The sequence below is a fragment of the Gastrolobium bilobum genome, unplaced genomic scaffold (assembly GCF_033153095.1).
Source record: "Gastrolobium bilobum isolate Gb01-03AN ecotype WA unplaced genomic scaffold, APGP_CSIRO_Gbil_v1 utg16198, whole genome shotgun sequence".
NCBI classification, from domain to species: domain Eukaryota; kingdom Viridiplantae; phylum Streptophyta; class Magnoliopsida; order Fabales; family Fabaceae; genus Gastrolobium; species Gastrolobium bilobum.
This window is the reverse complement of record NW_026897479.1, coordinates 270,377-337,512: the sequence shown is the minus strand read 5'-3', so window position 1 is coordinate 337,512 and position 67,136 is coordinate 270,377. Positions and strand designations below refer to the sequence as shown.

The 67,136-nt window shown below is 33.9% G+C and overlaps 8 protein-coding genes and 1 non-coding gene across 10 annotated transcripts; 8 read left to right on the top strand and 1 right to left on the bottom strand.

Annotated features, from left to right (window-relative positions):
- Window positions 1-502: 502 nt before the first annotated feature.
- Window positions 503-2,581, top strand: LOC133307252 (uncharacterized). Its single transcript, XM_061507731.1, has 3 exons — window positions 503-529; window positions 581-1,332; window positions 2,428-2,581. Exons 1-3 carry the CDS (start codon window positions 503-505, stop codon window positions 2,579-2,581), a joined length of 933 nt encoding a protein of 310 aa, XP_061363715.1.
- A 10,161-nt stretch (window positions 2,582-12,742) lies between these two features.
- On the top strand, window positions 12,743-15,891 carry LOC133307254 (receptor-like cytoplasmic kinase 176). Its single transcript, XM_061507733.1, has 6 exons — window positions 12,743-13,051; window positions 13,835-14,160; window positions 14,382-14,517; window positions 14,606-14,748; window positions 14,828-14,951; window positions 15,333-15,891. Exons 1-6 carry the CDS (start codon window positions 13,000-13,002, stop codon window positions 15,758-15,760), a joined length of 1,209 nt encoding a protein of 402 aa, XP_061363717.1. The 5' UTR covers window positions 12,743-12,999; the 3' UTR covers window positions 15,761-15,891.
- An 857-nt stretch (window positions 15,892-16,748) lies between these two features.
- On the top strand, window positions 16,749-21,234 carry LOC133307253 (uncharacterized). The gene is made up of 10 exons (XM_061507732.1): window positions 16,749-16,967; window positions 17,048-17,123; window positions 17,253-17,350; window positions 17,612-17,713; window positions 17,876-17,962; window positions 18,111-18,227; window positions 19,234-19,337; window positions 20,109-20,248; window positions 20,358-20,494; window positions 20,601-21,234. Exons 1-10 carry the CDS (start codon window positions 16,773-16,775, stop codon window positions 20,784-20,786), a joined length of 1,242 nt encoding a protein of 413 aa, XP_061363716.1. The 5' UTR covers window positions 16,749-16,772; the 3' UTR covers window positions 20,787-21,234.
- A 6,640-nt stretch (window positions 21,235-27,874) lies between these two features.
- LOC133307257 (serine/arginine-rich SC35-like splicing factor SCL30) lies at window positions 27,875-32,108 on the top strand. Its single transcript, XM_061507738.1, has 8 exons — window positions 27,875-27,955; window positions 28,071-28,302; window positions 29,003-29,170; window positions 29,285-29,325; window positions 31,224-31,302; window positions 31,378-31,566; window positions 31,673-31,797; window positions 31,886-32,108. Exons 2-7 carry the CDS (start codon window positions 28,079-28,081, stop codon window positions 31,794-31,796), a joined length of 825 nt encoding a protein of 274 aa, XP_061363722.1. The 5' UTR covers window positions 27,875-27,955; window positions 28,071-28,078; the 3' UTR covers window position 31,797; window positions 31,886-32,108.
- A 2,191-nt stretch (window positions 32,109-34,299) lies between these two features.
- On the top strand, window positions 34,300-36,614 carry LOC133307268 (16 kDa phloem protein 1-like). 2 transcript variants are annotated; one of them, XM_061507753.1, is made up of 5 exons: window positions 34,300-34,411; window positions 34,644-34,709; window positions 35,788-35,926; window positions 36,154-36,289; window positions 36,490-36,614. In XM_061507753.1, exons 1-5 carry the CDS (start codon window positions 34,345-34,347, stop codon window positions 36,541-36,543), a joined length of 462 nt encoding a protein of 153 aa, XP_061363737.1. In that variant the 5' UTR covers window positions 34,300-34,344; the 3' UTR covers window positions 36,544-36,614. The 2 variants fall into 2 exon arrangements, with proteins under 2 accessions (XP_061363737.1, XP_061363738.1); XM_061507754.1 differs by lacking the exon at window positions 34,644-34,709.
- Window positions 36,615-40,293: 3,679 nt separating this feature from the next.
- Window positions 40,294-41,406, top strand: LOC133307251 (16 kDa phloem protein 1-like). The gene is made up of 4 exons (XM_061507730.1): window positions 40,294-40,426; window positions 40,769-40,907; window positions 41,028-41,163; window positions 41,344-41,406. The coding sequence occupies exons 1-4, from the start codon at window positions 40,294-40,296 to the stop codon at window positions 41,404-41,406; spliced, it is 471 nt and encodes a 156-aa protein (XP_061363714.1).
- A 1,079-nt stretch (window positions 41,407-42,485) lies between these two features.
- Window positions 42,486-42,557, top strand: TRNAK-UUU (transfer RNA lysine (anticodon UUU)). The gene has a single exon. It is a non-coding gene; the product is annotated as a tRNA-Lys (tRNA).
- A 549-nt stretch (window positions 42,558-43,106) lies between these two features.
- On the top strand, window positions 43,107-45,972 carry LOC133307271 (uncharacterized). The gene is made up of 9 exons (XM_061507757.1): window positions 43,107-43,175; window positions 43,281-43,397; window positions 43,479-43,797; window positions 43,912-44,317; window positions 44,428-44,527; window positions 44,627-44,686; window positions 44,788-44,871; window positions 45,460-45,567; window positions 45,664-45,972. Exons 1-9 carry the CDS (start codon window positions 43,107-43,109, stop codon window positions 45,970-45,972), a joined length of 1,572 nt encoding a protein of 523 aa, XP_061363741.1.
- Window positions 45,973-47,457: 1,485 nt separating this feature from the next.
- LOC133307255 (AP3-complex subunit beta-A) lies at window positions 47,458-65,068 on the bottom strand. The gene is made up of 11 exons (XM_061507734.1): window positions 64,836-65,068; window positions 64,463-64,539; window positions 63,871-64,120; window positions 63,013-63,630; window positions 60,455-60,628; window positions 55,479-55,605; window positions 55,297-55,406; window positions 54,840-55,040; window positions 52,558-53,525; window positions 51,961-52,230; window positions 47,458-48,042 (listed from the first exon to the last, which is right to left on the bottom strand). The coding sequence occupies exons 1-11, from the start codon at window positions 65,049-65,051 to the stop codon at window positions 47,679-47,681; spliced, it is 3,375 nt and encodes a 1,124-aa protein (XP_061363718.1). The 5' UTR covers window positions 65,052-65,068; the 3' UTR covers window positions 47,458-47,678.
- Between the last annotated feature and the right edge of the window lie 2,068 nt (window positions 65,069-67,136).

Below are 67,136 nucleotides of genomic sequence, written 5' to 3'. Positions count from 1 at the left end.
AATAACTTGTGGTATTTGTGCAGGTGCTCATGCTACTGAAGACTGTGGGGCACCCGAAACTGCAGATGTTAATGGAATTTGGCATGATCAAAAAGTTCCATATAATCCAGGGAGGAACCAATACGGCAATAACCAGAATCAAGGGTGGAGAAATCAAAATCAAAATCAACACCCGGGATTTAGTTACAGTTCGAACCATCAACTGAATCCTCCTATGCCAGTGCAACAACAACCTCCACAACAATCAGAATGGGAGAAGGCCTTTGCACAACTATCCAAGACCACTGCAGATTACATTCAAAGTTCCAATAATTTCAGAGAGGACATTTCAGCCTTTATGCAAGAGACAAGGGCCTAATTCCGGAATCAAGAAGCTTATATCCGGAATCTTGAAACTCAGATTGGCTAGCTATCAAAGCAGTTCACTGAAAGAGTTCAAGGAACTTTTTCAGGTAACACTATTCCAAATCCAAGTAGGGAACACTGTAATGCAATTACTACTATGAGTGAGAAAGCCATTGAACCTGAGGTAAAGCCTTCAGTTGAGAAAAATAAAGATGATGAACCTGCAACTGAAAAGGAAAAAGAAAAGGGAGTTGCTAAAGAATCTGCTGTAGAGAAATCTGTTCCTGAAAAGAAAGAGTTCAAATGGGAGAAAAAGAAAGCTCAAGAAAGGCAAGAAAAGCCATTGGAGCTCTCACCTTATGCAAAGATTCCATACCCACAGAGGTTCAGAGAAGAAATTCAAAAGCAACAGTACTCCAGGTTCCTTGACATTTTTAAGAAGCTACAAATTAATATCTCGTTTACGGAAGCCTTGGAGAACATGCCCAATTACGCAAAGTTCATGAAAGATCTTCTATCACGAAAGCGTAAGCTACAAGAATGTGAGACGGTGACTCTGACAGAGGAATGCAGTGCCATTATCCAGAAAAAGTTGCCTCCAAAACTTAAAGATCCAGGAAGATTCAGCATTCCATGCAACATAGGCAATATGGAAGTGAAAAATGTTCTATGTGATCTCGGTGCCAGCATCAACGTGATGCCACTATTTATGATGAAGAAACTGGGGATCACTGAAGTAAGGCCAACCAAGACAATAGTTCAACTGGCTGACCGCTCTACAAAACAAGCTTATGGAATCATTGAGGACATACTGGTAAAGGTTGACAAATTCATCATTCCTGTTGATTTTGTCATCCTTGATATAGAGGAAAATTCTACTATTCCTATGATCTTCGGAAGACCTTTCTTGGCAACCTCAGGAGCGCTGATTGATGTACCAAAAAGAGAGTTGATCTTACGGGTAGACGGGGAGCAGGCAATTTTCAAGTTCTTTGATAAAGAAGTCCCCTCACCTATAACTCAAGCGGAAGATCAAGTCTACTATATTAGTGAGAAAAAAGGAGAAGAAGAGTACAAAGAGAAATCTTCTCAAGAAAGTAAGCCAAAGGTTAAAATGGAGAAGCTCAGGAGCAAGGGAAAGCACGTAAACACCAAATTCAAAGCTATTGAGCCTACTACATCTCACTCATATGCACAAGAGTACTATGGGAGGACACCATTTCTGAATGTTGGAGCTTGGTCATCACCAAGCCCATGCTTTGAGCCACCATGAACATAAAAGAGGTACGTCAGGCTCGTGACGTAAAACAAGCGCTTGTGGGAGGCAACCCAATTTTTTTTAGTTTTTCAGCATTTTAGCATTCAGTATTTTAATTTTAGTTTAGTTTATTTTAATAATTCTTAGCTTAGTTTAATTTTTAGTTCCGTAAAAATAAAAACATTAAGTTAGATGATCAATTTGTGTTGAGATGAAATTTCAGGTAAAAGTGGGAATGAAGCATACCTAAGTACGCGAATCTTATTAAATTATATGATTTGTGAGTAAAGGAATTATAGAGCATAAGGGTTAGCTTTAGAGTTGAACAAGCATGCAAGGAATAGGAAAATATGGAGAAAATTTTCTAAGTATTGAGAGCTTAAGCCCCTAAAGGAGGCTTAAGCCCCCAAAAGTGAAATTTATCTCGGCCTTAGCGCGCTTAAGCGCTCTGGATCGCGCTTAAGCGCGCTCCACGATTGAAAAATCCCATACGAAGAGCGCGCTTAAGTTCCCAAGGGGAAGCTTAAGCGCGATAAACAATAAAAATGACCATAACTCATTGCCTCTCCGCGCTTAGGCGCGAGAGAGGAAGCTTAAGCGCGCTAAATAAAATTTTATCCCATTCCTCACTGCTTAAGCGCGCTTAAGCGCGCATTACTGCGCTTAAGCGCGCTCATTACTGCGCTTAAGCGCGCTCATCATTGACATTATGCATGCTGTTAAAGTATTTCAGTTCAATATACTCATTATTATTTTCAGATGCATCTGAATATAAATCTGGGAATTGTTTTGTGGAAATTGCACTAACTTTTCAAACATGATAGATACTCGAATGCTGATATGACTGCAGACACTACACAAGATGCTGCTGATATATATTATGCTGATGATGCTACTGCTGCTAAGGCCACAGTTAGAGATTACCAGGAGGATGCAGGAGATGAGGATACACCCACTACTAATATGGAGGAGGATTGATCCTCCTATCAGTTTTCAGACTTTGATATGTTGTTCAGTTTATTTTGATGATTTAGCTGTTAGTTTAGTGCATGTTGATATGGATGCATATTGAGACTGATTTAGACATGACGGTGATTTTTTTTTGGATATATGACATGTTGACGTAGTTTCTTATCTGTGACATGTGTGCAGAGTACAGTACCAAAATTTCCTGATTTAAATTTCTTGATTTATTGCTTATGATTCTTTTAGATTTAAATTTATTGCTGAGGACAACAAGATTTAAATCTGGGAATGGGTACCACGCAATTTATCAGACCATAAACTTCACATGGTCGGCAGGAGAAACTCATGATTACACAAATTACACAGAAATATCCAAATTACAAATGCAGTTTTTCAGGGGAGTTTCTCAATATTATTTTCATATTATATGATTTTAAATATTTCGTATTAGTTTATTTTAAAAATTATTTTGATTAAGTATTAGTTTATATTGAGTTTTCATATATATTAGTTTTTAATACCCCATCCATCCTTAATCACTAAATATTTAGTGAAATTTTAAAATTGGTGAATTTTTAGAATTTTCCATTGTGCTTGATATGTATGCATAGTGAATAATTACATGAAATTGGTTGATAGTTGAGATTAAGAGTATGATGGTGTAAATTTATTTTCACACATAAATGAGCGTCAGTCAAGCATGCTTCATAATTCACTGGAATAAGAGAAAAATAACTAAAGTGATCAAATATAGAGTTGGAAAAATAAGTCTCACACCCTTAGCCGTGAGCTATTGAGCCTAAACAGAAAATATTTTTTTTTGTGGTGTGAACTTCTCTGTATGAATCACTCTAGAACTTGTTTTGTTTCTCTTTGAAATGGTCTGTAGTATACAATTGTTGAAATGATAGAGGCAGTTCTTTCTAAAAGCTAGATAGCCAAATAGCCACCCTGATGTTCATCCTTAGTTGAAGCCCCTTTGAGCCTAGGCCTATTTATTCATTGACAGCTTATTGTGAATAGCCATTTTATACACATCCTCACCTGAACTGATTAAATTTCAAATTTAAATGAGGGACTAGATATGATTGAAACAAAAAGAGAAAATCAAACTCTAAGTGTATGGGAGAAAATGGTGAAAAGAGGAAAAAGCCAAAAAGTGGTGGAAAAGAAAAGCAAAGAAAAAGGTTGAAATGTGTATCTGTACAAAAACAGAAAAAGAAAAACAAAAGGAAAAAGGAAAAGAAATAAAAGACTCATATTATATGAATAAGTGGAAGAAGAAAAGAGAAGAAAAATAAGAGAAATCTGTTTACTATATGTTGAACAGTTAAACTAGTTCCTCTTTGAAGTTGAATTTTGATCAGTTCTTAAGCCACTTACCCAGACGATTCCTTTCCTTTTCCCTAAAGCCACGTTACAACCTTAACAAAGACCTCTGAATTGACTTTGTATACTAGTAAGACTGTGGAGAGTGAGAATATAAACAAGCTTATGGTAGTGTTAATTCAGTAAAGTAAGAGTGAAACACATGCCCTTAAACACTGAGTGTGAATGAATAAATAAAAATCTAGTGAGAGGGTGTTGTGGATCTGAATTAAACTACTCTTTCTTTTGAGAACGCATGTTATGATTTTATGACTGATGAATTATGATTGTTTGCTTGAAATTGATGTGTCATTGACTTTTATAAAGTCTGAATACTTGGATATCTCATTATTGATCAGTTTCTTGTCTGCTATTCACTAAGTATGATTAGCCGTCTCCAAACCTTTCCCATAGTTTTATTCTAATTAATTGCTGAGGACAACAATGTTCAAATCTGGGAATTGTTTGATAAACCTTTAGTTTATCTTGTTTTATGGACTAAAATAATATGAATTATCTAATTAAACAAGTCAAAAACTAGGGTTTTAATAGGATAATCATGAACATTATCTGAATTTTTGTTTAATTGAATCATCCTTGCTATTTTTTAGGGATTTGTTGACAAAAGTAGTCAAAAGATGAAGATTTGATAGATAGAGATCACAACTAGAAGATATGAGATCAAGAGATGATAGAGGAAGATCAAAAACAAGATAGATTTAAGATCTTATCAAGTTGTTAGAGAGGAAGCTTAAGCCTCCATCATGAAGCTTAAGCCTCCTAAACAAGCAAATAGCCTCTGTCAATGGAAGCTTAAGCCCCAATAAGGAAGCTTAAGCCTCCAAAATACGCAAAAAGTCTCGGCCTATGGGCGCTTAAGCCCCTAACTCAAGGCTTAAGCGCGCTGGAAGAAGAAAATTCTGACTGGAAGATCGCACTTAAGCGCCCTACAGCGCGCTTAAGCGCGCAACGCGAATTCTGCAATCACCGTTCTAGGGGGCTTAAGCGCGATGAAGCAAGCTTAAGCGCCCCAGAAACCCAACTTAGGCCCATTCAAGGTGTTTCATCAAGATACGAACTCTTGACCTATAAAAAAAACACCATTGGGAACCAGAAGAATAACTTTCACATTGCAAAACAACTCTTGGGTGCTTAGAGGCTGAAGGAACGCGGAGGAACATCAGATTCATGTTCGTGAGCGGCGGAGACGGATCAACGTCAAGTGTTCACTGGAGATATTGAAGATCCACCAATTATCTATGGAGTTTGGGGGAGCTTTTCTATTTTCTTTTGTTCTTGATTTTGCTATGTCCGGCTAGTTCTTTAAGTAGTTAGGGTTAGATGGATTTTAGTCAATTTATTATGTTTTGAACAATTCGCTGTGTTAATTTTCCTTTATATCATGAATGAAGTTATCTGTTTTTAATGCTTTATATAAGCTTGAATCTTATATAATGATCATCGGTGAATGCATGACAATAGGAATGTTGGTGTGTGATCCATATCTGATAACTTCATCGTAAACGTTATGATTCTAGGGATAGACATAGGGTTTGCGTAATCTTTAAGATTCTTGAATTTAATGCTTGCATGCTTGGGGAATAACCGGGGAACTAGGGTTCTTCCAATATTGTAAAGGTTTTAGAGTAACAAGGGATTGAGCACTAATAACATGCGAAAGAATTGATTAGATTGATACTAAGGACAATTAACATTAAGAAGAAATTCAAACGTAATAAGGAGATTAAATGAAATCGAACCCCTAGCTACGTTTTTATTTTATTAGTTAAATCACATCTTTAATTTCTTGTCTTTAATTCTTGCAAGTAATTAGCTTAATATTTAATATTTTAATTTTGCAATTCAAATCCGGTTTCCAAATACACTTTCGATTGTCCAACTAAGTTGCGATAGTGAATTAGTGCTTGAACCGTAATCCTCGTGGGAACGATCTCTTACTTAATCATATATTACTTGTACGATCGGTGCACTTGCCGTGAGTAGCAACAGGGGGCGTGTTGAGAAATATAGTCCCACATTGGTTGTGTGTGCAACTAATGTGGAGTTTATAAGGTCTTGGGCACTCTCAACCTTTGAGCTAGCTTTTGGAGTGATGTATCCTAAGGTTCTTTACACACACAAAAAATTGTCAATTTTTTTTTTGGAATTTTGATGATTTTGACATGACATGTTATATTTATATTATGGATTTTGACTTGGAGTTCAAAATGTTATCTAAAAATTATTTTACCTTATGGGTTTGCAATCTGTCAGAGAAATAAATTTGATCCTCAAAAAAATATAATTATGTTTAATGGATAGTATATAATTGGAGTTTGATTTTCTCATGTTACATGAGAACTAAATTCTCATATTACACGAGAATTCAATTCTTATGTTGTGGCTCAACTAGTGATGGCCTCACATTTATTAAAAACAAGAAAAAGAAAAGAAAATTTTTGCACAATCGAAAGGTTACAACATGAGAATTGAATTCTCATACAACATGAAAAATATTTTTCCTATATAATTATAATATTAAAAAAAAATTCAAAAGGTTGTCGGGTGACGTGATGAAAAAAACTAACTTTAATATTATAATTATATAATGTTTATAGTACATAATTATAATCCGTAGCACAACTAAATTTTTCTTCGTACAACATAATTATTATATTTCTCTTATCCTATCTACGGTTTGAACATAATTCTTATATTTCTCTTATCTTATATACGGTTTGTTATTGAGAAAAAAAGGAAAATAACATAATAATTATGTTTCGCAATATTATATTATACTTTTTATAAATCGTTCACATATTTACATAATTCTTATTTTAAAAATATTACACAAGTATTCAAAATTAATTTTAAGACATGAAAATAAGTCAAAAACAAAATTAGAATTTACAAAAGATAAGTTTAATGAAAATTGATAATTGTCATTTTATAAAATAAACGAAAACATATTTTGAAAAAAATGAGATTCATTTTTATAAAATGTGAAATGACCAATCCCATATTTAAAATAAAATAGCAATTTTTAATTTTTTTTAAATGAAGCATGAAATAGATTCATTATTTAGTGTACCCAACTTAATAAGTGCATATTTGAAAATAATTTTTTTGAATAAAATAAGCTTTCTAAAAAATTTTAAAAACGTTTTTCACTTTAGAATTAACGTTTTTTGAATAAAATAGCACATCTTTTTGAAAATAATTACGTTTTTGTAGAACGTATTAACGTGATACTCAACAACAAGCGTAATTAACATTTTTTAAAATTAATTATAACAATTAGATTTATCCACGTGTAAATGTGGAATAACCACCAAAGTGTCACACTTTTGCAAAAAAATTCCTTGAATTTGTCATGCTTTGTAAATTTTATTTCAAAATGTCACGTCACCGAACTCGCTACAACACTTGATGAGTTAAGATTGGACACATGGCAGAAGGTGCATGGTCACGTAAAGATTACACGGTATCAAACGTGCTATGCAGCATAGCATATTTAATCAGTTTTTCGACACGTGACAAACATGCAATGCAACATAACATGTTATGCAACATAGCATATTACATGTGTCATAAAATAATTTAAATTAATATAGATTTAATTAAACTAAAATAATTAACAAACATAAATTACGTTAAAAAAAAATAACATAACTTTTTTATTTTGGTAAACAAATAACATAACTTAAACTATATCAAAATGGAACTAATTAACACTCCTAAAAATAATTAATTAATAGTTATAAATAATTTTAATTAACATAGACTAAATTAAACTAAAATAATTAACAAACATAAATTATATTTAATTCATTAACACTCTTTAAATTATTTAACAGTTCAAAAAATTTAACATAACTTAAAATAAATCAAATGAAATTAATTAACACTCCTAAAAATAATTAATTAATAGTTATAAAATAATTTAAATTAATTATTTTAGGTATAAATTAATTCAGTCTATATTAACTTAAATTATTTTATAATTATTAATTAATTATTTTTATGAGTGTTAATTAATTTCATTTAATTTAGTTTAAGCTATTTTAATTTTGTTTTGAACCGTTAAGTAATGTAATTTAATTTAGGAGTATTAATGAATTAAATGCAATTTATATTTGTTAATTATTTTAGTTTATATTAATTTAAATGATTTTATATTTGATCCCACATAATTTTGCTACACTACGCAACGATTTACGTAGCCGACTATGCATCTTCTGTCATGTATCTACACATCACTCGTCAGGTATTGTAACGAGTTAAATAATGTAATATATTGAAATTTTGTGCAAAATGTAGTAGTGACATAATTTTTTTGCGAAAAAATGTAACACTTTTATCATTGTCTCAGTAAATGTCTGATATTAAAGTATCGCCATGAATGTACCGTATCACTTTAATGCAGGGTAGTGAAGGGTTTGGCCCTGCATGATTTGACATTGAAACTTCACATGAGTTGAGGGGGGTTGTGTACCTGAGCAAGTGGAATATTAATATAGGGTAAAATTTAATATAGTTTCGGACTCTGTGATTCTTTCAGTGAGAATGTGACATTTATATATATTTTTTTTTCTTCTCTTTTTTTAGTTTTTTCTTTCTTTCTCGCTCCTTCATCCCACCAAATCAAAAGTGCTCCGAGAGCACTAAATTTCTACTCTTAATATAGGTTCATAGGCATTTGTTATGGTTTACCGTGATTGGCCCCAACAAGGTCTTTCCTTTTATGCCGAAAAAATAGGTTTTTTCTCCTTACACGTAATGTCAAGCTCTAAATTAAGTTCAACAACTTTTGTCGAAGATAATATGGGTGGTTCACGCTTTTGTCTCTTATTAAAATAAATATTATAATTTTGCTTTTATATCAAAATATTTTATCTATTTATCTTTATTTAATCGTTAATTGAGTAAAGATTTCTAGTACATAAATTTTATACTCGTGTATTTTTTGCGATTTTAAGATACTCAAGTACAAGTACTCGAATATATTAGATATGTTTTTCTTTAAACAGTCTATTTTAGACTTTCTTCTCTAATTTTTGGGGGGGCCTTCTCTATGAAATTTGGTACTTCCAAAATGGTAGCTGCCAAACTCGTGTGAGCTTTGTACATATTTTTGGTACTTGGATTTTGTTTCTGAAGTTGCTCTCTCTCTCTCTTTCTCTCTGGCAACGGCGCCAAAAACTTGTTGTCTTGCTAATAGTTGTGCAAATAATGCGCGCAAGTATACGCGACAACAAGTAATATAGGGCTGTTATAAGTCCCAGTTATCGTTCCCACAAGGATCGTTGGCGTTTTGAAATGACTAAAATTTGTAATTGCTTAAAACTGAGTTACTATTTGAAAATAGAAGAAATAAAATTGTAAAGTAAAAAATAATCTAGAATGGACCTAAAACACTACTGTTCACTATTCTTTTAAAATTTTCTGAATTACTTTCCTAAGTTATAAAATAAGAAGTAAGAATGAAGCAACTTAAATGACAGATGTGACAAAATTTTTGGAAACAGAATAGAGATTGAAATATGAAATAACAAAGGAAATTGAAAATCTGAGTTGATAAAGAAGTTCAAAAAGGTGGGTTGAGTTCTGGCTCTCCTTCCACACAGTGCTTGAAAAATAATTTGATTAACAAAAAGTTCATCCTAAGATTCTCAGTTAACAGAACTGTATTGTTAATTTTAATCTCTTAAAAATTATTTTATCCCAAAGTTGCCCACTTCCATATCTCTATGCCAAGTGGGATTAGGACTCTTGAGACTCAGGTCCAATATTACATGAGGTCTCATTCATTTCTGAAATGAGATCCCTTAGATGATTTCTCATCTAAGTCCATGTGTCTAATGCAGAATCCAGAGTTAGTTGTTTCTCAACAACTAAATCCTAACCAAACCTCTGACATTCGGCCAAAATGCAAATAATTTTACACATTAGAAAAAACATTAAACAACTGGGATATAAAAATTAAAACCAGAAAACCAAACGTTTAACAAGCACTGAGGTTTGGGTATCACCTAAACCCAACCTCTAAAAAGTTAGCCACTATCCATATGGATGAGGCTTACACACAGTAACAGAAAACTAAAGAAATTACAAAAGAGAAATGCTAGAAAATAAATTACAGCACTGGCCTAACAACCAGCAATCTCAGTGCTGTAAAGACATGCATCAAGTTCATCAAATGAACCAGAATCTCATTACAAAACAGAACTTAAAAGAAAATAAAATAAAAATTGTTCAGAAAACAAAAACTAAAAAACGGTAAATCAGAACCAGAAGAGAAGGAAGGACGTCATGACTCACTCATATTTCCCTTTTTATAGGGCTCTTTGCACACTACCCTCTTTTTCTCCAGCTCAGCAATATGACGCGCTGCTTGTGCGCTGCAAATGGGTGGTCCCCACAGTGCTCCACTCCTCTGCTCTTACAAACCGGATGGAATTGTCGCTCCTTCAACCCGTACACTGACGTGTGCTCACAATCGCTCCAGCATCCACTAAGTAACGGAACTTGCTTGGCTTTTTCTGAATCCAAAAATAGTGGCTAGGGTTTTCGTGTTTTCTTTTCCTTCATGGACTGTGGGTATGGGTTAATTTGGAGAGCTGAACCGTGGTCAAAGGATATTCTGACCTTCTGGATTGATTTAGGGTGGGGATTAGGGATGGAGGATGTGGGTTCTGATTGCACGATGTGGGTTCGCTAGGGTTTTCGTTTTTTTCTCTTCTTCACGTTTCTGCTTCAGACTTCTCCTTCTTTCCTTTTTCTTTTTGCTTCTTTCTTCCTTTCCTTTTTTTGGGCTTTAGTCTTTTAGGTCCAGCCCATCACTTCCTTTTTTTTCTCATGTTGTCTTCTTTTCTTTCCTTTTATGGGTATTCTGATGCAAAAATGGGCCTGAAAAATGAAATGTTACAGCCCATTAACTATTAATCTACAAAAGATCCAACAACTCCATTTTTGGGGTATTTTACAGCAAAATAAATATTTTTTCTCTTCATTTTCCAATTAAATCATATGCTCTAAGTCTCAATTAAGAGACTTATCAGAGTCCTTCAATTTTCAGGGGTACCCTGGAATCTGGTTGAAGCTTGTCATGGAGTCCTGTTTGTTCAATTTATGTTGGGAGTTGAGAGGTTTGGTTTGTTGGTTAATTTCTTTTAAATTTGACTCCATTTGTTTTTTTAATAATTGTTTCATGCTGCTGTACAAGCTACCATTCATTGTTTCATGATATAAAATACTGCTTATATGTTAAAAAAAAAAAAGCACCAAACGGCTGAGTTGTTATTCGAGCACAATAACTTTGTACTCGAGCACAAGAACCTTTGTACTCAAGTAATTTGTCTAGTCAAATGGTTAAATATAGGCAAATTGATATTATATTTTAATATAAAGTTAAGATGTTTTAAATAATTTTAAAATGGGAGCAAAATGATAATACTTATTTTAATCAGGGATAAAATGGTCAATTAATCTAGATAATATTACTAAAATAGGTGTAGAAAAATGTCAAACCCATGCATTTATTTCTCTGTTATTATTATTTTTTGGATACATTTGCGTGCATTATTTTAGTCAAGCACAACGAGGCCCAACAAAATATTTATAATACGAACCTTTTCATCAAAAGTCCCTCAGTCAATAATTATTTTATGGACAATCCGCCTAATATTAACTTCTCTCTCCTTCAACATTAGATATTATATATAATCATATGCTTATGTTATAAATTATGTTCACATTTGGTGACTTTCATTGATATTATTATCAAAAGCAACAAGTCATTTATCTAAGTCGCGTTGTTATGATTGTGTATGAACGAAAGTTACACATAATTGTTATAAAAAAAAAAAAAAAAGTTACACATAATAATATAGGACTTTATTAATTTCATATTATAAGAGAGTAATTCTCTCTTACCAAGTTATCATAAACATAATTATAGGTGAGATTCATTTACTTATAAAAAATAAAATAAAAATAAAAATTGAGCTATACAAAAATTAATAAATATATAGAAAAAAATTATTCTCCAACAACACAAGGGTATTTTTTCGTGATAATATAACTATTTCCACCAACCGTGCATTGTTGATTGTTTATCAGTGATATACTAGTCAACATCCAAAAGGCATCGAAAATTGAGCAGCAAAACACTCCATCAGTTAATACTTTTTATCATATTCTCACGTGTCGTAATTTGTTATTACTACTAGCGAATTTCGTGACCATTGATTTCATGACACGTGATTATATTTTAGATCAAGTTCGTAATTACTGGTAGCGAATTATGACACGTCAGTTTTTTTTTTTTTGCAAAAGTATGTCACATGTCATAAAATTATTGGCGAACGTAATTCACTACCAGTCCAAACAATTTATGACACATGACAATCTGCTAAAAAATACTCTTAGCATGACATTTGAATAAAATTTTTTGTCAAAAAATGACATTTTGTTCACTGTTGCACTTAATGGTCCTGAATTAATCTAACGGTTGATAATGGCTGGGGCCATGCAGAGTTGTCGTTTTTGTAGATTGTAGGAGACAGCGAGAGTCCATCAAAGAGAAGGATAAGATTGAAACCATTAAAAAAATAAAAATAAAAAGAAAAAGATAAAAAGAAGTAGCTTGGAAGCAATGGAATAGAAATAGATGACATGTTTAGTTCCACTTGCTCATAAAACCAAAGAATGGTGTCAGGTCAACCCCGTTGTGGTTTTGTCTTTCTCTTCGGTCAAAAGTCAATACCATGAACTTTTCAAGATCCCTTAAGGCCATTCACACACAAAGTTTAGTCTTTGTAACTGGAAGCCATTGCATTGAATTGTGGGTGTGATAAGTCTGCACATGACAGCTTATCTTCATGTGGAAATAGCGTTGCTTTCACACTTGCATATTTGTTTTTTTAACTTTTCACGGGCTTTTGCGTTTCCTAATTCATCATCTGCTTCACTTTTGAGAACTTCAACTTGTTCCTCATCTTGGGTTTTTCAGTTGATCCTTCTCTAGCTGCTTTGCTTCTGTGTTCTTCAGCTCTTTCTTCATGGGTTGCTGCTTTAGTGCCAAGATCAAAGCCGAGAGCCCTCCACGCAATGGTAAGATTGTTGCATGTGTTCTTTTCATCCTTCTCTTCTCCCCCTTCTGTTTACACTTTTTGATCTTGATCAGCTTGTTTTGGATTTCTTTGGATTGGGTTTTGAATACCCCCAACTTGTGTGTGTGTGTTTTGTGAATAAAATTTGGGTTGCAGCTATGAAATATGGGTGCTCGTTTTGGCTGCTTTAGTAATTTATGGGAATTTTTTTTTTTCTGTCTGTTTTTGAAGTATGACTCACAACACAACACAGTGAAACTTGCTTTAGTTGATTATTATGTGCTTGTCTGGTAGGTAGCCTTAGTTGATGAGTTATGTTATGCAGTATTTGGTAATGACAGCCATATAAGTAAATAAAGATAGATAATAAATGGAACCATGGTATTGGTTTATATAGCACAGGATTGTGGAAATTTGTCAAAAAAAAAATTTGAAGATGTAAATTGTTTATTTTGGAGGATTTTTCCACTGTCTTCAATTCAATATTGCTTTGTCTCAAATATTAAGAAGAAACTTGGGATGAGAATCAGAATTTAAGACCTTGAACCTTGAACCTTGAGAATGCAGGGGAAACTAAGCTTGCTTATGTAATTTCTTAAAGTTTGAGCCTTTTCATGCTCTTCTAACAACCAAACAATGTAGTGTATAATTGGTAGAAAAAATTGTTGTCTTCTCTCAGCACCCTCAGTTCTTTCTATTCAAGCATAAGCTGGATTTGACATTAGATACGAATGCTTATATATGACCTGAAAAGTGGATCCATTTTTTCTTTTGTGATGCGCAGGTTTGAGTTCAAAGGATGGTAGCAAAGAAGAGGATGGCTTGAGTGGTTTAAGCAGCAAGGTCTCCACTCCCTCTGTGCCTCAAACTCCTCGGACAGAGGGTGAGATCTTGAAATCCTCCAATATGAAGAGCTTCACCTTCAGTGAGCTTAGAACTGCTACAAGGAACTTTCGTCCAGATAGTGTGGTGGGTGAAGGTGGGTTTGGTTGTGTATTTAAGGGATGGATTGATGAACAATCACTTGTACCAGTTAGACCAGGGACTGGAATGATCATTGCTGTTAAGAGGCTTAACCAAGAAGGTTTGCAGGGACACAGTGAATGGTTGGTGAGTATCATTTAGATGGACTTATTTTATTTGCACTTTGAAACTTTGCTCAAAACCTGAGAATTTAAGATACTGTTCCATTTTGAAGCTTAAGAAAATGTCAAATTAGTTTAATTAATGGGATATTTTTTGGATTTTCACTTTTTGTAATATTTGTTGCAAATAGTTAATATTTTAGATGATTTCTTCTTTCTGTGTAACTAATTAGTCTAGTCTTGCAGACAGAAATCAATTACCTGGGGCAACTGCATCATCCTAATCTCGTGAAGTTGATCGGTTTTTGCTTAGAGGATGACCATAGGCTTTTGGTATATGAGTTTCTGCCCAAGGGGAGTTTGGATAATCATTTATTTAGGAGTAAGTTATTGATTTTCTTTCAAATTTATCTATTGTGTGGCACTGTTTAGCACCTCAAATTCACAGTTACCTATTCTTTTTGGAACAGGAGCTTCTCACTTTCAACCGCTTTCTTGGAACATCCGTATGAAGGTTGCTCTTGATGCTGCTAAGGGTCTTGCATTTCTTCACAGTGATGAAGCAAAAGTGATATATCGAGACTTCAAAACTTCAAATATATTGCTTGATTCGGTAAGCGAATCTCATTGATCTTAAAGATATACTAGTTAGTCATACCAGCTTTTCTAACATTCCTTTTTGTTGATGACAGAACTATACTGCAAAACTTTCGGATTTTGGCTTGGCAAAGGATGGACCGGTTGGTGATAAGAGTCATGTCTCTACAAGGGTAATGGGCACTTATGGATATGCTGCTCCTGAATATATGGCCACAGGTACCTAAGTTTGCATGATACTTAGCTTATAAATTACAATCACTTTAATTGGTCATACCTAGTGGCGGAGCCACTTGTATGTCAAGGCACCAGTTAATTTTTAATAGTGGTATAAATTTTCTTCAAAAATTATCGTACAACCTTAGTACTGATTGAGTTTTTAAGAATAATACAACATTGACCCTGGCTGAATTCTACTCGGTGGGTCTTTTGACACTAACTGAGCTTTTCTTTTGACTCCACCACTGGTCATACCATATTTCTTTCACATATGACATAATATGTTTCAAGTTTTGAAGTCTCTAAAGTCATAACAGAAAATCATAGATGACCCTTACTTTTCACTCCTGATATTTTTTTCCTCATTGTCTTTTTGTGAAGGACACTTGACAAAAAAGAGTGATGTATACAGCTTTGGAGTTGTTCTCCTTGAAATTATGTCTGGTAAACGTGCATTGGACAGCAATAGGCCATCTGGGGAGCACAATTTGATTGAATGGGCCAAACCTTACCTCAACAGCAAAAGGAGGATCTTCCAAGTTATGGATGCTCGAATTGAAGGCCAATACACATTGCGTCAAGCAATGAAAGTAGCTAACCTTGCAATTCAATGTCTCTCTGTGGAACCTAGATTTAGACCAAAAATGGATGAGGTGGTAAGAGTATTGGAGGAGCTTCTGGATTCTGATGACACAGTTGCTGCAGGAATGGGAACCTCTCGAGATCAAACAGCCAAAAGGAATGGTCATAGCTCAAGGACCAATGTCCCTAAACGACATAGAAGTAAACATGAAACATCGTACCAGTAAAAATGAAATCTAGTTGTTGCCAATCTGCTTCTGCTCTTGAGTTGGTATATTGTATATCTTCTTGAACTTAAGCATGTCTTATGATATCTGATTGCTGTACAGATTTTGAGTCAGTAATATTATTGATTTCTTCCAACATTTCTTCCCTTTCCAACTCAACTATCATTTGAAAATAGCTATATGTTACAAAACTTGAATAAAAATTGTATCAACACGCTCAATACCGATAAGTTATGACAATTGTTTTATAAAGAATAATGTTTTCGGTATAAAATTTGGGGAAGGATATTATAACAATCAAATTGTGTTACTACTAATGTCACTACTAAAATGTTACTACCAATTAATCTTACCGTTAGATTGATTATGTTGATCTAACGGTTATATTTATTTACATCTTTGTATGATTATGATTCCTCATATTTAAAGTGAAAGCATTAAATATGAAAAATCATAACTATACAAAGGTGAAATAAATATAAAGTATTAAATTTGGGAAATCATGACCATACAAAGATAGAAATAAATATAACTGTTGGATCAACATAATCGATCTAACGGTGAGATTGATTGGTAGTAACATTTTGATAATAACACAACTTGATTGTTACAATATCGTTCCTCGTAAAATTTAACAATGACAACTTTTCCAAAATATACTGATCAAATTTCATTTAAAAACGAAAAATTATACCAATTTTTTTTTTATTGATCACCTTAAGCTTCGAAAGGTATTTAAATTATAAAAAAAAATTGTTACTGAAGAGAGAAAAATGAAATAATTCAAATATGAAATATTATCAATAAAAAGTTTTAATTATCAACTAAAGATGTCCCATTATTAATGGATTGAAAATAATAAAAAGAAAAAGAAAAGAAAAAAATTAGAGTGGAAAGAAAAAAAAAAAAAAAAAAAAAAAGGCACAAGGGGAGGGTTTAAGAGAAGGGGGTTTGGTTCCTCCTTCGTACTTTTTCATTATCTCATTTCCTGAAAGTGAAGCTAAGAGCGATAATGCTAGCCATTTCAATGGCACTACTTCAGCCCCTCGCACGTGCGGTGCGCCCTCCACCTCGCACACGTGTTCGCTCTTGCACCACGGCCATGTCCATAGCACCATCTTCTTCCCCTCGCAGCAACTCGCAGTCTCAGGTTCTCCTTGGCTTGTCCGAAAAGGACCTGCAACAGCTTGCCCTTGACTTGGGTCAGGTAAAAATATTATCTTTTTTCATTTTACTTTATATATTGTATTTGGAGATTCCTTATTTTTTTGGTGGAACTTTTCTTAGCAAGGCTTTAGGGGGAAGCAACTTTATCATCTTATATACAAGAGGAAGGTCAGAGAAATTCAGGATTTCATTCAGTGTGAGTATATTTTTACTATTATTTCCTTTTTGTTTTTTCTGTGCTGTGTTTTGTTGTTTTTGGTTGGGTTTGTGTAGGTTGAGACTTAACATTGCACTGTGGTCCTGTTATGGTTTGCTTAAATTGTAGTGCCTCAAGCATTTAGGAATGATCTTGAGGAAGCTGGATGGAAGGTGGGCCGGTCTCCTATTTTCCGCACTGTCACTGCAGCTGATGGGACTGTTAAGGTAAATGATATAATCACAATTCAACAGTACTATTGTTGTTGTCTTTAATTTATTGCTATACATGGTATGTTTTGAGATATCTACACACTAACACAATGTTGATTGTATGGACCGTGTTCCGATTTATTTCAGCAATGAATCAAGTTTTTTCTTTTGGTGTTATACTTAGCATTAGGATATTAACTTGCTATTTAAGGGATGTGATTGTTAATGTTTCCTTGGTTTCTTGAAATTTCTTTTGGTTGGCATTTGATTTTGCAGTTGTTGTTAAAGTTGGAAGACAATAGATTGATTGAAACTGTTGGTATTCCAGTTGAAGATGAAAATGGTCCTGGTCGCCTCACGGCATGTGTCTCATCACAGGTGTTTTACCGATTCCCAAATCATCCAATGATTAGTTGTTGCTCTCCTTCTTTGCTGGAATACTTTTATAGTTGATCTGGAAACTGATTTTCTGTTTATGTGAATATTTGTGCTGATGTTTTCCATTATTTTGTTGTTTTCGTCTTTTGTTTGGATATTTAGGTTGGTTGCCCCTTGCGTTGCTCTTTCTGTGCCACTGGAAAAGGCGGTTTTTCTAGAAATCTTCGGGGACACGAAATTGTTGAGCAGGTTTGTGTCGTACATAATCCACGTTCATCCATTAGAACAGTTTGGTATTAGATTTCCATTATGGTATTTGAGATAGACTGCCCAGGGAAATTGAGATTAATTTAATGAAATAAAAAAGATAGGGATAAGATGTATCTTATGTGAACAGGTTTTGGCCATTGAGGAAGTCTTCAAGCGCAGGGTGACAAATGTAGTGTTTATGGGAATGGGTGAACCAATGTTAAACCTGAAGGCGGTACTTGAAGCACACCATTGCTTGAATAAGGTGAATAAATGTCTATGATATGTGACGTTATTTCCTTATCAAATAAATACTTGTTATCGTAACAATATTCTAAGAGATTGAGAGGTCAAACTTTCATCTATTCTCTTAACTTGGTTAACATTATCATTTGAACTATGGGATCAGGCATCCCAGGATTTGATGCCATCTCACTAATTGTTAGATACTCTCTCTCTCCCACTACTGGATCAAGTGTTTTACTTAATAAATTATATTTTCTTGCGGAGGAGGGAGGATAGTAATCAGATATGAATTGGGACAAAGATCAAAATATTTCGGTGATATCAGGACCAAAGTAAGAAAGTAGAAGAAAATGTTTGAAAATGCAGGAAAACGGATATTCCAGAGCTTTAGAGAGGCTCTGGTCTCTCCCAAACTGCCCAAGACTCCTCAACAATTCTGATGCCCCTCTCTCATCTCTCCCTTCCACTCTTAACCCAGTTCCCCTCGCTCAAGCTGTTACTTACAACCTTACCCGCCAAGATGCAATATGAGTTGCATGTTCTTCTTGGCTGCCAGGGAAAGGCCCAATCCTCTACTGCTCTTCCTAGCGTACACTCTATTGATGGGTGGGTTCCTATCAAGGGACAAGCAATGTTTGTTTGGAAATTTTCCAGACTTTCTTTAATTTCTCATGCAGATGCATCAATAATTTATCTTCAATAGAAATGCATACATGCAATAAAATTATAAGCATACATATGCTCTCTCCTTCAATACTTCAAGAAATCATTTTATTAGCATAATGCTTGTTTGATCTTATTTCACTTCTTATCTTGTGACTGAAAGGTCATGGGCTCGAATCCAAGAAACAACTTCGCAAAAAAGTAAGGTTAAAGCTGCTTATAAGGATTTCACCACCCACTACCACTATCCTCACAAGTTGGGGTTTTATGGGGAGCTCGTTTTATATTTCTTTTTATTGTGATAGATAGTATATAATAAGTTATGCATGTAGGTGTGCTTATGTTGGATGTGTTTCTTGTAGGATGTGCAAATTGGGCAAAGAATGATGACCATCTCCACTGTAGGGGTTCCAAATACAATGAAGAAGCTGGCTTCTCACAAACTTCAATCCACTTTAGCTGTGAGGTAATTACCCTTGACATGAATGAAATATGATTTTTGAGTTTATGTCATTAATTTGACTCTTCATGCTAAGCTAAATGTCTGATGGGAAAATGGCATTTGCATTAGTATTTGGACCTTTAGGCTGCCACAGTAGGTGGCACCCTTCATAATCTGTGTGAGAGTCACTGTTCTATGATGCAGTTCATTCTTTTGCTTGATAGGTGATGTGTCAGGTTCATTGTGACATTGCAAATTTAAATTTCCTCAAGTCCCTGGTGAAGAAATATCCAGTCCTGTGTCTTGAATTTTCATATTATTAGGTCTTGCACAATGCAATTTCATAACATTGTCAGAAATTAGGGAAGTTTTAGTGTATCAATATACTTGATTAATGCATTAGCTCATGGTTTTCTCCAGAGCCTAAATTTTGAAGCTCCAACTCAACCAGACACTAACGGAATGTTGCAAGTGTACTTTCTATTGAGTCGGTTGGTGATATAAGCCTTAAAAATGACATTGATATCTTTTTATCATTTATCTTTTTGCCACTTTTTTTCATTAGAATGCTCGGATGATCTTTTGCTTAATTGCTCCCTCCCCCAAGATCCTTAAAAAGATAAATAAAAGGAAAAACAAATTTCTTGGAAACTACTTTGGATTCGAAGCTGCAAAGTATAGCATTATTTTGTGCCCTTTGTTTAATTTCAGATAGTTTTTTAGTGGATTCTTTCAAATGCATAGATGTATATAATTTTCTTTCGAGCATATGATTTTTCTTTTGTCTTGCATCAGCCTACATGCTCCTAATCAGAAACTTAGAGAGACAATAGTTCCAAGTGCAAAATCCTACCCATTAGATGCACTTATGAGTGACTGCAGGGAATACTTCCGTGAAACAAATAGGCGGGTTTCAATCGAATATGCACTTTTAGGTACACAGAAAGTTCCAAGTTCCAACACATACTTGTTCCTCCTCATGTAAAAAAGTTGATGAAATTCTTATAATGTAAGTGACACTTTCTTGGCATTATGTTTGAGCAGCTGGAATCAATGACGCAGTAGACCACGCAATAGAACTTGCTAAACTACTACATCAATGGGGCCACGGTTATCATGTGAACCTGATACCTTTCAATCCAATCGAAGGCTCTGAGTATCGGCGTCCTTACAGGAAAGCAGTATGATAATTTTGTTATTTTTTGTTCATTTTAAAAATGATTTACTTCATGGCTTGAGTTATTCAATAATTTTAGAATTTTTTATCCAAAGTTCCTCATTTGGTAGGTGCAAGCATTTGCTGATGCATTGGAGTCCTCCAAAATAACAGTTAGTGTACGTCAAACCAGAGGGCTGGACGCAAATGCAGCTTGTGGTCAGCTACGGAATAATTTCCAGAAAAATCCTTTGGTAACTGATTCTGACAATCTGGAATCCCAGGCTCCAAATATGGATCTTGCAGTAGCCTGTTGATTGCACTGTGTCAGTTTGTTGGCAGTTTATGTTATCAAAATTCTGCATAAATGACATGCAATAACAAGGTTGCAGTAAACAGTTGGTGAGAAGTTTGAAGAACCAAAAGATTAGGATAATCTTTATTACGAATATGAAGTTGTTTACTGTTGCTGCATCAGCGGTAATGACAACTTTCTTGCCATCTGAGCAATGTGGAGAGATATCTATTTGCATGTTGGCAGTATTATTGCTGGAGCATGCAGGTCTGTGATAAAAGTTGTTGAATTCTTTTGCATCTACATAGAGAAATTTCATAAGAAACAATCTATTGGGTTAGGCCTATAAGAAGTTCATGTTGTGAATGTGGGGGATAGATATTTTCCCATGTATCGGACCCCTTTTGCTTGATATATATTTTTATATAGCAACTTTTGATTCAGTGTGTAAAAATGGAAATAATTGGATTGGTCGTGATTAATGAAAATTATTTTGCCTATATTAGTCAAGTTTAAATTTTGACCTGTCTAACGCGAGTTTACAGTGAGTTTGGTTAACCAGCAATTATTATAAGTATTACCTTTTAACTTTAGTTAAATTTTCAATAAATATTTATCTATTTAAGTAATAATTAATTTTCAATGTTTTAATACAAACAAACTTAAGTTTTAATTTTAAATTCAAATTAATTAAGTAAATCATTCAAAATTAATATATTGTATTATAATTTTATATAAAACAGAGAAAATAGGAACTAATTAAAATAGCTCACAATTCCCTCAAAGTTGCACTCAATCAACATTTTATTAGTTTAAATTATACTTAACTTATTATAAAATGACGTATATTTAATTGAATCCACAATGAGGCGAGTGATTGAGCAAGATTTCAACACATTCTTAACATTTTATTACTGTTAGTTGTTTTTATAGTTCTACCCAATTTGACTGAATTAATTGATTAACTGATAAACTGGTAGGAAAAAAATATTATGTTTATAATAAATGAATTCACAAATTTTAGATTTTATCTATTTGTTTAAAAATATTTAATAAATAAGCATAAATGAGACTTTGCAAGGAAAAAAAATTAAGTAAAAAACTGACCAAGCATTTTTTTATTAATCTATTTTTTCAAAAGTTGAGGGGAGCCTCGAAATTTCTACCCGCTTTGCATTTTACTGGGTACGACAATAATGATCTGGAATAACAAAACACTAGAAATCTTTGCGGTTTATTACGAGTCTCCTAATATTGGTTGTTTATATAATGAAAGTGAGATTTATAAGGACTTGGCACTTTTACCTTTTGAATTAATTTTTAGGGTGATAATCTTAAGATTTGTAATAATTGGTACTAACTTCAAGATTCGTAACACTTTCTCACATAACCCTAGTCCCTATCATTTTTTTTACATGAAAGGATGCCTTTTTTTTATTACTTTTTCTCCTATTTTCTCGAACTAGTTTATCGTAGGCAGGGATATAAATAGGTTAGGTTAGATTAGACTTTGGTTTAAATAGGTCAGGTTTGTGTAAAAAATATTGGGTATGACCTGGCTTATTAGCTTGTGTAGGCCCCAAATTACAAAACTGGCCTAACCTATATTTAAAAAATAAAAGTCTAGGCCTGTTAGCCTGTTTAAGCCTATTAAATATTCAACAATAAAAAAAACTAAAATAATAATATTTTATCATTCAAAATTATTAAAATAATAACTTTATTTATTATATTTTAAATAAGGAAAAAAATATCTAATATTACTTTAGACAATTTTGTCTAATGTTCACCGAAACGACGTCGTTTTAAGATTAAAAAATTAGAATGAAAAAGACTATTATAATCCTAAAATAAATTAATATTACAAATATACCATGATTTCCGTCTCAAGACAACGTCGTTTCGACGAACATTAGATAAAGTTGTCTAAAGTAACTTTAAAAAAAATGAACCCTTTAAATAAATAATGATAGTAGACTTATAGGCCTGACATGTACAAAAAAGCTTATAGCCTATTTTCTAAATAATTTTTTTTAAAAGTCTAGGCATGTTCTATTTTACTATATTTATAATAGGCCAAGTCTGGCCTAATATAGGCTAGGTCGTAGGTCCCTATAGGCTAGCCTAATCCATTTACACCATAAAACGCAGGAGATCCTTATCCACGAAAGGGCTTTTTCTTCTTAAGTTTAGATAAAGTTATCTACAATTACCCAAAAACTACGTCATTTTGATTAATGAAGGGTATTTATGTAATTTTAGATGAATTAATTAAAGGTGTTTCAGTAAAATATATATGATAAATAAATAAATAAAATTATGAAAACACCCTTCATTAATTCACCTAAAATCATATAAATACCCTTCTTTAATCAAAATGACGTAGTTTTTGGGATAACTGTAGATAACCTGATCTAAAGTGGCTGTAGAAAATATAAATATTTTTTTTCACATATATATATATGTATATATATATATATATACAGAAAAATATTTCTGCAGTTACTGCAGATAAGTTATTTGCATTTACTCCCAGAACGACATCGTTTTGGGAATAAAATATTAAAAAATTATAATTATAAAGACTATAATAACACGAAAATAAATTAAAATTACAAAAACACCATGATTTCTGCTCTAAAACGACGTCGTATTGGGCTTATTGCATATAAGTTATCTGTAATAACTGCAGAAAAAATAAATTCATATATATATATATATATATCTCAAAAAAAGGAAAAAATGGACGTGAGAGAGAAAAATGAGAAATTGGAGAACTTTTTGGGTACAAATGTAAGTACCTATATCTATTTTAAAAGGAAAAAATTATTGGGACTTAAAAGAAAATATAAACAAAGGCATGGATTCAAATAAAAGAAAATTTTCTTATTTAGACAAAAAAAAAGGATATCGAGTTCGATATTTCTACTGTATTGAAAAAAATCCGAGAAATTATGATATGAAGTTATTTTTCCTTTTCAATTTTATTGTTTATGAAAGCCGCCTATTTGAATTTAATGTAAGGGTTAAAAAATTATAATAAAGGTAGTAATGTTAAAGAGATAATAAATATAACTTACCCCTTCCCAACAAAAAGGTAAAAATATACATATTTATGGAGTTTGACATTAGAGATATGGCTCGTGTATCCTACTTCAAAAAATGGCAATCAATTGATTGCAAGTAATTTCAAAGAGATCGATAAAGAAAGACAAAAATTGATGGACATGAGAGGGAAGAGAGAGAAAAAAGATAAGAGAAAAAAAATAAATAAATAAGAATTTGGTATCCGTAACTATTTTTTCTTGTTACTTTTATTGTTTGTGAAAATGGTTGATTTGAATTTGACCTAGTTAAAAAAAGAAAAGTGATAACAAAGGTAATAAGTTTAAGGAGATAATAAGTATAATAACTAGTGTTTTAAAATTTCATCCGGTTGTTATAAAAAAAAAAAAAAAATTCATCCTGTTCTCCGGGTTGACCCGGGTCAACCCTAACCCCTTTCCTCCGAGGGTTAGGATTACAAGTTGGATCTTATATGCACATCGATCTCTTCGATCCCAAAATTCGGCCGAATTTCAGTGACTCCCGGGTTAGAGGGGTCAAAGGGGGACACTGCATGTTTTTTTTTTAAAAAGAAAATTCCATGAAACAACGTCGTTTTATTAAAAAAATAAAATAAAAATACTTGCAAACCTAAATCTAATCGTTTTCTTCTCTCCCAGCAACCTAGACTTGTGGTATCTCGATACTTTGGTATCATTAGAATATGAGTTTTATACTTTGGTATCTTGATACTTTAATTAAGTTGTGTAATATTGACTTGTGATTGTAATTGGTGAATTATATTAAGTATATTTTGAATCTTTGATGATTAGTGATTTGTTTTTTAATATTTGTATATATATATATATATATATATATATATATATATATATATATATATATAGTAAGGATCATTTTACACTAGTGTAAGTTACACTCTTGATCTTATCCGTTGATCTCATTTATATTCAAGGGCTCAAATTTTTTAGTAATGTGAGTCATTGGATACAAGTGGATCAATGGTTAAGATTGAGTGTAAGACTTCTAACTCTAACACCTGTGTAAGAATATCCCGCCACATATATATATATATATATATATATATATATATATATATATATATTTATTTATTTATTTTTATTTATTTTTTTTAATATATAAAATCGGGTCAGCGTAGTGACCCCATGACCTCCCGGTTGAACTCGTGACTCTGTGACCCTTGACCCCGGCCGAGTTTTTAAACACTGATAATAACTAGGGGTGTTCGCGCTCTGGATTGGATCAGTTTTGAAAGCAAAACTCATCTGATCCAATTCTTTCGGTTTGATCATGTAATCATTCATTCAGTTTGGATTTTTTTTTCAATTTCGATCTGATTCAATCCAATCCAAATTTTTTCGGTTTGGTTTGGATTGATTTTCGATTTTTTTTTAAATCATCAAATTTGTTTCATGATTATTGTGCAAATAACATCTTTTATATATATTGACTTTGTAATTTTCTTTTTTTGAAATATAAAAACACCAGTAAACGATAATATAGTTTTTTTTTGGCACTGAGATATGAAGCTCTACACAGATGAAATTTTGTTGATGAGATGTGAGTAGGTTTTTTCTTGGGTTTAGTTGATGAGTTAATAGATCTTGAGTTTAGAAATTTTTGGGCTATGATTGGGGAAATGCCCAAGTAGATAGAGGAGAATTAATACATTAGATTGGATTTGATCGATTAATCCGAAAATCGATCCAATCCAATTAAAATTTGCATTTTTTTTTCGATTTTCGGTTTTTCGATTTATTCGGTTATCGATTTTTCAGTTTGGTCATCGCGGTTTGAATCGGTTTGGATCAGTTGATGAACACCCCTAATAATAACAGTTATCATACCCGGCTCGAGTTAAATATCGGATCGGCCATATATTAAATCCGATGAAAGATAGGTTTGAACCAGCCGAGTTTTATTAAATCGGTGACCCGGTCGGGTCATCAAAATCACCAGGTTATTTTTTTTTTTATAAAAATAAAACAAAAATCAAAATTATCTCATCTTGTCTTAAAAAATTATGGAACTTCTTTCAATTTTTTTTTTATAATTTTGTTTGCTTGTAGTATACTCTCATAAAAATGGCACCACTAGGGATAGCCTAGTGGTGTTGGGTGTGTTTAGTGGGTATTAGGTATGCGGTTTGATTCCCTGTAATGTCCAAAAAAAAAATACTATCATAAAATGACGTCAAATTTCAATTCCAAAGACCGAGCAATTTGCGAAATAATAGTTTAAAAAAAGGTGACATATTAATTACTTACAAATCCATTTTTATGGGAAAAGTTGTTAGTAACGCCTTATAATTATTAAATATGGTTAGTTAAGGATAATTAGTAGAAGAATTATATGTGATTACCTCATACTTGATATTTTTTGGTTTATTTCTTTTATAATATATTATATGTGGTTATCATATATGACTTTCTTTTATCCTTATTTATAGTTCTGCATAATAATTTTTTGGGAAAAATATTTCTCCAGTGAGCTCAAAACGACGTCGTTTTGGGGTTATAAGATTAATAAATTATAATGATAAAGACTAAAATAACCCTACAATATTTTATAATTATAAAAATACCTTAATTTCTGCCTAAAACGAGTCATTCTAAACTCACTGGAGATAACTTATCTCCGTTGACGGAAGAAATCTTTTACCCTAATTTTTTATATATATTGTAGTAGTTTTATATATAAAATATAGATTTTCATTAACCCGGATTTAGTAACAATAACCTAATACTTCCGTCAGGTGAATGACCGAGTCAGGTGTAGGGTAAAAATATATATGGGTTTGGCATTTGAGAGATGACTTCTGCATTTTGGCTTCAAAAAATGGCAGCCAAGCCAGGTGGGCACAATTGGCTAAAAGTTTGGTCTATATTTTTTAAGGACGTGGGTTCAAACTTCGTCGATTGATGTGAGGATTTTGTTGGTGGGTGATATGTAATCCTTTTTAATTGAGGGATCTTTCCTGACCTTAGTAAAATACCGGTGTCTAACCCCGCTTAAACTTTTCTGTTATCCAAAAAAAAATGGCAGGAAAACGATTGCAAGTAGTTGCAATGAGATCGATGAAGGGAGGAAAAAATGGATTGGACGTAAGATGGAAGAGAAAAAAAAATTTAGGATTTGTAATTATATTTTTTTAAAAAAAATTTGTTTGTGGAAGTTGTTCATTTAAATTTGATTTAACTGTTACAAAATTATAATAAAGGTAATAAATATAATCTACCTTTCCAAAAAAAAAAATTAAAAAAATAAAAGTTAATAATATGAGAAAAGTGTTTGTCATTTTAAATGACAGAAAATTATGTCATTTTAGGAGAGATATAGACACAGAAAATTTGAATTTTAAATTAAAAAAACCACTCACTTTCTCTCTCCCATGATTTTCGTTTTTCTGTGTCTATCTATCTTCTAAAATGACATAACTTATGTCATTTTAAATGACAAACACCAAACCCTAATAATATTACCTTAAAAAAAATACTATTTTTTAAATGACATAAGTTATGTTATTTTAGGAGAGAGATAAATACAAAACATAGAAATCATAGGAGAGAGAAAGTGAGTGATTTTTTTAAATTTAAATAAAAAATTATTTTATGTCTATCTCTCTCTTAAAATGAGATAACTTTATGTCATTTAAAATGACACATTTTTTTCATTATTTTATTAAGGTGCTTTAGATATAAATAAATATGGGAATAACATCTATTCTTTTAAAGATATAAGTGTATATTATTTTAGATCGTAATCGTTGATTTCCGTCCATCAACGGTTATAATTTATTGGGCCAAACTTAATGGGCCAAGTTTATTATTAATTAATTAATAATTTTGATCCAATAAATTATAACCGTTGATAGACGACAATCAATGGTGAGAAACTAAAATGATATAAGCTTATATCCTTTAAAATGACAGATTTTATTCCCAATAAATATTTAGACATTAAAACGGTGCGCTCCGTTTGGTCTTTGTACAGTCTCTAGGGTTTAAAACAGGACGCTGTCAAAGTGTTGTGTAATTTGAAGAAAAGCATCGAACCGAACCAGAGAAAGTGTTGTGAACTCGAGAACTTTCTTTGTCGTCACTCAAGGTAACATTCTCGGCATCTCTTGATGACTCTATTGTTTGTTTGCTGAGAAAATTGCATGAAATAAAAGAAAACGCGTTCGAATTTTACGATGATTGTTTGTTAATGTTAATTTTAGGGTTAGGGATGCGGAGGAACAGTCCAGCATACTACAGTCCTCCTCGGAGAGGCTACGGCGGTAGAGGGCCTAGTAGGAGGGGATACGGTGGAGGCAGGCGCAGGGAAAGCAATAATGGAAGCCTTTTGGTTCGGAACATTCCTCTCGATTGCAGATCTGAAGAACTTCGTGTCCCCTTCGAGCGATTTGGACCTGTTCGTGATGTCTACATACCAAAGGACTATTACTCTGGGTGAGCCAACTTTATCATCTAGAAGCCCTAATTGCATGTTATGTTTGTGTTTTCAGATTAGTGAGAGATTGACTAGTTAATTTTTTCAGGGTGTCAAAGTATTGGGTGGGGATGTTTCTGGTTTGGTTTCCATTGAATCATTTTAAATATTTAAATTTTGGATTGTGAATTGATTTTGGAATGGTTTGTCAGGGGGTATGTTGGCTTGAAATTGAAGTTAAAACAAGTCCAAGCCCCACATTTGAAGAGGATATCTACTCACTCTTTAACATATTGGTCCCCAAGTGTGTTAATGTTGTTACCAAGAGAAACTATATAATTACACAACACAATCAATACGAGTTTGATGCAAGGTTGGTTCTTGTCACAATTGAAGGCTTCGTGAGGAGATTTTTTTTAGTTTGTGGTTGTGGGAGCTTTGAATTCAAGTGCTTCTTATAAATACAACAAGAAAGTTGAAGAATTTTCCAAGTCTCTTCTCTTTGGATTTTAGCGGCTTTAGTAAATTCAGCATCCGCTGCTGTGTACATGTCTCAAGAGAACCATAAATAAGTTGTGTAAAGAAAGCTATACTAAGTAATGTGATTTGAGGTGGTTACGGGGGTATGCAAATTCTGCCTATTCAGCATATTCTACCATCTGTGTCTGCCAATGTTTTTCTACAATGTTAGAATGAAGCTCCACTTTTTTCCCCATACAGAGAACCTCGAGGCTTTGCATTTGTGCAGTTTGTGGACGCTGATGATGCCTCGGATGCACAGTACCATATGAACAGACAGATTTTTGCTGGAAGGGAAATATCCGTTGTCGTGGCAGCAGAGACCAGAAAAAGACCAGAGGAGATGCGTCAAAGGACTACTAGGGTCAGGTATATCTTCCGCAATGTCTACCCCAATCTTGTAACATATTACTAAATTGTCTTATAGCCTAACTATTTCCCTTTTAAGTTTAAATATATTCTTATGGCTTTTTGATTTTACAGAGGACCAGGGAGCTATGGGGGGCATAGGTCTTCTTATTATGGTAATATCATTTTCTATTTCAAAATTGCATCAACTTTTTGAAATCTGTACTTTACATAATTTATGCCATCTATAACTGTAGGGTTTTTCTCTGTTAGATATAAAATTTGCTTGACCTGCAATTGTGATGCTTATTATTCTTCACCATTTTAGAACTTTTGTCATTGTACAGTGAATATGAGAATGAAATGACAGTTTGAAAGATGGCTGTTTTATCTCATTGAATTGGTAACTTGATCGATCATCTTTGCATTGCTACTCAGAATCATTGTTTACTTAGTAAATCTCATAAAAATAGCTGGTTTTTTATAAGCAGCTTGATACGCCCGACTCCAACCCTTTTCCTTTACATGGACTTGGGACAGGCTATGTAGACATTCATATGCAGACTTCATTTTTTACTTAGTTGTCTTAGAAAAATTTGCTGCCTTTTCCTGATACTGTCTATTCTTTTAATGAATCTAAATAGGTTCTTCTAGAGTCTAGACCTTAGCGTGTTTAAGTCGGAATTAGAATTGGTGGATTTAAGCCCTATTTTGTATGTAATCTGATGGATAAAGAACAAAACAATATTATTTTTTAAAAATTATAATACTATATCCATACTTTTTACCCTTGAATTTTTTCTTATCATATTGACTGCTCCAAGTATTAGTTTTCAGCCATAGTTGTTAGTATCACACGATACGAAGGCTGAACAACATGTGTCGGAGACATATATTGGAACTGGCTATGCCTCGGAACATGAATCGCGGAATTGTGCGATTCAATATTTATATCATGAATCATATCTAAATTTGCGATTCGAAATTCAATGTAGGATTTGTGCAAGAAAACAATAAAACAGAGACTTTAAGGGTCTGATTGATTGCGTTTTGGTTTTTTTTGTTCTTAAAAATGTTTTGTAGAATAGTTATGGAAATAGGTGTTTTCTGTGTTTTTTTGTTTGTTTGTTTTATTTTGAAAGTCAAAAGAAAAACAAATCAGACATATTCTCTAAATTTGATTCTAAAAACAAAAAAAGTTACAATTTAATTTATTTATTTTTTACAAAACAAGCCTTATCAAACGGTTTTTTTTTTTTTAAACCAAAAATTGTTTTTAGAAACAGTATTCAAACAGGACCTTTGTTTTTCATACGTTCGGGAAAATAGAGAACAACTTAGAAAATAAACATTCAAACTATGTACAAATAACTTATGTGGTATTATATATTTTTTTAATCATTTTTCATTATACTTCTAAATTGTACTATTTGTCACTATTCACTATTTAAAAAAAAAAAAACTGAATGATTCATGATACATATTGCAATTCAAAAACCTTGTTTTTGAAAACTGATTTAATTCCTCATATTGATTTTAGTTAGCTTACTGAAAACCATTTAAGGACTTCAAGAGTGCTGGATCTCATCAATGATTGGTGTGATGGGGATCCAGGTATTGCTCACTTGCCAAGGTGCAAGATGGTGATTGGTGACAGCCAATTTTTTGAAATGCTTTATTAGCTGGTCTTTTTTGTAAGTCATGAATCATATAAGCTTATATTGCTAGTTAGGAGCACATTTAGGTACCTTGCCCAAGGACAGTTTTTTCATTTTCGTCTGTCTCCTAACACCCCCCCCCCCCCCCCCCCCTCCCCCAACCAAAAATAAAAATTTGGTGAGTCAATTGATAATGTGTTAAACTTGTTCCACTTTTTAGTGACTCAAACTTTTTCATGCATCTTGTTAAGTTTAGAATTATTAACTAATTTGTTTCAGTGGATACTTACGTATATTTGAAGAATTGTTCATATTGAATCTTTGTTCTTGTGTTTGGCCCAAAATTGAAGTGGAACTGCTTTGCATTTCTTATCGAGACCAGTGACTTTTGTTTATAATTATGTCAAATCCATCAGGTCGATCTCGATCTCGCTCAATCACCAGATCACGCTCACCACCTTATCACTCTGGTTCTAGAAATCGATATCGCTCAAGGTAAGATTCTTCAGTGTCTTCATTTTATGGTACATTGAAGCATATAATCATGGTTTTGAATTTGATATTTACCAGGTCCTTTTCTCCTGCCCCAAGGCGGCAAAGTGACTACTCTGTTTCCCCTAGAAGGCAAGCAGAGCATCCTAGATCACCCAGAAGTCCTCCTGGGGAGCATGTGGAGCGAGATGGTGATCATAAGCGCAGGTCATATTCTCCAGCTTATGGCAATGGTGCTGATCAGAATCAAAGCAATGGATATGCCGAGTGAGTTCATCTATTTTCTGTTTAGGTTCTTTACTTGGCTGTGCCAGGTTTCTTTTTTCCTCTCTCTTGGGTAGTTTGTTTACATTATTTTTTATTCTGTAAAAAGTAAATCTATATACAAGTCTGAGGCTGATCGAGGCCAGTGGAAGTCATCCCTACGTAGAGCATCAAGATCACCCCTTGGTTCTAGATCAAGATCTCCTGATTTGTCACCTAGACGTGGAAGATGAGGTAAAATGGTTAAGAGTAGGATTTTATATATTTGAAGATCGGTTCCACCTTTGGTTTGAATTTTGTTCCGATGGTTTTCATCTTGCAGGTTGTGGGTGGTTGGCAATGTGCTGCTGGTCTTCTGTACAATTCCTACTATTCAACAAGGCGTTTTGCGTGTATGATGGATGAATGTATAATCTTCCGATTTGTTACTGATGTTCGGCTTTTTGGACATTCTGAACTTACATAGTAAAACTTAATCGATAACCCTGACTGGTAAATTGTTTTGAGCTTGCTTTTTGATTTGTCAAACACGCGTAGCATGATTTCGATTGAACTGCGGGGGTTGTTTGAGCATATGTTACTAAGAATAAATTGCAACTAAATGGTTATCCTGCGGCTAAAATAAAATGATACTCTTTAACGAATTAGGATGTAAGACGTGTTTGGAATAAACACCTCAAATTAGTATTTGAGTAAAGTTTGTGCAATAAATTATACATAGCAGCACACGGTTATTGAATTTCGAGACTTGATTTTTCTTGAATACTTGAAATTGCATGAGAGAATTCCTCACTTCGTATGAATTTATATTTAAATCTAATTACAAGTTAAATATCTAATAAAAGGTGACTCGAATTATAGGGATAAAAGTTGAGGATATTATTTGTTATAGCTGAAGCTTTTCCTTAAGCAGGCGAATACATGTTATATGCATCTTGTTTGTTGTACATGTAAATGTAACTTATTAGTTAAGCTCGTAGAAATTTAGTTAAGGTTTTTGCTATTTTTATTTTTTTTGTTTTTGGGTACAATGTTCCAATAAAGAATCTTTTCTTTTTTTTTATATATATAAAATGATAATGTTTGCTATGTAGATTGGTTATCGCCAAAAATTTTTAGGACTTCGTCTTGCAAAGCCTCAATTTTTGAATTGTTTTGACTATATAAATCCAGAAGTTGCAATAGCTCGATGTTTTTTTTTTTTAATCTCCACTTACCTAGTTATTACACTTTACCTCGAAAGTTAATTTTCTATCATTAGCGAAATTTGCCTAATCTACATGTGCATAACAAACAATTTGCATATCCTTTTCATAAATCAATCGTTCTTCGAGAGTTCTTGATATATCCCAATATTCGAGTTACTTGATCCCTGTGGCTGCTATCACTTATTTGACTTGTAACACTCGTATCTAAGGAAATATCTGACACTGTCATGTTGAGATAGAGTACTCTATCGACGAATCCAAGGTATCTTCTTGGGTCTGAGTGAGGTCCTCTTTAATTTGCTAAAAGCTTAACATTTGACCATAAAAATATTAATGGCTTTACAAATTTCTCCTAAAATATTAAGAGTACATGTTCTTTGAGAAATGACAATATTTGCTTTGTACTGTCTTACTTTAATCCCAAGGGTCAACCCCAGTAACTAGTTTGAAAGTGTTGAAATAACAACAAAAAATTGAAAAGCCTTCAGCCACATAACAAGCTTTTAATTGATACACTTGTGTATTATTAGGGCCCATTTTGATATAAGCAACTCAACAATAAACAATTGTAGATTTCCTGAGGAGTAGGAACAAGACTCAATGTGTGATTCGAATACATGATTTTCCTCTAATCAATCATAGCTTGACACTATCCTAAAAGTAAAAGTGCTTCCTGAACCGTTTTAAGAAAAGAAACAGATGATAAAGCATATATAAAGGAAACATGATACACAACGGTAACTCAAGAAATTATAGATAGAATAAGGATTACAAGTAAAGTGTGTACCCCTTACAAAGAGTTAAGGGAAAATCAATGGATGGTTTCGGTAGAGGTAGGTGAAGAGATGAATCATAGGAAGATAAGTGAGAAATGATGCGTTGAGGAAGACGCTGGCTAAGAGCCTCAGATGACGTTTCGATACTTTATGAAACTTGAAGAGTGTAAGCATAAGAAATAGGTAATTAAACCATGAGAAAATATTAAATAAAAATAAAAATATTTAATATCTTTAAGTAATTACGATGATTACATAAAATATTGTTTTTTTTTAATGTTATCAAAAAAAATAAAAATTGTTTTTATAATAAACATTTAAAGTTCTATTGAAAAAAAAAAACTGAAATAATGGCCATTAAATATTTGTTATCTAGGTAGGGAACTGAGTTACAGCTTGCAATACCCATTTTATAATGCGTTAAGATTTATAAATTTTTTGTTCGCATATATATGTAGCGGTCAGAAGAAGAAGGTTTCCTTGTAAAAATAGGATATTGTACAAGTCATCCTTCTCTAAGCCAATGGGAAAATGGAAAGACGTGGAGTAACATCCAAGACTTTAACGCAACGTGGCTTGCAATACCCTTTTTTATTTTTGGGTCAAACATTCATTTTCACTCGTTTTCTTCGTGACTTTGTGAGATGATATGATATATAGCCATCCTCGTATGCATGTATCATCATCATGTGCTGCTGCTCCTCATATTTGACTATTAAGGTTTCTTCCATATAAACCAGCTGGGAAGGGAAGGTTCTATTTTATCCCATTTTCAACTTTGAGAGAGACAGAGAGAGATGGCAATTGGGTTCATGGAGGTGCTGCTGGTGAAAGCAAAGGGTCTTCAAGAAACTGATATATTTGGTACATTATATTATTATATATGTATCTTAGTTTCTTCTTCTTCCTTTTTTCCTCATTTTCTTTTCCAATTTTTGTTTGCACACCATGTTCTTTTGTTCTGAATTAAACATCTTTCTTATTCTAGAAATGAGATTATTATTTTTTCTTTCTAAACATTCATGCATCGATTATATTCAATTCTTGGTTTCTCTTCTGATCCGACCAATTGATTCCTTGAGTTCTTTGTTGATAGGTCGCATGGATCCGTATGTTCTGTTACAATACAAAGGTCAGGAGCTCAAGAGCAGTGTACTCCATGGTTGGTTCTATTGCTCATTTTCTATTGCTTAATATTTAATGATTGCTGAGTGTTTTTCCATTTCTGGCCTCCTAAATTATACACCTTGGTAAGGAGAGATAGAGAAAAATAAAGCTTCTAGTTGTCACCAATCACCATGATTGCCTTGTGCTGTAGCTGTAGTGTAGAGTACAACTGAATGATGTTTCACTGCCATTGATAGATATGATTTCTTAGACTATCTTTTTAGAAGTACTTAGATTGGTTATTGTAGTTCCTGATTAGATGGACTCATGAAGTGAGCTTCACCAAACCAAAAGTTGAATTACTCAAATATAGTGGTTAATCTCCCCAAAGGAGTACAAGGATCAATTTGGAGAGCTGAATAATATTTGAATAACATGAACTCAGATTAAAATTCTTCTTTCAACCTTGTTTAGTCCATAGAAGACCTTATATCCACTTACCTAAACAGAAGATTCATGTAAACTACCTTAAAACTTGTGAATTTTTTCTAAGATTTAGTGTTGTGTAAAATTACTGAATCCTTTAATTCCTCATGTGAGGTTCCAAGAAAGGGAAAATGAAAAAGGAAGTATGAACCAAGAAATTTGTTAGACTAAATCTAGAGGGCATGCAGTTCATCTGCAACTGGTATGCTGAGGCAATCTGTTGTTTCTTCCTTCCTTTTTTGATTTTGGAGGAGGAGGACAATAAGGAAAATTGAATATCTCTTTTAATTTTTCTGAAGTAATTAAATATTTTGTAATTAGAGGCTTAGAGTTGAAGAATCTAACACAAAAAGGGCACCCCAAGGGAGGGAGATGGGCAAGCAAATTAAGCAAAATAAGTTTGCTTTCCTTTTCCTTTTCCTTTTCCTTTTCCTTTCTCAACTGCTCAAAAATGATGCAATTAAAAACATCAAAATCACACATAAATGAAGCATTAAAAATAAATCAATGCTTCATCAATACTGGTATCTTTATCAATGTAATGCATATCACTTAGAACTTTAAAGTAATACAAATGCTAATAAAACCTGAGATGTACTTTCACTATAAATAAGGTTTTTGGTTGCTTACTTTACCTAATGATGCAGAGGGAGGCAGAAATCCTGTATGGAATGAAAAATTTGTATTCAGAGTGGAATACCCTGGATCAGGTGATCACTACAAGCTCAACCTTAAAATCATGGACAAGGACGTTTTTTCTGCAGATGACTTTGTTGGCCAGGCCATGTAAGACTTTGATCATAATGAGTTTCATTTTCATGTTAATTATTTGTTACGGATTTAATTAAGCAGTTTAATTCCTTCATACCAAATGAACAAGGGTGGCAAAAAACACAAAATGACAAGGACACCTTATTTTACACAAGGATTAGATATCATGAGAAAAAGATCATAAAGCATATTATTTCTTTTTATTTCTTGTTCATGATAAAGGATCAATTTTCTGTATCTAGAATCCATGTGAAGGATTTATTGGTAGAAGGAGCAGAGAATGGATCAGCTGAGCTTCATCCTCGCAAGTATGTTGTTGTTCGAGCTGACCAGTCTTATTGTGGTGAAATTGAAGTTGGTATAACTTTCACCCGAAAGGTAACCTCTTTAAAGTCAATAGCTTGAAAATTATCATGTTTCTTGTTATGCAAAAAATTACAATGAATGTAACTTTGAGCTCATATGAAAAGTTTGATAGTTATGATGCACAATGATAAATTTGAAATGAAGCTAGTTAATGTATGTAGTATATTATATCATATTAGTATTTTCTTTAATGTTATTCTTGGAATTCACAGGAAGAGGAATATATTGACAATGACATTGGAGGATGGAAGGAAAGTGACCATTAGTTCCGTCAGTGTGCATAAGATGTAGATTTTGGAATGGAAGATGAAGACAACTAACAAAGTCTTATATGTAATCTGTGAAATTTGCTTAGAATTTGAAACCCTTAGTTCTAATTTTTATGATAAAACTCTTGATTTCTCCTTTGTTCTATTATTTTACGACTTCTGTTTTTATGCAATATTTTAAAAATTCATAATAAAAATTTTTATATAAAGGAAATGAAATTTGTTACTCCAATAATGTTTAAACACGTGGATTCCTATATTTTTGTTCTAAACACTGTATTTCCTAATAATAATATTGATACAAATTTTTAAAAGAAAAATAAGATTGATACAAGCTTGCGCGTTACAACACAATAATACATAATTTATAAGTTTTTTAATTTATTTATTTATCACAAGTACTTAAAATATGTTAAAAAATAGTTACTATATACAATAATACAAATAGATTTAAAAATTATGAACTTTAGGTAAAATTATCAAAGAAAAAACTAAGACATTCTAATATGTTCTATTAGTCTATTATTATATAATTTTAGGGTTAGACTATACTTACTATGAAAATTTTTACAACTGTTACTATTAAATTAATTACCGTACATTTTCGTCAATCTAACGGTTATAATTTATTGAGAATTAATAATTAATTAATAAGTATACCTAATAAATTATGACTGTTAGACTGATGAAAATCATCGGTGATTAATTTACTAGTAAAAGTTGTAAAACTTTTCAGTAATAAGTATAATCGTCCTCATAATTTTAATATAATTTTAAATTTTATCAAATACATTCTAGAGTTTCATTTTTATAAATATTTATTTCAAGATTGATTGAACTTAAAGTTATTCCCATAATAATTTGTGTTGCAATATGGGTAATTTATGAAAATAATTTATTTAAAGTAAATTTATTTTTGAGTAAATACCTTTTTGGGTCCCTAACAAAAAATACAGTCTCTACTTTAGTCCCTTACAAAAAAAATTAATCTCAAGGTCCCTAAAAAATTCAAAGTGGATCAATTTAGTTAAAATCGTGGTTCATCACAAATTCAAAAAAGACCCATGTTAGTCCCTCAAAAGAACTAAAATTGGTACACTTTGAATTTTTTAGGGACCTTGAGACTAATTTTTTTTTTGTAAGGGTCTAAAGTGGGAACCATGTTTTTTATTAGGGACCCAAAAATGTATTTGCTCTTTTTTTAGGGAAAACTTCAAAAATTCCCCTATAAATTTTTTCAATTATCACTTACCCCCTCACAAATTTTTTAAATCATTTACACCTCTATTTTAATTTTTTTTTATCACTTACTCCCCTGATTTAAAGTTTCTTTATCATTTACCCCCCACTTAGAGGAGTAAATGATAAAAAAACTTTAAGTCAGGGGAGTAAATGATTCAAAATTTTGGGTAGGAAATAAATGATTATGAGGAAAGTTATAGGGGAGTTTTTGAAGTTTTCCTTTTTTTTTTAATGTGCACAAGATATATTTACGTATAATTTTTTTTCTTGAGCAAGCTCAGGGTATCACCGTCTCGTAGGACGAGACTATCTCTTCATGGTTTAGAGCGAGAAGATTTTTAGCACCGGACTCAAAGTGCTTAACTTAAAATATATGGTGGTATTAATAAAAAAACTTCACGATAAATATATCATTACTACATGTCCATTTTTATATTGGCTAATGTGACTGCATGAAATTATTTTGATAGTTTGGATAACGAATTGGTTGATGAAACAAGGTGATTGGAGGTTGCAGAATATTCACTAAACCACAAATGACGCAAAATGTTAAAACCCCAATAATTTTTTAGACGTGCTAATGACAAAATCTTGCGTTCTAGGATGACATTTAGCAGGTAAAAAAATAAGGGTACGATGTCTGTAATTTTAAATGACATAAGTTATGTCATTTTAAGAGAGAGACAGACACAGAAAAATGAAAATCATCACCCACTTTCTCTCTTCCATGATTTTCATTTTTCTGTGTCTATCTCTCTCTTACAATGACAACTTCATGTCATTTAAATTGAGAAACACTTTTCCCAAAAAATAACTATGTTGGTTGAAGATATGCGTCAGCACTTCATCTCCAACTCTACCATTCTCAGTAAATTTTTATATCTTGGAAATGTTTCTTACATAAAAATAATTTTTTTTATGTGGTTTCAAAAAAAAAAAAATATGGGTATTGACTTGTGTAAAATTGAAACAGATAGAACAATTAAGGGTGACAGTTTAACTTTTATAAATTATGTGAAGGTTTGATTTCTGTGTAACTGAACTCTTCCATCAAGGATATATCATTATGAGAAAAGGTTACAAAAACATCTTTAAATTCTTGGAAGTAACTTGTCAGATTATCTAAAATCCTTACTACTAACCTACTCTCCTAGTGGCTTGTAACTTGTCAAATTTCTTTTCAAAGTTACTTTGACATACTATAAAGAAAGTAATAAATTTTTTAAAGTGAATTTATTGTTAAAATAAATGAATTATAATTAATTTATCCTTAAATTTTAGTAAACTGAGATTATTGTATAATTAAATTAAATTAATGATAAATACACTTTTAATTTTTATTTTAAAAATAAATTTTCTTCAACAAATTATTATCCAAGAAAATAGCAAAACTAGTTTCACGTATGAAAAAAAAAATGTTTGATCCATTCACACGTCAAATGAGTTTGAACTGGTCGTGCAAACCTGCATGATAAATTAAGATATAATGAAATACCTTTGACAGAAAATAAGAATATGTTTGACTCGGCCAATTCTCTAGGCAAGACTTGCCATTTCATATTATGAGAATCCTTGCTTCCCACTCCCTCTAGAAAAGGACCAGTCTTCCAAAATGGGGAAATGCAACTATCTAGACTCTAGAGGCAAATAAGAAAGATTACTAGTTCTAATTTCAAGCTATTTTTATTTAATTTGACGACAATTCAATTCCACATATCAACTGGGTCAGAATTGAACTCCGTTAGTGCACCTTTTGAATGAACGTCATAGATTTGACCAGCCTCAACGAGTAAAGAAGTTTTACCAAGTTCTTTTTATCATATCCAAATTTTAAATAAATTTTCTTAGGTGATTCTGATATTGTTTTAGAATGAAAATATGTTATGTATATTAGAGATATATAAAATCATTAAAGTAGTCTCACTCAAAAATTTAAGCTTTTGTTTGAATTGGTTATTTATATGTATCAAAGCCTCGTGTTCCGGATTCGATCCTCACAGCTCTCACTTTCACTTGGGGAATTTCTTCTTAGCACAAGTATGTGGACTTTAGCATTATCCACCCTTCAAACCCATTGAACTCTTGTGTGAAGGAGCGTATTAAAGATATATAAAATTATTAAAGTAATCTTATCCAAAAAATTTAAGTTTTTGCGTTAAATTGATTGTTTAGTATATTCTTTCAACTATCTCATCTTTCTATTTTTTTTTTTTTTATAACGAAGGTGTGAAAATTAATACGCATTATAATTTTTATTAACAAACAGAGACGCAAAGTACTTTATTTTGGTTTAGACCAAGCTTGAGGTGATTGACCGCGTGTGGACCTCTTCATTATTTCTTGTGATTTTGTAAAATGCCTATTAGCTTCTCATGCTGAGGACTCTATATAAACACGGTACCACTTCTTCCAACGTCAAAACATATACTTCTTTTTCATCATAAGAATTTGCCGAATCATAATCTTAAGGGACAAGAGACAGAGACACAGGTAGACTCAAAAGACATGGCAATTGGGTTCATGGAGGTGCAGCTTCTGAAAGCAAAAGGCCTGCATAACACTGATATCTTTGGTAGAATGGACCCCTATGTTCTGATACAATACAAAGGCCAAGAGAAGAGGAGCAGTGTTGCTAAAAGTTAGTTCTATGGTGTATTCAAAGTTCATATTCTGCTTTAATTTACAAGAATCCTAGCTATATATATACAAAAGGAAATGTTATATTTACAAACTTTTTATTTATAAACTCTTACAAATTATACTATGTCTTATCCGTAAGACATAATGTAGTCTGTAAATTTGTAAAAAAATAAATTATCAATATAATCCTTCTCATATATAAATTTAGAGACATTTTAACAATCTGCATGACATATTAGTCGAGTGAATGATTGCTTAAATCGAGTTTTCATGTGTGCTAAAATAGACTTAAATATGATTTTTAATTGACACGCCCTCTTATTATGTTCACTTTGTGCAGGACAGGGAAGAAATCCGGTATGGAATGAGAAATTTATCTTCAGAGTAGAATACCCTGGATCAGGGGATAGACACAAGCTCATCCTCAAAATTATGGACAAGGACAGATTTTCTAAGGATGATTTCGTTGGACAAACCATGTAAGACTTCAATGGCTTCATTATACTGAATTTCATTTCCCAATTAGATGCATGATGTCATGTTTTACTTTTGTAAAGTTGTCCATGATTTAAAAGAGAAATGTGTTCTTCTGTATGTAGAATCTATGTTGAGGATTTATTGGCCCTAGGAGTAGAGAATGGAGGAGCTAAGCTACAGCCTCTCAAGTATAGAGTGGTTCGTGCAAACCAGTCTTATTGTGGCGAAATTGATGTTGCTATTACTTTCACCCCAAAGGTAACATTCACATTTAATTGCTTGTAAAGAAAGCTAACTTTAAGGACATATACCAATTGCATGCTTTACTTAATTATAATGCACTGAATAACTAAATGTTAATGCATGTAAATAAGTATATGGTAATGGAATTTATGTTTCTCTTTTTTGATGTTGTTCTTTGTTGGTATTCATGAATAGGTGGAAGAAGAATTTGTTGAAGACATAGGAGGATGGAAAGAAAGTGTCTACTATCTGTCATAGATTAGCAAGGGAGGCATATTAAAACCAAATGTAAATCGGAAGTAGTTTTGGAATTGTCAATATGTAACAGATTGATTAGTCTCAGTTGTATATTATTTTATTCTTTTTAGCAGGCACGAGCAAGATAAATCTATTATCTAACTGTTCTACTATCAAATCAGCATGTTTTTATTCATCATCTAATTTAACCTTATGTGTTATGAGGATATTCTAATTATCTCAATTCTCAACTCAACTCTATTGCTCTATTATCTCAATGACGAGTTTGGTTAGCCACAATGGGCCAATTAAAGGAGTGTCTACAATCTAACCCAAATGTGGATGCCTTTTATTGATTGTATGACACTTTCACCAGCTAACTAACCATGATTAGACCAAAAGATTGTGAATCAACACGTTGATATTCATTCAATGAGGAGTGTAGTTTTTAAGAGTAATAGTAGTCTTGAATTCTTGATCATAGCCACAGTGGACAAATGAAGCTAGAGTCTACATCAAACCCTGCGAAGTCATATATTGATGCCTTTTACACCAACAAGATCCAGAGACGAGGTCTTGTACTTGGAAATCATCATCTTCACAAACATGTTAATAATCCAGCTTCGAAATAGGAACCAGCATAGTACCAACAATTCATAATCAATTAAGTTTTTTTTTGCCAAATATAATTGAGTTAACTCAACCCCCAACTTCCTCATTAATCGGGATACAATAAATTTTAAATACTATGAGATATGACACGGTTATAGACTTATAGTACAACATATAAACAAATTTAAAATCAAATGGAGAAAATTAATGTTTTAAAGTTATTATACACATGATAAAATATTATTATTAATTTAAATATTATGGTATTTTTATTTGGACTAGCATGAAAGATAAGAAAATAAAGGTAATTATAAAATAACTACTAAACACGTGAAAAAAAGCTATGATTAGCCAATAAAATAACGTAAGCCATGGTCCTGAATCCTGATTCGATTTGAAGCGACACCGTTTCATTTTATTCTTTTGTTTTGTGTTTTCTTATGACACTCTATGGAACTAATATAATCTTTATGCAAGTTAAGCAACCAGCCGTCTTAGCTCAGTGGTAGAGCGCGTGGCTTTTAACCACGTGGTCGTGGGTTCGATCCCCACAGACGGCGTTTTCTATTTATTTTTAAATTTACCAAACTCAAGTTCAGTTTTTGTTGGATTGTTTTATAAAGCCTAACTATTCATTGATGGGGTTCATGTCATGTCACCACCACCATTTCATTCATGGGCTTCACGTTACCACCTCTATCTTTGAATTCAACAAAGATGAACATTCCTATTTCCTACCAAAGAGAAAAAGAAGAGTTCATGGGATGGCCATGCAACTCAAACCCAAAACATATTCCCCACCGTCCCAATCCACCGCACATTCTCATTTTAAATTCACACACTGCCATTTCAACTCTCTTTTTTCCCTTTTTGCTTTTCAATCCATTTAAGGGTCTTCTCTGAAGCACATTCATCTCATCCCCACTCTAATGTTGTACCTAACTATACCTTAGTGGCATCCACTAACAACCAGTTATATTATTACTACCATCCCTATCGTTTATATAAGAACCTCTTTACTATGACCAACTACCCTACACCAAAAAAATATGTATTATATATATATCTATTCTAACGGTCAAAGGGCTCATTTTTAATTCACATTGACAATGAAATTCGAAGACTATCTCATGAAGAAAAGCCAAGAGCCTCAGAAAAGACAAGACCTTGCGAAGGAGGTTAGCAACTTTTTCAATAGCTCAGGTCTCAAAAGTTCTGTTTGAACCCTTTTTTCTGATTAGTGACTTTAATGTCTCTCTCCTTTATTTCTTACATTCTCGTAGGTTGTCAAATTGCAAACACAGCTGAAGGATGAAGAGGCACTCAATATTGTCTTACGTTGTGCACTTCATGGTCCTGTTTTCTCTCTTCCATTCATTCCCTCAGTGCTTCCACCTGAGGTATATGTAGAGTATAAGCAAATCCATAATGTTTGTTGTCTGTTCATTTTGGATTTATTTTGATGTAAGTTAATATTGCAGGTTCATGAGCTTCTTGAAGAATTGGCAATGGTTGAGGAAGAGATCATTTTGCTTGAAAGAAAAGTTAAGGAACTAAAACATAGATTGTACCAGGAGAGACACCAGACCACTGAATGGGAAATGCACCATAGAAGACAGCATACACTACACAACGATTTCCAAGGATCATCGAGATATTGCTCAATAATTACTGAGCAGAGTTCCAGTTCACACAATCACCAAGTGTTCACTAAAGGAAGAAAGACAAAATATAGAAGGGCCTCTCTAGGTTCTGCATTGGATATCCATACCCTATTGTCCACCTCAAGAAGATCAATTAGTAAATACACATACATTACATTGACACGTGCTAAGCTTTTTTTTTTATTATTTCCTTTTGTTGCTCAATTTTCTCACTATGTGGTTTGGCATATGTGCTGAACAGAATATGAAGTACCAAGAAGGAGCATTGGAAAGGTCCCAAGACAATACCCTATGCATTTAGAAACTGCTATTGAGAAACCAAATGAATTGTCAGAGGAACTGCTTAAATGTCTGATGGGAGTTTTTCTTGAATTGAACCGGGCATCATTGGACAGAGAAGAATCAGAATATGTGCCTAGACTTACTCTTTCATGCATGAAGTCCCCTGGCTTCATGACAAAGACCTCATTCAACTGCAAGACACCTTCGTTCCTTTCAAATGGCAATGCTTCTTGTATTGATCCTTATGGCACGTCATCAGATTTAGATTGCGCAGCAAGAGATGTAGGACCCTATAAGGACTTCATTCAAATCACTAGTAGCTCATTAGACATGAACCGCTTTTCACAGTGCTTGCCAGCATTCACAAAATTAAGGTTGATTTTCAGTTTTATTAGCTCACCAATAATTATTTAAACGCTCTCTACATGTTATACCATCTTTTTTGCCCATTTCTCCTTCTTATCCATCATCCCCTATTTGTCAGGGTCTTGATGCATAAGCTATGTGGTGTGGATTTAAGTTTCTTGACCTACAAGCAAAGGTTGGCATTCTGGATCAACATCTACAATGCCTGCATAATGAATGTACTGTTAAGGCATTTCAAGCCTTCATTAAAATGAACTTAACCTAGCATCTCTTCATGGTAAATCTTAGGAACCTTTTCTGTTTTGATCTAATTACAGGCGTTTTTAGATCATGGTCTTCCTTCTACGCAAGATAAACTGTTGTCTCTTATGAATAAGGTATATGAGCAAGCTTTTCTGTAAATTATATAAAGCATAGACAGTTTATTTTTTCATAGTGATTGTGTTAATATTAATTATGTAGCTATGTTTTGACCCAGGCTGCAATGAATGTAGGCGGGATAGTACTAAATGCTCTGGCTATCGAACACTTCATTCTTCGGCATCCATGTGAATCAAAATATGTATGTGACATATATTTATGGGTTTTATATTTATTATTTTACATAACATAACTTCACTTTCCTACACACGTTAAAGAGGTGGGGTCCACATATTTTTCTTTCTCTTTCATCATTCAACTTTTTCTCTCTCTTTTATTGTGTGTTGGAAACAAAACTTATGTTATGCAACGTAACATTAATAAAACCCTATATTTATTTATCCTACAACAAATTCTCAATTGCATGCACCTTGCCTTTGTTTTTTTTGGATTCAAGATAGGACTCACTATTGAGGTGAATCCTACGAATAAATATTTGGTACTACTGCTGTACTTAGATTCAATGCATCTCATCAATGAGAGCATTACACATCAGAGGATAGAGAAAAAATCTGACAAAAAAAAAAAAAATTTAACTAACATGTCATATTTTCATTGGTGGAATGTATTGAATCTTTGGTACAGCAGTAGTACCAAAGATTTATTCGAATCCTACAAGGAATTCTAAGCAAAGGGTTTATTATGTTCATAAACCTTGCCTCTTTGAAAGTCTGGTGTTATTTACATACCCAAGAACTAACTATATAGTTCTCAAAAAAACGTTAACTAGGGACATGTGGATGAGAAGGAAGTGCTAGTGCGGCATGCTTATGGTCTGGGGTATCCTGAACCCAATGTTACGTTTGCTCTATGCCGAGGCACTTGGTCCTCACCAGCAGTAAGTTTATTGCTCAGTAAATTAACTTCAAATGCAACAAATTAATCTATGAAATAGTGTATTTGGTGAAAAAGAAATATGTGATGTTTATTGCAGTTAAGGTTGTACACCTCAGAGGAAGTTGTGAACCAATTGGGAAGGGCCAAAGTGGAGTACTTGGAAGCTTCGGTGGGTATCACAAACAGGAGAAAGATTATTGTGCCTAAGCTTTTGCAGTGGCATATGCACGATTTTGCTGATGAAATGGAATCACTGCTAGAATGGATATATAGCCAATTGCCACGGTCAGGATCATTGAAAAGAGCCATGATGGAGTGCCTCACAAGAGAAACAAAATATTCCATCTCCAAAATGGTAGAAATCCAACCATATGAATCTGAATTCCGCTACCTCCTACCCATGTAATTAAAAATCACTCACATAAGATAGCAAGTTTGCCCTAATTTAAGTAGCTACTTAAAATTTCCTCCTTCTAATTGCAGGGGTAAATCATGATGCATCCTCTAAACTGTTTATTTTTTTAATATTAGTATTTGATAGTATAATTTTGAATTTGACCGTACATATTTCCTTCACGTGCCACGTGCTATGCAGCCACCAGAAGAATAGTGTATTAATTAGTTTAATATTCTCATATTAAATAAAATTTCCTCATATATCATGGTGACTTATCTTAGTTTTAATGAAATTACACCGATTTACTTTAATTTCAGAAGTTACAATAATCTCTCTTAATTATATAATTAAAAAAGTAAGCCGCGTATAATTTTCAAAAAAAAAAAAAAACTAAATGACGAACTTCTGTAAAATTTTAGGATTTGATTGACATAAAAATAAAGAATCATTTCATGCTACACATCCCGGGTATGCAATCTCGATCGTAATTCGGAATCGGATGAGTTAAATAGTCAGCATTTATTTGTTTTCTTTTACAACAAAATTATTTAAAAAAAATCTTAAATAAACAAACTCAAACCAAATTCAATTAATAACAGGAAGCCTAGTGCACTGTATCTCTTCCATATATTTAGCTTTCATTTTAAATATTTTATTATTATTATTTAGATAAGTTGAGTAAATATTTTCAGTCCACTTGTGCGAATCAACTCACCCTGCCCCTTGGAGAGTTAGAAGCGGATTGGTCAGCTTTACCAGCTCTACTTTACCGGCCCTACTGACTAGTTTCACCATAAATATTCAATACAACCAATAGCCAAAAATTATTTGTGAATTCATATTTTAAGTCCTGATACCTGCGAAAGAAAGATGAGTACTACTGGAGTAATATGCTTCATCTTTTATTACATATTTGCAGCACAATACAGAATACATCTTTTTATCTCCGACCACTAAATCATAATCATACAAAAATAGATCAATGATTATAAAGAAAGAGAAAAAAAAAATCATAATCATTCAAAAAGAATCAATAAATATAAGAAAATAAATAAACAAAATAATATAATTTTAGACTGGCTGAAGATAAATATATCTCAAGCAACTTAAGGAATATTTTTTTCATATATATATATATATATATATATATATATATATATATATATATGGAAGAAAACAAGTGATTTTTTTTTAATTTAAATTTTTAAATAAAAAATATTAATTTAATAATTTATCTTTTTTTTACTGACACAACTCTATGAAAAACATTTTTCATATATATTCAATAAAGGTTCCGTATACAATTAGTCATACAAGAACCACTAGGTGAATTTTTATTACATTAGAAATCATGCGCCTCGCAAAATCTAAAAGTTGCACTTTAATAAAGCGCGATGAGTTGAGTTGCTTTCCACGCAACACTTGATAAGAATGAAAAGCCCAACCAAAAAAACGGAAGGAAAAGAAGACATGAAAGTCTATGTAAAACTAGAGATTAACCAAAAAAGTGATTACAGTCGTCCGACCCCCATTGGTGGCGTGCCCTTCTTCATTCCCAACAATATAAATGAGAAAAAAAAAAACTGAAAAACCAGAATTCCAATACCTCCCCAAAAGACAAAATTCAAAACGATTAGCCATGCTCTTCTTGTTTTTCAAATATACTTTCCCACAAATCAATTGATATTTGCGAATTTTCTATCCCATATCAAAACTTAAGAGTGGGTAACAGATGGCTCAACTAAGAAATTGATAACCCTATTTAAGAAATTTAAGCCAAATACAGTCTCTTCACAGTTGACTTTTACAGAAACAATCAATGGGTCAGAACACTTGCCTTCAACACTAATAGTAACTAAGCATGGCATGGGATTGCTCAAGATCTCACTGCTGAAACGCAAGCACAAACCAGATGCATCATCGAGGTTGGAAGCAACCGGCATATCCACAGATACAAGAGAAAGATTTGCATTGCTTAGCATCTTTAGTGCTAAGGATTCGCAGATCACAAGAAATTTGTCTTCTGTCAAGGAGTTGCTGCCCTTGTTCAGCTCTAGAATGTGATCAGTGAAGGTGCAACTGGATGCAAATTATGCAAGAAAATCAAATTTAGAAATCCCAAGGATGAAACTGGAAAAAATAAAAGGGACAAAGAGAGGGGAATGTAAAAACAAAACGCATAATAAACAGATAATTAGTGTCGGATTAATTTACAAAATAAATTCTCTTATTTGTTGCATCCTTTAAATCAACATGGCAATTCCACCACTTATCTCTTCACAGTTTCTTTTATTTAGACCAAGATGCTGCATATTAGATTTCTTGTGAGAAACGGAAGGAAAAGAAGAGAAAAAAACACACACACAGACAGAGAGAGAGAGAGAGAATATTCTGGAAATCAGCCATTGTATTGGATGTGTGAGAATGAAAAGTCACTGAGAGCCGAAGCCCCTAAGGTACAAATACTAGTTTAAGGTGATGACTCAGCATAACAAAATCTAAACAGAAAGTGGTTACACAAAACGCACAGCTTAAGGGCCATAATCAAGTGCTCCCAAGACTATGATAACTAATGTACACAACAACCAGAGAAGTTGCAGTGGGTAACTATAGTATTTACTGAAGGTAAATTCCTAATTCACTAGGACTGCATTACTTTATGTGGCAAGAATTGCCTGAGCTAGATGGTTAATATTCTGAAGCTAGCAAGAACTTACTAAGATCATGTTGTTTGACAAGTGTAGATCCTAACATCGTAACAAAGATGGTAAAAAACTAGTCAGGCAATTTTAAGATGGGCTGTGTTAGAAATAATATTAATTTATTATTATTAGAATAGTCTAGAATAGTCTAGATTGTGGGCTTGGCCCATTAGGTCATCCCATTAGGTTTTGTTCATGATCTTACTCCAGGTAAAGACAAGTTGACATTCAAGGCCTTCAAATGTATTTTCCTTGGGTATACACGTTTTCAAAAAGGGTATCGTTGCTATTCTCCTGATCTCAAGCGTTATATTGTTTCTGCTGATGTCACTTTCCTTGATCAGCAGCCTTTTCACTCTACTCCGTCTCCAGTGTCCCAAGTTGATCAGGTCCTTCCTGTTCCTTTTCTTGACTTGTCTTTACCAGCTGCAGGTGATCCTATTCCAGAGGAGCAACCAATTACCTCCATACCTGCAGATCGTCCTCTCCTCACATACCAGCGTCGTCAGCCTGCACCTCCTCCGACTTTGCCTCTTGATGACTCATCGCCCTATCCCGTCGGCTCTTCTCCTCCGGATCCTCCATCAGAGACTCCTCCCATTGCCCTTCGGAAAGGTATTCGATCCACTCGAAATCCTCATCCCCTTTATTCTTTCTTGAGTTATGACAGACTTTCTTCACAACATTTTACTTTTGTTTCTAGTCTCTCTTCTGTTTCCATCCCTAAAACCACAGGTGAAGCACTATCTCATCCAGGGTGGCGCCAGGCGATGCTTGATGAAATGCAGGCACTTCACTCCAATGGCACTTGGGATCTTGTTCGTGCTCCTCCCGGGAAGTCTGTTGTTGGTTGTCGATGGGTGTTCACAGTTAAAGTTGGTCCTGATGGCACTGTTGATCGCCTTAAAGCTCGCTTAGTGGCCAAGGGATACACACAGATCTTTGGTCTTGATTATGGGGATACCTTTTCTCCTGTTGCTAAGATGGCTTCTGTTCGCCTGTTTCTTGCCCTTGCCGCCATTCATCACTGGCCCCTTCTCCAACTTGATATTAAGAATGTTTTTCTACATGGTGACTTGCAGGAAGAAGTTTATATGGAGCAACCACCAGGTTTTGTTGCTCAGGGGGAGAGTTCTGGAATGATATGTAAACTTCGGAAATCTTTATATGGCCTGAAGCAATCTCCTCGGGCCTGCTTTAGCCGCTTTAGTTCAGTTGTTGAATCCTTTGGCTTAATCAGAAGCAAAGCCGATCATTCTGTCTTTTACCGGCATAGCTCTTCTGGCCAGTGCGTTTATCTCCTGGTCTATGTTGATGACATTATCATTACAGGCAGTGATCAGACCGGGATTGATCAGTTGAAAGAGCATTTATTCAATCAATTTCAGACCAAAGATCTTGACAGACTTTGATATTTCTTGGGGATCGAAGTTGCACAGTCTAGGCGGGGCATTTCCATCTGTCAGAGGAAGTATGCACTAGATATCCTAGATGAGACTGGCATGTTAGGCTGTAAACCCATTGATACACCTATGGACCCCAATGTTAAGTTATTACCAGGACAGGGGGAGCCACTGCCAGATCCTAGTCGCTACCGCCGACTAGTTGGAAAATTGAATTATCTCACTGTGACAAGGCCAGATATCTCCTTCGCAGTGAGTGTTGCAAGTCAATTTCTTGATTCTCCCTGTGACTCCCATTGGGATGCAGTTATTAGAATTCTCCGATATATTAAAAAGGTGCCAGGAAGAGGTTTATTATATACAAATAAAGGGAGTTCAGAGATCTCTAGTTATTCAGATGCTGACTGGGCAGGTTCTCCTTCAGATAGACGATCCACCTCAGGGTATTGTGTTCTCTTCGGAGGAAATTTGATCTCTTGGAAGAGTAAGAAGCAAACTGTGGTCGCCAGATCCAGTGCGGAGGCAGAATATCGGGCAATGGCAAATGCAACCTGTGAGCTCATCTGGCTGAGTCAATTGCTGAAGGAACTCCATCTCTGTGAACAAAGGCCTATGAAGCTCATTTGTGATAACCAAGCCGCTTTGCATATATCCTCTAACCCAGTCTTTCATGAGAGGACCAAGCATATAGAAATTGACTGTCACTTTGTTAGAGAAAAGATCCAGTCAAGGGAGATCGAGACAGCATTTGTCAATTCCAATGATCAACTTGCAGATGTATTCACTAAAGCTCTTAGAGGTCCCCGAATAGATCATATTTGTAACAAGCTGGGAGCTTTTGATATATACGCACCAGCTTGAGGGGGAGTGTTAGAAATAATATTAATTTATTATTATTAGAATAGTCTAGATTGTGGGCTTGGCCCATTAGGTCATCCCATTAGGTCTTTTAGTCTCTATAAATAGAGAGCCTCCTTGTACAGACAATATACACTTGAATATACAATATATTTCAGATTCAATTGACTGCATAGCCGAATAGGTAAAATATGATTATTCTAGATCCTAATGAAATAAAAAATAAAAAACAAATTGACAAGGAGGATCAAGTGTTTTAACTTTCACTCTGAAGTATATCCAATTATGGATTCAGAGAAACATTTCAGAGATGCTTTCCCAAGGATGCCTAAAGGATATAGAAAGAAAATAAAGAGCCTGAATAAGCACAATATCCATACTCTTTAAATTTGAAGTCTCCTTTATTTTTGACATGCAAAACAGTCATAATAATAAACAAACAATAGCTCAAAAGACCATGTAATTTACCCAAGAGTTGTTGGTCTAGTGACAACCTAGCTAGACCCTAGAATTTGACCTGCCCAAAGGATACTGAATTCAAGTTCAATTCCTGAGAGTCACTATTCCTGGGAAGGGTGGAGAGACTTAAACACAAAACCGAATTAATCGGACCCGTTAAGACTTTGGGCACCGGTTGGTATCTACCCAAAAAAAAAAGACCATCGTAATTTAAATTTAAATTCACTTGATTACCCCATTTACTTAGGAAGTTTCCTATTCATCGAAGTTTAAATTTCGAATGTAAATTCAATTCTCCATTTCTCTCCCTGACACGCTTATTCTGATGTTGCATATGGGTGGCATTTTATAAGAATTTGACCAATACCTAATCCTCTATTACAGTATTTTAATTTTTCAACAAAATTAAACTTCTCGTTCATTATTAAAAAAATTGAAGTGTGGGAAAGGAGGGTTGGGGAGCACGAGGAACCATAAGTCTTCCTAAAGGCACATCCATGGTATATTAATCCCAGGGATAGGGATGCCAGACTTAACAATTTGTATACAACAAGCAACAAAATATAGTGTCGTACCTCCTCACATATTCAAACATCCCTGGAAGGCGGGATTCCTTATCTCTGAAAGCTTCAATACTGATCGGAAGTTGTTTTACAAAGTATCCAATGTCAGGCCTTAACTTAACAGGGAATTTCTTGTCATTGCAAAACAAAGCCAGTTTCAGAGGCAAAAGGTGGTGATGGAAGCGAACTAGTAGAGTCTGGTTTGCTGTCTGACCAGGATCCAGCGAAGGGATCTCCTCCATGGAAACCAGTGCTGGTTTATCAATATGAAATTTCAAGGTACTGCAACAAAAACATAAAAGTAGTAGGCATGAGCACTTGTAAAGCCCGCATGTAAAGATTTTGCATAGGTAAACTGGAATAATGATGCAGATCCAGTGAATAGGGTCAATACATAGACCAAAGTTTACACATAGTACAGCAATCTAAATTCAAATTCTCACCTAAAAAAATGATAGATACTATTTTATGCAACCCACTAAAAAACCGGAAGTTATCAGAACATATCAACAACACGAATAAGTATATGAAATCCAAATTATTAATGAAAGAAGAAAAAAAAGGAAGATAACTACATTACGAAATCTGAAAAGGAAGATTAGTACTTACTTTTCAGTTGTTGGTGGTATTTGTTCGTTAGAATCAGAGTTTTTGCTAGAATCTTCATCAATCAAGACTATATCAAACATGGGTTCCAAAGAACAATTTTCGAAGAATACTTCTAAACATACAAGATGAGAGGATATGCTTGAAGTCTCAGATGAAAATGAATAATTCACCTTTAACCCATTTCCATTTGCAGGATCTAAGAGTGTGTAGCATTTGGGTTTAACTCGGCTTCCAATATTTCCCATGGTAATTCTTGCTGAAGATCTACAAACTCGGTTCTGATCTATTTCACTTCCTTTAGATGACCTGGCTGGTTCATCCAACCAAGACTCAAGAGACTTCGTTGACATCAAGTCCCCAAACCCAGCAGTGCCAGAGTGAGCCCCACCATTCCGGTCTTCACAGACATTGCCGGTGTCTGAAATCTGGATCAATGGATCAGCATTTTTGTCAACTTCATTGCCGGAAACAGTCTCTTCACTGCCACTAACTTCGCTTGAACCAGTAATTGACTGTTCAGAACTATAATCGGAAGCACTTTCCTCATCCAAAGACCCAGATGTGCCAGCATCATCCCCCTTAGCTGCTCCATCATACTGATCAAGATCAATGGATGGAAGACTACAAGGTTTTGGGAGAGGCTCATAGCCTGGAGCTGCATGGAATACTAACTGTGAAAGAGATCCCGGGAGGTAAAACCGGTAATTGTTGGATTCAGATGGAACTGTCACAGCTTTTGTCTGTCCACCAAATATGCATTCTGCAAGTACATATGACTGGTCTCTTTTTTGTGTTTCACTATTTCCTTCTTCCACATGTTGAGACTCCAAATTGCTTGTAAAGAGATTCTTTAAGAAACGTGAACGATCACGAATATCATAGTTCACGTCACACTCAGCCAGTTCAATTACATAACTCCAAACTTTTCTAGAGGTCAAAACATCTTCTCCCTCAATGCATAATAAGACCTGTGAGCAAAAACCATTTAAAAAGTAAGTCAAGGAGGTGAATAGGGGAGGTGCCACTAGGCTACAAGGCCTTTATTCTTCCCAATTTTAAAGGGAGGCAAGGCAAGGAACCTTACAGAAATGAGAAAATTCAAGTAGAAGACAGAGTAGTATAATGAAAACTGTGAATGCTAGTTACAAGGAAAGGTAGGGTTGTGAAGAACATATTCGACTAAATGGGAGAAAATATCTATGAAGACATGACATGTAGAGAATTATAACACATTCAGATCAAAGATATATGAAGCTTACTTAGTAAAGCTAATTATTACAAGCAAAAGAACAGTTTTAAATGAGTTAAGTTGTTAACAATTTGATATATATATAATATATATAGGGCTTATCGTTTCTCAAGCTGCTTGAGACAATGTTATCTCCGGCTACTAAATCATAACCGTACAAAGATGGATCAATGGTGATAAAGGAAGAAAGAGAAAAAAGGAATCATAAACATTCAAAGGTGAATCAATTAATATAAAGAAATAAATAAACAAAACGACGTAATTTTGGGGTGGCCAGAGATAACATTGTCTCAAGCAGCTTGAGAAATATTTTTTCCATATATATATATATATTCAGATCAGATAGTATCGTTTATTTATTGCAGATGCTGACACAAACAAAATCACAGATTAGAGATTCAGAGACATCTTTTAAAAGTCAGATGCACCAAAGCTAGGATCCCATGCAAAATGCTCACATTGTTACAAAAATCATATATGCCACTTTTATGGGAAAAAGTCATCTTTGGCCTCTAAATGATGCTCAGCCTGTCAGACATTGATTATTTTTCAGTGGATTCCTTAGTTGATAAACACCAGGATTGGAGGGCATTACTGTTGATGTATTTCCTTCGAGAATGCCTCATCCTTAATTTCTGTACTTTCTTAACAAAATAATTACAAAAAAAACCTGGACAAAGCATCCTTCACTTTCCAAAATCTGAAGCAGACTCAAAATATAAGCTATTCACCTAATAAAAAAGAATTTCATCCTACAAGTATTTCTTTAAACAACCAAACTGTCCAATCTCGGACCTCAACAATTACTCTCAAGCAGGAGTTAGCTATACTTGTTTACATATGATCATTGAACAGACCAATGACACCATATCCAGATGGTCACCAAATGGATCAAGTCTTTAAAGCTCAATTGAAGAACAGAAGGGAGAAGAATACCTTTGGTCCAACTATCATATTAATCAATCAATAAGCAAATATATATATAAAAAACAACTTTTTTCAAACAAAAGTACCAAAATAGCTTGATGAATACCTTTGCAATAGTATTAAGAATCTGAAGCTTAGTTTCTAATGCTTCTGAAGCAAAACACCAAGCAAGATACTTAAGCACAGTGCTCAACATCCTTGGAATTAGCTCACCCAAAGAGCAATACTCCCCCAACATCCAAATAATCATTGCACGGGCAGCAGGAACCTTGATTGTATCCAAACTACGAATCAACTGAATTATAACCTTTTAACAATTGAAAAGATTAGAAGTCAGTCATAACTCCACAAGCAATGTATTTAAAGATTGCAAGTACTACTAACTCAAGAGATGCAATACCACACATAACATATTTATTAGTATGCTGCCCAATCTCATCTCTAGATTGTTCCACATCTCCATATTGTCTTTTGAAACAATTTTTAATAAAATACCAAAACAAAAAAAAAGAATCACAGTACCACAGGGGATGATTTTATAGGAAAAATAATCAGAAGAATACCTTCTCATAACTGGTAGGATCTAATTTTATGATTGATTTGATGGACATGATTGCTTGAATTACCATGCCCTCTTCTCCATCCAAGGATCTAATTTCACCACAAAAGAATTCTGCAAATATGGATATTAAACTAGACATGATTTATTTCTTCAATAAATAGACTTAACAATCAGGTCACATACCCTGTCTAATCAGAGTCAACAATCCCTCCAAGGATGTAGATGCCATTTTTGGAAGTCGCTGAGCACATAGACCAATGGCAGCAACTGCGTCAGCAGCAAATCTCCTGTCTGGATCTCTTATATAATCCTAGCAACACACTAAGAAAAGTGTCAATCAATGCACCAGACTCCATGATTGTAAATGTCATAGCGAAAAGATAAATATGAACAACCATAAAAATTAATGAAACCTATGATGGTAGTGGAAGCCTGCATAAGCATATCTAGCTCCTAAATTATTATTTTTTTTTTTAAGGTAGGAGACCCCTACCCCTAGAGGTGGCAAAGTGGGCGGCCCGCCCCGCCCCGCCCCGCCATCAACCAGCCAAAAAATGAGTCAGCCCGCCCCGCCCCGTTTGGCGGGTTGGGTCGCCAGCCCGAGCCTATTTTACACTAACCCGTCTCGGCCCGCCTATGCCCGCCATCAACCCGCCAAAAAAGGAGCCCGCCCCGCCCCGCTTTTGAGATGGGTTGAAAAACTCAGCCCGTCCCGCCCCGTTTGGCGGGTTGGCCCGCCGAGCCGAGCCCGTTTTGCCAGCTCTACCTACCCCCCCCCCCCTTCCCCCTCTTTCTCTCTCTCTCTCTTCCCACCATAGACACCAAAAACCCTGGTGACTACATGGCCATTGGCTACATATGCTTTATTAGATGGAGCAGTGTCTGTCTGTCTGAAAATAGTCCTAGTTCTAGTTGCTTGAAAATTCTAAAATATGCATGGAAATCATATTCCATAAGAAGACCTTTTTGTCTATTCAGATAAATGATCCAAACAATATATCTGATTTTGTTCCCCAAACCACAAGCATTTAAAACTGCATACTAGGAGTGCTTATGTTACTTTGTAAATGAAAGAACGTAAAGCAAAGGGAAACAAAAAATAATGGAAAAATATAAATGCAACTACTAAAGATAAATAGGCTGATAATGAACCAGCCGACTCCAAAACACCCGGGACTCAACTTGATTGACTCAACAGATCAGGTTCATGAACCAAAAAATATTCTTGTTTAGACAAACTATACCGTAGGGACTCAAATGAATAGTTGAAATGTGTACAAAGGTTGTGTGGACAATGCATGTAACTCTAAAATAAATTTTACACATGTCAACTATTGATTTAAGTGCCTATAGTGGCCTACGCCTACACCTAAGACTTACTCGTGAACCAATACAAACTATAAATTTTACTGTTAATGAACGTTGATGGCAGACCAATGGATGGTGAATGACCATTCCATTACCAGTGGACCACATAAGGCACTAACACCGGTGGATGGTGAATGTCCACATCCGTTGTGGATGGTGGACCAGTGGACATTCACCATCCACTGGTGTTAGTGCTTTATATGGTCCATTGGTAATAATGTGGACAATCACCATCCACTGGTCTGCAATTAACTTTCATTAACAGTAGCCCATGTTTAGTGCACACCTAAATGGACTCTATGATGGTAGGAATCTATATATATATGGTGTATTTTCATATTCTTGAGTCCCTGAGCTCACTCTAACAAAAGGCTACACACCATTCATTTGTTAAATGAGTCAAGAATCAAGATATAATCAACTCAGTTTGTTGATGAGTGGTTATATTATTATTACTATTACAAAAAAGTGTTTGGATAAGCTTTTGAGAAAAAGTGTTTTATTCTAGAGCTACTTTTTTAGCTTATGAGAAAATTACTAAAACTATGATTTTGTTGTTTTTCTTTTTTACAAAAAAACTTATTTAATAAGTATAGATTTTTTGAAAAATGTTTTTAATTAAAGAAACACTTTTTTCTTTAAAAAAGCATAAATAAACAGGGCCGTTATAGGAGAATGTATTTTTCTCAAAAATGTACTTTTCATTTTCTGGATCTACTGAATTGTTTTTATATTTTATTGCTGGCTGATATCCACAACAGTCATGCCTATAGGTTGTTCAATATACCTTAATTAGTCTGTTACAGCTAGTTAAATTGTTAATTGGTCTGTTATGACAGTTAAGACTTCTATTATATTAGTTCTAATCAAATGTGGCTGATCTTATTTTGCTGATCCTACTCTAAGCTTGTCTAGCAAGCTTTATATTCTTCTATATATAAATTACTTCTCATATAGCGTAACCAAAATCTGAATAAAACAAAATTCAAAAAATATTACAAAAAAAAAAGAAGAATAAAGAGAGATGTGAATTGTTTCTTGAATTCTGTATAGTTCAAACTTTAGTTACACTATACAAGATATAACCTATATATATAATATAAAAAAGCTAGCTAGATTAAACAAACCAGGATCAGGAAAATAAATCAGCCACATCCGGTAATAATTAATATAACAAAAGCCTTAACTGCCGTAACAGATCAGCTAACAATCTAAGTAACTGAATACCTGAGGTGTATTGAGCACCATATAGACATGGTTGTAGTAGATACCATACCAGCCAAAACCAAAAGTCAGAAGATACAAAAACTCAGTATATACAGAAGAAGATGAATGGTACATTCTAGAGAAAATTACATTCTCCTATACCCATGATTCATTGAACGATTCACTACATATGAATTTTATATTTGTTGGAAAGCAATCCTGGAATATTATGAGAATCACATCATCTTATAATTAGGAGGATTGCAGTCAACTACACTGTTTTATTGATGTTCCTATTTTTCTGGGGTTCCTAGTTAATTCAGTGAATTTCCTATTTTTTCTTTCCTTTTTCGTATCTCTTTCATTGCTAAATAATTCTCCGATCATATGAACAAATTAAGAGATGGAATAATTTCTCCAAACGCTGATTTAAATATTAAAAGAAAATATTAAGAATTCACTAACAACTGATTATTAAAAAATACATTTAGGCTGAATTAAGTTGAATGAATTGAACTAATCAACCGACTTCACAAGCCAGCTCAACTTAAATGATTCATATTGAGCACTTGGAACAATTCAGCTCATTTAGTTCATATAAGTAAAGCTGGCAAGTCAATGGTGCACAAGTATTGTTTGAGACAAATTCCTTTCATTAAAATCTGGCTCATGTCCAATTAAGTTGAGTTTCAAATTTATTTAAATGAGTCAAATCAAGCTAAGTTTCAGCTTGACTCGTTTCTAGAAAATAATAGTAATAGTAATTACTTCTAAAATAAAAAAATCACAAATAACACCATAAGCCTCCCATCAGTGAGAGAAGAAAGTATTAAGGGGCAGGCTTGAATAGCATACTACAAGTAACTTAGGCTTAGTTGCTTTTAGACCAACTTGGTTAGGGCCTCCCTCTCAAGTTTCTTGGGTAGTAGCTACTTATGTCCTTTACAAATGGCATAAGAGCATATGAGGGCTTAGCTCGGACAAATTGCATCCTTGTCCAAGAAGATTGAGAAGATGCTAGTGGTTTTGAGGATGAAGACATCAGCTTGGTGTTGTAAAAGAGCCAACTAGGCAAATAACACTATCATCGATTCTTGTGCACCAGATGTAGAGTGTTGATTCAGAGGGATTAGTCATGCTTCACGCCATTTTTGGTTAAAATAGAGGCTAGGTAAATCTAAAGACCAAAGAACTCAAAGGTTGTGACTTTGAGCAACAGAATGAAACTACCCCACCCGAGACAAGAATGAGACTGCAAACCACCAAAATGGAACGAGATGCTGACAAAAAGACCAGCACCAGAGGTGAGAGTGTGAGACGGACAGTGGTAGGGAAGCTGGTGCATGGATAGTGCCGGCTAAATGGTAGGTATCAACAACCCAATACTTGAACAGCGTCGATTGGATGAGGTGAAACCAGATCTAGTTAGAGGAGAGAAAGTTTAGTATTGTACAGAAAACGGCGATTGAGACACTGCCAAATGTGCCGCCCCGCCACACACAACTGAGAGGACTGCACGTGGTCCTAGCAAAGCGACACTGGATGTGAATGGCGCGCCTAGGGCCATGTAGCCTCCGTTCAGCCTGAAACTAGCAAGGATGGGGTAATCTGGACAAGACGAGTCCGATGCTGTGGTTGCCAGCAAGCAACCTTGCCAAACAAAAGGAAGTAGGTGGAAGCGATGAATGGAGGGATGAGGTCAGTTCAGCTTGAAACCACCAAAGATTGGCCAATTTGGAGGCCGAAAAGCTCACTGGAAAGTCATAAAAGATTGCAGGCACTAGCTCACGGTGTAGAGGAAGTTGCCAAAAAGATGATAAGGCAAAGAGACGGTTAATCGAAAGGAACAAAGTAATCATGTATATAAAATGGGGCTCCGGATTTTAGGAAACTTGATAGCAAAGTCAAGAAGGGACAGGAAACGGAGGATGGCACCACTCTGATACCATGATGAAATTGTAGGACTTGGGTAAGGAAGGAAGGAAAAAGAGAATAAAGATTAAATAATATGAAATTTATATTGATTTGACATGAAGATGTGATGCAAAAGACAAAGCAATAACCCCTATTTAATCTAATTACAGACTCCAAATCCTACTTAAATAAAGAAACAAAAATATGAAATATAAGAAAATATGAAAATCAATCCTATGAAATATCTAAAATACTCTAAACTATTCTAAGATATAATCATGATATGAGTATCCTCTAGATATTCTAACAAGAGGTATCAAATCCACTTCCTATATACCAAAAAAAAGGGGCAAATGCTAGACAAGCAACACAGCTGCAAACACTTAAGATAGTGTAAAGTTGACAGAATCAAAATAAACCCATATTCCAACAGTGTCTCAAAAAAAATGAATGATCCCATTTCTTACAATTTAAAAATAATGCTAAAACAAGGAACAATTCAGAATCAAAAGAAACTTACAGTATAAGAGCAGAAAGTTCAAATACTGATTATCATACTATTCATTTTTTATAAGGAAACTAAGTAAAAATAACAAATACTTCTTTCTGGAAGACATTCACCTCACATCATATCTTACCAGGGTAAGAAAACATATATTGATGTGAAATACCTGAAATTCTTTAAGAATGAATGAAACAGACGAATCCGTAGCAATAGAAGAAAGTATCTCCAGCTTCAGTGCTTTTATCTGATAGGAATCTGAAGAACATATGAAAAAGTCTTGATAGTGTGGAGCAAAGAGAGATGGCAAAGCCTTAGCAAATACTTGGATATTGCATAATACCTGCATATGCCAATGAGCAAACAATCATTGATATCAAAGTCGAGTATCAAAGAAATTGAGAATATATATTGATTAACTAGAATCCATCATTGACATGCCTTATCTTAGGATATTTTCTATGTACTCCATCTCTCATCCTAATGAAATTTCATCATCCATCGAGAAAAGACAGAATCCAATATTTGAAATAGACAATAGTAATACATATCAACAGCAAAAGCAAGTAAGAGATCTCCCAAGAACAATCCAACATCACTACCTCTCAAAAGATTAAGCATAAAAAACACCATTACCATATTTTAACACCCTGCAGATATAATGCTATCTCTCGTAGCATTAACTAAAGAAATCACTTATTTCATCAATGCTAGTCTTATTACGGATGAATCAACAATCAAAAGTTACATCCATTCCAGAAACAGAACATTCTCATTTAGATGTCTGAGCCAACATTTGTTCATCAAGGCATATTCTGTTAACTATCACCACAACTGATTAAAGATTGCCTAGAGTAAAAGTGAAGATAGCAATTTTGAAAACATGTAAGCAATGTCATTCATGCATTATGCAAAGAACCTTGGGATATACCACCCTTTGAGCTAGCTTTTGGGGTGGTGTATTCCAAGGTTCTTTACATGGTATCAGAGCCTCGCCGCCCCCCACTTTCTCTTGTGGACTTTCTTAGCACAGGTAGGCTGGGCCTGTTGCATCTTCCACTCTTCAAGCCCAATGGGCTCTCGTGTGAGGGGACGTGTTGAGATATATAGTCCCACATTGGTTGTATGTGCAACTAATGTGGACTTTATAAGGCCTTGGGCACTCCCACCCTATGAGCTAGCTTTTGGGGTGGTGTATTCCAAGGTTCTTTAGGATACACCACCCCAAAAGCTAGCTCAAGGGGTGGGAGTGCGCAAGGTCTTATAAACCTCACATTAGTTGCTCATACAACCAATGTGAGACTATATTTCTCAACACCCCCCCTCACACGAGAGCCCACAGGGCTTGAAGGGCGGACAACATACAAGCCCACCTACATGTGGAAATTCCACTACAAAGAAAGTGGGAGGCGGTGAGATTTCGAAGGCTCTGATACCATGTTAAGAACCTTGGGATACACCACCCCAAAAGCTAGCTCAAAGGGTGGGAGTGCCCAAGGCCTTATAAACTTCACATTAGTTGCACATACAACCAATGTGGGACTATATATCTCAACACGCCCCCTCACACGAGAGCTCTTTGGGCTTGAAGAGTGGATAATGCAACAAGTCCAGCCTACCTGTGCTAAGAAATTTCACAAGAGAAAGTGGGAGACGGCGAGGCTCTGATACCATGTAAAGAACCTTGGGATACACCACCCCAAAAGCTAGCTCAAGGGGTGGTAGTGCGCAAGGTCTTATAAACCTCACAATAGTTGCTCATACAACCAATGTGAGACTATATTTCTCAACACATTAAAACAAAAATCATGCATTTGAAGGAACGGCCATGAACATGGCTCTCTTAAATGTACAGTTCCTATGCAGTACATAAAAAGCTCTAGTTTTGAGCCCCCACCAGCCATGTAAATATTGAAATGTCACCCTAGCTAGTAGTCAAATCTGCAAATCATCAAAGTGAAGTGACTACTGGAAGTGTCATGAACTCATCAAAATGTAATAATTAATACATAAATGATAAAGCTAAGTAAGGATAAGATCACTAGCAAGTAACACGGGATGCTTTCCCTGACCCAACACTATGAGCTGTAATACCTATCCCACCAGCATTCAGTGATTCAATTATAATGATGTATCCATTTAAATCATATTTGAGGCACAGAGCGACGGACAAAATAAAAAATTAAATTTTATCCTTTTATATCTTTGGCTTATCATAATTGAAATGCCAAGACTACCACAGGTGTTCTAAAAGACCTAGACAATAGATAACTCTCTTCTCATGGTAGGTATCACTTTAATGATTCTCTACCCAAAAGTTTCAGTTGTTCTTTTCTAAAACTAATTTGAATGATATCAAACATACAGACATTTTTTCTTTCTTTCTGAAGCTCAGAATATCAATCTTCTTCTCACTAAAACTCATCTGACAGTTGGTTAGTCACAGGGGCAATAACACAATATAATCCTCAAGGGGTAAAATAGAAACATCATCAAATGAAAAACTTTTTTTTCCATTAAAAGAAGCAATAATGCATTCGGGATTAGAGAATACACCATAAACGTAATAACATATTACACATCTACACAACACAAGCTCCTAAAAAGACGAATCCGTATGGAATTTATAATAGTACATCAGATGACAAACAACAAAAGAATGTAATAGAGAATGTAGAAGCACAGAAGTTAAACAGTATAAAAAAGAATTCAAGAAATGTATCATACCACATATCTTGAGGCATACGATGAACGCAGGACAAACAAGAGTGGTTTAACAATTCTTTTAACATCCACCTTAGAAGCCATTATCCAGTGTACACCAGCAGCTGCAAGTACAACTGCACTGTTATTACACCATAATAATGGTGATGTACACTGAAGCAGGATCTTCACAACATCATTACTGCAAGATGTAAATTGTGATACATCTAGTTTAGGAGCAACCCTATTTGTTGAACTTGATCGTGATAAGTACTCATCTGGCCCTTCAATGTAACACTGGAAGATCATATTTGCTAATTCAGATACAGTCTTCTCAGAGGCATAACCATCATCTTCTTTTAAATTAATGTAAGATTCATCTTCCTCTAAATTGTCATCGTCTTTATTATACAAAGAAAACATGAAGGATTCTTTGACAAGACCATGCCTCGCTATCACATACCGCAGAAGGATCCCAATTAGAATAATTTGACCCCATTCTTCAACATCAGGAAGAATCTCACACAATCTTCTGTAACTTCTTCCAATCAATGAGAAGTTGTTTGGGCAAACAGAAGTAAATGCAGAAGCAGCAGCTCCAACGACTCCAGGGGAATGGTCATTTAACAATAGTCCAACAATCTGCACCATATGAAGGATCAAAATTTATGGACAGAACCTGTATGGCCTTCCAACCATACATTGATGAAATCAAATATCTGGCATAAAACTATCTTTTACTAATTCTTAGTTCAAAAGTATATACCCTAAGGAAAACCTAGAGAAAATATCACATCTTCTTTCCATTATTATTATGTCATCTAGTTCCTATTGAATGCAAATCTTAATGATTATGACAAACTGCACACATGTTAAACAGACCTCTTCAATTGCAGAAGTATGTTCCTCCATCCGCAAATCATGGAGCTTAGGAAGAGAATTAGCCGCACATTTTCTAACATAGACTGAAGGATCTCTAGCACATTTTCCCACGGCAACAAGAACGAGAGGTGCAATTACATGAAGGCGGATTCCGGCCATGGCACGAAGTGCCCATGCTCTCACCAACGGATTTGGGTCCCCCATATCCTTCTGGAAGTAATTAATTGATAGCAATGCTTCATTTGGACGCCTGAGTGAAAGAAAGAAACAAAACAATAGGAAAATGGTAGCAATAACTTGTTACATGACAAAAGTCAAAACAAATTCACTTCCAAAGGCATTATAGCCGTTATTCTTGTACATGACCAAACAGGAGTCCAAAATCCCTCACCTAAATCATTTTTTCAAATGTGTAAAAAAATAATCGACTCACGGGACTTTAAACATAAAAAACACCCCTCAATAGAAGAGGAAGAAAAAAAATAAAAAATAAAAAGAACTAGGTAAGAGAAAGAAGGACTAAAAGGTAAGCAACCATGTCAAGTTGTTCTACACAGATCAACAGAGTTATAGGCTTAGTGAAGGTACATACTTTTCAGCATAATGCAGGAGGTACAAGTAGACCAGCTTCTTAACTTCCAAGGACTGAGACGCAACATTTTTAACAACCTGTAATTTTTGTTCCCAATTGAAAGGAAGTCAGAGAGAGAGAGAGAGTACATGAGTAGCATAAGCATAGTTCCCCAACAAAATTCTGGGAAATCAACTGAGCGAGTGAGCAAAAATCGATTAAACTAGTTGGCGAAAAACCACATCACACAATGCGAAACGAACTATCTAGATACAACATTTTCTTCATAATCAAGGTCGATCAAGTGGAATTTGTGGCTATTTAGACACATATTGAGGAAGCGTTAAGTGGAGAATGTAAAGAGAAGCATGGATCGGAAAGATGGAAGAGTGACCTGAGGGAAGAAGTTGGAGACATCGAAGCCCTGAGCGATGAGAGCGAGCAAGCGCTTGAGAGCTTCGCATTTCTCTGAATCGAACTTGCTGTCGAGGAGAGGAGCGATGTTGACATCTTCGGGATCGTCGTAGAGGTGCGCGTCGGTGCCAATCCGGAACACCGCCGTCGACGCCTTGCTCAGAGATTCCGCCGTCGCTCCGAATTGAGGAAACATCTTTTTTTTTCTCTCTATATTTTGGAATAAATGGTTTTTGATCTGTTCCAGCAACTTGCAGTTATGTTGGTAAGAATTTGTTTTCTTTATTTCCGTCTCAGAACAAAAAAATTCGAAAGTTTTTTTTTTAAAAAAAATATTTTTTCTTCCTCTCCTAAGAATGTTTCTTTCTTCTACGACTGAGGTTGGTAAAAAAAAAAAAAAAAACAAATCGCACCATCTCTAATCTATAATAATGATTTGATTTGCGAAAGGCAAGACGCACAGTCTATAGGATTGGAATTTTTTTGTTTTTTTTTTGGTAATCAGATTGGAATTTTAATCATGGACAATAAAATTTATTGATATTTGATTAAAATTTTAAAGATTTGAAAAAAATCTCATGTAATATTCTATTATAATTTTAAAAGATTATTTTATAGAACGTCCAAATATTCAATCAAAATTTTAAAAAAATAATAATTTTATGGTATTAAAAAAGGGGCAGATTATATTTACAAACTTTTTTGTTTACAAACTATACTAGGTTCTCCCAGGAGAACATTGGTTACACTATGTTCTCCCGGGAGAACATAGTGTAATTTGTAAATGCATCCGTCCCCATTAAAAAATATGACGATTTTAATGAATTTTCTATTGATATGAATTTCGTGAGACTTTTTAGTGAGAAATATAAATATGATGTCTCTCTTATAATTTCACCCTGACCCTCAAGATTTTTGAGTGATTTTCATCACAAAACAATCCAGAAACAACAAATCAATAAGATTATAATATAATTCATCTCAAAAATAACAGATTTTTCAGCGATGTTTGAGAGCTTTTAAAAGTTTAAAAAATAATTTTTCAAATTATGGGTCGCGATTTTCTTAGCAAAAAAAGATGTGATATTTATATTAAAAATAAGGTTCGCTTTTTCAGCAGTTACTGCAGATAAGTTATCTGCAGTAAACTCAATATGACGTCGTTTTGGGGCGGAAATCATAGTATTTTTGTAATTTTAATTGATGCTAGGGTTATAATAGTCTTTATATTTATAATTTTTTAAGATTTCAATACCAAAACGACGTCATTTTGGGAATAAATACAGATAACTTATCTGCAGTAACTGCAGAAATATTTTTCCCTTAAAAGTAATATAAAACAGTGAGAAAACAACATGGGAACTAAAACCATCAAATCAACTTTCGGAATGTAAACAATATCAATTTAAAGAAAGATTAAAACTCTCATAATATGAACCCTATATTCATGATCGAAATTCCTTAAACGATTTCAAATAATTTTTATGTCAATAGATAACTAAAAATTTGTTTTTCAAAAACCCCAAAACAAGGTTTCAATGTACCGATTCTAAACTTTTATGTAATAAAACCCAGAAATTTATATTCGAAATTTTCTTAGAATACTCAATAAAAATATGTATGTAATATGGGCTTTATTAATCTCATACAATAGGAGAGAACTCTCTCGTGTTATAGAAACAATCATGTGTGGGACACACCCACTTATAAAAAAAGAAAAAAAGAAAAAAAATAACACTAAAATCAATGTATGTGTAGCAGATAAAAACACTCTCCTACAACATAAGAGTATATTTTCTCATATAATATATGGTTAGAAAACTCTCATTACGTAAAACACAAACCCCAAGGTTTCCAAGATGAATTGCAAATAATTCCAAACGAAATTTTATCATGAACTTTAGGTTCTATATGCAAATTTAGAATTATTTTAATAAATAAAAGAAATTGGGTCTTATAATCATATATGCATAATTATGATACCAAATGAAGAAGATAATTTTTTAACTATTTGGTCAAACCCAAGAGCATGAACGAGAAAATGTTAAGGCATAGAGGACTAGTATAACTTTAGATATGTAGAGAGTTGTTGCTTAGTAATTTTAAATGTTTGTTATAAATTATATTATATTTTACTGATTGAGAGAATTATATTAGGTTTTACATTTTGTCATTGAGATAATTTTGAATGTTCGTTAAAATTTCATTTGGTTTTTTAAAATCTTATAAATTCATATTGTCCTTTCAAATCTTATAAATTCTATTAAAATCCAATCTTATG

Coding starts and splice junctions, on each gene's coding strand:
- LOC133307252 (XM_061507731.1), top strand. CDS start 503: ATGAGTGAGAAAGCCATTGAACCTGAG. Junction 530..580: donor AGAAAGCCATTGAACCTGAG/GTAAAGCCTTCA, acceptor GCAACTGAAAAG/GAAAAAGAAAAGGGAGTTGC. Junction 1,333..2,427: donor GGGGAGCAGGCAATTTTCAA/GTTCTTTGATAA, acceptor CAAACATGATAG/ATACTCGAATGCTGATATGA.
- LOC133307254 (XM_061507733.1), top strand. CDS start 13,000: ATGGGTTGCTGCTTTAGTGCCAAGATCAAAGCCGAGAGCCCTCCACGC. Junction 14,161..14,381: donor AGGGACACAGTGAATGGTTG/GTGAGTATCATT, acceptor CTAGTCTTGCAG/ACAGAAATCAATTACCTGGG. Junction 14,518..14,605: donor GGATAATCATTTATTTAGGA/GTAAGTTATTGA, acceptor TTTTTGGAACAG/GAGCTTCTCACTTTCAACCG.
- LOC133307253 (XM_061507732.1), top strand. CDS start 16,773: ATGCTAGCCATTTCAATGGCACTACTTCAGCCCCTCGCACGTGCGGTG. Junction 17,351..17,611: donor CAGCTGATGGGACTGTTAAG/GTAAATGATATA, acceptor TTGATTTTGCAG/TTGTTGTTAAAGTTGGAAGA. Junction 17,963..18,110: donor GACACGAAATTGTTGAGCAG/GTTTGTGTCGTA, acceptor TTATGTGAACAG/GTTTTGGCCATTGAGGAAGT.
- LOC133307257 (XM_061507738.1), top strand. CDS start 28,079: ATGCGGAGGAACAGTCCAGCATACTACAGTCCTCCTCGGAGAGGCTAC. Junction 28,303..29,002: donor CCAAAGGACTATTACTCTGG/GTGAGCCAACTT, acceptor TTCCCCATACAG/AGAACCTCGAGGCTTTGCAT. Junction 29,326..31,223: donor GCATAGGTCTTCTTATTATG/GTAATATCATTT, acceptor CAAATCCATCAG/GTCGATCTCGATCTCGCTCA.
- LOC133307268 (XM_061507753.1), top strand. CDS start 34,345: ATGGCAATTGGGTTCATGGAGGTGCTGCTGGTGAAAGCAAAGGGTCTT. Junction 34,710..35,787: donor CAAGAGCAGTGTACTCCATG/GTTGGTTCTATT, acceptor CTAATGATGCAG/AGGGAGGCAGAAATCCTGTA. Junction 35,927..36,153: donor GACTTTGTTGGCCAGGCCAT/GTAAGACTTTGA, acceptor TTCTGTATCTAG/AATCCATGTGAAGGATTTAT.
- LOC133307251 (XM_061507730.1), top strand. CDS start 40,294: ATGGCAATTGGGTTCATGGAGGTGCAGCTTCTGAAAGCAAAAGGCCTG. Junction 40,427..40,768: donor GAGGAGCAGTGTTGCTAAAA/GTTAGTTCTATG, acceptor CACTTTGTGCAG/GACAGGGAAGAAATCCGGTA. Junction 40,908..41,027: donor GATTTCGTTGGACAAACCAT/GTAAGACTTCAA, acceptor TTCTGTATGTAG/AATCTATGTTGAGGATTTAT.
- LOC133307271 (XM_061507757.1), top strand. CDS start 43,107: ATGAAATTCGAAGACTATCTCATGAAGAAAAGCCAAGAGCCTCAGAAA. Junction 43,398..43,478: donor CCTCAGTGCTTCCACCTGAG/GTATATGTAGAG, acceptor TTAATATTGCAG/GTTCATGAGCTTCTTGAAGA. Junction 44,872..45,459: donor ATCCATGTGAATCAAAATAT/GTATGTGACATA, acceptor AACGTTAACTAG/GGACATGTGGATGAGAAGGA.
- LOC133307255 (XM_061507734.1), bottom strand. CDS start 65,051: ATGTTTCCTCAATTCGGAGCGACGGCGGAATCTCTGAGCAAGGCGTCG. Junction 64,540..64,835: donor TCTCCAACTTCTTCCCTCAG/GTCACTCTTCCA, acceptor CAAAAATTACAG/GTTGTTAAAAATGTTGCGTC. Junction 48,043..51,960: donor ATGTTTGAATATGTGAGGAG/GTACGACACTAT, acceptor ATTTGCATCCAG/TTGCACCTTCACTGATCACA.